Source organism: Prunus dulcis, chromosome 7, assembly GCF_902201215.1.
Source record: "Prunus dulcis chromosome 7, ALMONDv2, whole genome shotgun sequence".
NCBI classification, from domain to species: Eukaryota; Viridiplantae; Streptophyta; class Magnoliopsida; order Rosales; family Rosaceae; genus Prunus; species Prunus dulcis.
Window position 1 is genome coordinate 11,942,844 of NC_047656.1, and position 63,743 is coordinate 12,006,586.

Here is a 63,743-nt window from a genome sequence, read left to right on the forward strand (position 1 = left end):
CCTCACTATACACTCGAATTCGAATTCTCTTCTCTGTAATTTATATTATATGAAAATTGAATATCTTTTGTATTAAAAAAAAAAATTTTAAAAGTTGTACATTATTGACATTTGACACTAAAATCACCAAGCAGCTCGAGAGAAATTACACAAATTTCAATTATTCCAAGCATGCAAAGCCCAGCAGAGAAAAGAGCAGGAGTGTACACCTACATAAGCCAGTGGCCAATCTACTCCTTAGCTTGGTCAGTCCGTCATGACAAGCCCTCACGCCTTGCCATAGGCAGCTTCATTGAAGACTACAGCAATAAGGTTGAGCTAGTCCAATTCAACCGGGACACCTCCGATTTTGCTACTGATAACCGCCTAATTTTCGACCACCCTTACGCACCCACCAACCTCATGTTCTTCCCCTCCAAGGACCCTTCAAACCCCGACCTGATGGCCACGTCCGGCGACTACTTGAGGCTATGGGAGATCCATGATGACAGAATTGAGCTCAAGTCCCTGCTCAATGGGAACAGTAGCAGTGAATTTAATTCGGCTATAACATCTTTTGATTGGGCTGAGTGTGACACTAAGCGTGTGGCCACGTCTAGTGTGGACACTACATGCACAATTTGGGACATTGAGAGGGAAGCTGTGGACACTCAGTTGGTGGCTCATGATAAAGAAGTGTATGACATTTCTTGGGGTGGCTTCAATGTATTTGCCTCAGCTTCTGGGGATGGCACTGTCAGGGTCTTTGATTTGAGGGACAAAGAGAGGTAAGGGTTAATTCAAAATTTTACTTTGCGTGCAATTTTTTCAGACTGAAAACTCAAGTCTTTTATTCCGTATTTGTTTTGAGAGGGAATCCAACGTGAGACATTTTTTAATTTGGGGTAATTGAATGAGAAATACTACTAGACCTAGTTTTAGTTGCCTAGTTGATAAGAAGTCTGTAGTTGAGTTCAACGTACTTCTGATTCAGGAGCTGACCTACATGAGGTCAAGTGTGGCTAAAAACCTTACTTGTAATAGGAAAATCACTGTTTTGTTATTCTCGATCAATAACACAATGGCATTTGAAAAAGTTATCATACGTGTCATTGCGTTATTGACCAGAAATAACAAAAAGTGATATTTCCGTTACATGAGAGTAAGCCCCTATACAGTTCCATTTAGCCTACTATTACAGTACAAAATTTTGAGCCTTCTGATTCATAAGTCTTGTGATGAAGTTCTACTATTATAAGGAAGAGAAAAGTCAATTTTGGTGGGGTATAATTTGTCTTTCTTAACCTATATTTGCATTTGATTTATTGTAGTAGAATGATGTTATTTGTATCACATTTACTGATCGCATTACTAATAAATACAATAATTTTCTACAAATTTTTTCAATAGATCAACCATAGTGTATGAAAACCCATCTCAAGATGGGTCCTTGCTGAGGCTGGAATGGAACAAGCAAGACCCGAGATTCATTGCCACAGTGGGCATGGACAGCAACAAAGTCGTGATATTGGACATCAGATTTCCTACAGCTCCTCTCATGGAGCTTAAAAAGCACGGATCCAGTGTGAACGCCATTTCCTGGTCCCCAGGTATGGGCCACCAGATATGTTCTGTGAGTGATGATTCAAGGGCTATGATTTGGGAGGTGGTCAAACCTGGGGTTCAATCGGACGGTGGTGGAAATGTGGAGCCAGAGATGTGGTATGGAGCGACGGCTCAGATTAACCAAGTGCGTTGGTCTGCTGTGGAGGTGGATTGGATTGCTATTGCCTTCTTGAATAAGTTGCAGGTCTTGAAGGTTTAGAAATTACAAGGTTCATGAAAAAAATATATATAATAGTATCATTGGCAATTTCATGGGCAATGGTATATTTAGAGTTGTATAATTAAGAGTTGAAAGGAGAAATGGGAACTAATTTAACTGGGAGATATTTGTAAAATACAATTTTCGTGTGACAATGGAAATGGTCAAAATGCTCATCGACCAATACCACAATGAAGTTTTGTATCGTGTAAATTTTTATTAAGTATGAACTTTTTATCTTGATGTGAATGTTGACTGACATGCACAATTAAGTAGTTGATCCATGTAAATTTTTTTTGAGTATGAACTTCTTATCTTGATGTGAATGTTGACTGACCGGCACAATTAGGTAGTTGATCAATGTAAATTTTTCTTAAGTACGACATTAACACGCGACAAATTTTGTTATATTTTTCTTCTTTTATTTTTTCAAAATCATTATGTTAAAGCCCTGTTTGGTTCATTGAACAAATTTGAGGGGAAATCACTTCCCATGTCATTCTACAAGAGATGAGAATGGAAGATTCATTTCCCACGTTTGGTAATGCTAAGAAAGTAACCGAAAAATATCACTTTATTTCATTTCCCATGTTTGTTTAGAATATGAATGGAAAACAAAGTTTGTATAAATTTTCATTTATACCAAATTAAATCAAATAAAAAAAGAATGCATTTTATGTGAAATGAAATAAAGTGGTATATCCTGATTACTTTCTCAGCATTACCAAACATTGGAAATGAATCTTTCATTTCTCATCCCTTGAGAAAAAATATAGAAAATTATTTTCCATCAAATCTTTTCCGCGAATCAAATGTAGCCTAAGTTCTCTATAATTATGGAAGATCTCATTTTGTTTTCGTTTAATTAATAAACAACCTCAAACATCATAGGAACAATTGTTATTCATATGGATCTCATCTTTATTGGTAACCTAGTTTACAATGTAAAAATAGTTTTATCGATTCATTCACCAACATGTATTTTACATTCTTACTTCCATTTTCCAATGTTAAAAAGTAAATAAATAAAAGTTTATCAAAACATAAAACCAAACAACCCCACACACCACCCCCCCTTCCCAAAAAAAAAGTAAAGTAGTTGGAGTTCTTACCTTTTACAGTTTACTGCCGCAAAGGGTTACCCGGCAATAAGAACCAGAGTCCACTTTGATTAAAATTTTAGTTTTATTTGAACCGAAGACCAATCGAGGACCACCTACACTTCTGCAATTTCGCAAGCTCATCGTTTTGCTTCTTCCGTCGCGATCAGCGAACACGAACCTTCCTCCGGCGTCACTACCAACAAAGAGAGCTCTCGTTTCTTCGATGGCGATGACCATTGAAGGTACAATTCTTAATGTTTCCCTTTTTCCCTTTTTTTCTTTTTTTTCTTTTTTTCTTCTCTTCATATATCTCAAATCTTCGATTCTTTTCAAATCAATTTTGGTTTTGGCTGGGTGACGAATTTTGTGTGTGCAGAATTTCGTTGAATAATATCAAAAAAACTGAGATAAGCCTTTTCTCTTGTTCCAATTCCCCACTGCAAAAATTGGAGAACTGGAATCGTGTGGGCTTGAGAGCTGAACATTCTGGAATTGTGCTCAATTAATTAGGGTTTCGTGTAGTTGATTCTTTTTAGTACAAATTACAATCATATTTTATGATTTCAAACACCCCTGTTTGAATGCTTATCTTAATCAGAACTTTTTTTATAAATCAAAACTTAAAATTCTATGTATGTTTCCGATATGATATCTTATAAGAAATGGTTTTTTTTTTGTTTTTTTTTTTGTGTGTGTGTGTGTCTAAAATAAGAAATGGTTAATCGTATCAATTTGATTTTAGTGGCAACTTACTATTTCGGTAACGTTAATTGGGGAGCTCGAATTTCATGCACGATTACTATGTGTAAATTGGGGGCATTAGTTCACAGATTGTGAAAGGGTTGCATTGTATGCGTCGAGCATCAATTCCTGTGACTATATATAAGATAAGTTATGTAATTGTGTTTATTATTGAACCTTCACTCATATTTTGATGGCATTGAGTACTAATCCTTTTTGTTTTTGGTGCATTGTTGCTCTGTGTGTTGTTGACCGGTCGTGTTCTTTGCAGTGTAAGTAGGAATTTAGTTCTGTGATCTTAGCCCTGTTATGCAGCTTATCTCAAACAGACTTCTAACGATGAATTTCTTCGTGTACAGTCTTGCAGGACTTGCTTTTATGTTTTCAGCAAGCATCTTGCTACAGATCCTGGTATGGTTTGAATGTTTGTAGTGGTTTGGAATATTTTGCAGTTTCCTTTTGCTTTAAATCATGTGTTGTTTTTTGTATAGTAAATGCTTTATAATTACGTTTTGAAAGTTTTGTGCCCTTTTACTCGAACAGATGCTCATATATATGCTTGTTCAATTGTAATTATATCCCAGTATTATGTTATGCCATACATAGTCTGTCTTGCAAATATGCCAGATGCATCAAGAATAAGGCACATGCGCATGCGTTTATCTTCATGAATCATCTTACTTTATGAAAATCAGGCGTTATGGTTGTTTTCTCGTCTAGTGCATTCACTTTGTTATTTTTGACGATGGCACTTCTTTTCATCCTTTTCTTCACGCGTTGTTTATTTATTCTGTTAATTGTGTGTGCTTATGTTGCATGGGTTGTTGTTCTTGGCGCATGTCAGTAAATTTTGTACTTATCAAAAAAAGAAAAGAAGGTGCTCTTCTCACTGTGATGAATCTTGCAAACATTTTGAACCAAACATTTCTGAGATATATTTTTCAAGTTCAATTGAGCTTTTAAACAGTGAAATTATTGAAGCAGTTGGCATATATGACTTCTTCTTCTTTTTTTTTCTTTTTTTTCTTTTTTTTTTGGAAAAACCCACTGCATAAGAAAAGTTAAAGCTACAAACTGGGCTATTTTCCTGCAAGAAAGTTAGGGTTCAGTTTTAATGAGTATTCTTCTGGTTACTTGTGGACATTGGAAATTGGAGGATTTTGTACATTCATTCCTAGGATGTGTTTAATGATGTCAAAGTGAGTAGGAGTCATTTATGCATTGCTTTTTAATTATAGTATTCAATTGTTCTTTTGCGGATTAGATGTTTTTTTCTTCTTTTTCTTTTGTTGATATTGTAGCTTACTACCAAGACAAAATCTAGAACCCTACTAAAAGGGTGTTATTCAGGTTGCCTTCTGCATTTGAAAGGGGCTTTTGTATCCTTTGTGATATTAATAATACTGCCTGGTGATACATCACCAGATTGGGGGTTTGGATTTCAAATATCTTTTATGCTTACTCACTTACTGTTTTTTTTTTTTTTTTTAATGTGTGGCAGGCTTGTGCATTATACAACAATTGGTGGCCAATGTTATCTGGTGAGAGTAGCTAATATAAGTTTCTTATTCTACTTGGTATTTAGGGTTGGTTTGAGCATCGAATTATTGAAATTTCGATTGTTGTTGTAGCTCTCATGTACGTGCTCGTACCCATGCCTTGCTTATTCTTTGGTGGTGGTTCTACTCAGTTTTTGCTTAGCAGAGAAAGTGATGGGTGAGTATTTTCTAAGCACTTTTACTTACCAAAAATTTCATCTATAATGTAACCCTCTTATATATACCTGGTATTTCTATAATTTTTCATTCATTATAGACATCCCGTATTTTTTTTTAATAATGTCAAGATACTTGTGTGCCATGCACCAATTTATTTGTCAGCCTTTTTGTCGGAACTCACAACTGGATATAACCAAGTTTTTTAAGATCACTGCCATGGTTTGGATGATATTCTGAATACCTCAGGATTGAGTCATTGGTTCAATTCGTTTCGATAGTTACTGTCCCTAAGAAAGACTTAATTTATTTTTTAAATTAACACCATAAATTTTAGCTTTCTATAAAATCAATTTTTTGGGGTACTGTTATGCTTCAAAATGAACAAATGGGGCTATTAATGTACACAAAGGAAGAACCTCAGTATTAAAGGGGGTTGTGATTTTCCAACACTGCCAAGGGACATATAGCCCATTCAAGAAATTCAACTCTAGCTGGAATAGAACAAGTGAAAAGGTACACATTGGAATATCGCTGAGAGAAGGGCCAAACTTAAAAAATATTGCTCCTTTTTAGGGTCACAAAACAGAGCAATAAGTAGTTATGTATGTAATTGTGATTTTACCGTTAAATAGTTGTGACAAGTTGACAACCAGCCTATGGAACTTTTGTAACTTGTAAACTGAGTTTGCGAAGAACCTCTATAATTCAAAATTACATTAACAGCTTCCTTGTTGGCTTTCTCTTTTTCTTTTCGGGTCATATTCTTAGATTAAATAAAATTATTATATTGCAGGTGGGTAAATGCTGCTAAATTCTTGACTGGAGCATCAACTGTGGGGAGCATAGCCATTCCTATTATCCTTAGGCATGCTCATATGATTGAGACATCTGCTATGTGGATTGAATTCTTTTCATTCCTCATATTTGTCTGCACTGTCTTGTGCTTCCACCGTGCCAGCCTCGAAGATGAGTGGTGATGAACATAAAAAACCTAGCTTCTTATCTACTACTGACAGGCAATCATTGGGGCCAACAATTATGTAATGTAAACACCTGCATGAAGTGTGATATGCATACAATGGAAAAGGATAGAGACTCTTCCCTTTTGTAAATGTGTTCTATATCTAATGTTCAAAGACAATTTTTTTTTTATCAGTTTGTAATATGTTCAAAGGCATCTTGATTAATTTGCCCTTTTAACCCATTTGGGCAGGACATTAGGTTTCTGGTTAATGTGGGATTGCTTTTTGTGATAGTAGTATTTGCTATGTAATATAATTTAACTAGAATTTTGATCGTTAAATACTATGCATCTCTTTTATGAAGTTGATGATACCAGTTCAGATCAGATGGAAGAGAGGGAAAAATAATATTCGACATGGCTACGAGGATGTGAAGAAATTCTCTCAGAGTTAGGAAATCTTGCCAGGGCTTATAAGAAGTTGTATCACCCTCCCAATTTCCAATTGGTTTTTGAGTTGGAATTTTGGGGCATGTTTGGTATTCTATTTGAATCTAAATTTTAATACAAAGTTTGAGTCTAAAATCCAGAAAATATGTTTGGTATGTCCGGTTTAGAAAATCCAAACTCAAAAATGCTCAAATGCTTGAAAGTAGAAGGAAAAAAAAAATCTCTGTTTTTTAAGAAACAATGTTCAAGTTACATACCAAATAAGTTTTTGAATATTAAAAAGCGTATTTCACAACTCCTAAGAAAAATCAACTTTTTTTAAGTTCAATACTTGATTTTGATACCAAACACCCCCTTAATTTCCTTCGCAGTATAACTTGCATAAAATAACCTATTTTCCCCCTTAACCTGTATTACTTTTCAGAAACTAAAACTCAAGTAAAACGAAGCCATATAAGAAAAATATTCTATTCACAAAGCACCCACCCACTTGGGTATTGACTTTTCATAAAAGCCCTATGGCTTGTTGTGATTTTCAGCTCCAAGAATTCTGTAGTGAGGGGCTTTGGTGAGGCCTTATGTCTTAATTGTTGGATTAAATTGGTTAGTCTAATTTGACTATTACAAGATTAGACATCATCTAAATGCCATATATACAGGACACTCCCATAAAATGGGACTTTTCAGCTCTGACATTTGGGCCAGGTTGTAGCCATGGGCTGATTTGTAGGTCTTTGCAACTTGCAAGGGACTTAGTTGGACGTCCACTGTCTTGTCTTATGCTACAAAAATGAACGGCACTGGATGCCGGACAAAAATCTGGCCAAAATCTGATCCATGCCCACAAAAAAACTAAAAACTAAAAACAAAAAACATAAACCTGACGTTTCTTCTTCTTCATCTTTGTTTTATTTTTGGATCTAGAACCTAAGATTGGTTACTAAAGCCAATGAGGACGAACTCAATTGGTTGAGTTCTCCACCTCCATCTCCATCGACAGAGGTTCAAAATCTCATACACCCAATAAATATTTGTGTAAATTATCATCTTCCAATCGTTTATACCCAAGAAAGCAAATGTTACAGAAAGTACATAGATTTGTCATTGTAGACTGTTCCTAAATCTAAAATTCTTCTTTTATCAATTAAAAGTGTTCATTACATCATTAATTTTTGTTTAATAAAGAGAATTAAATAATTATAATGCTACTATATGTCCTTGTGTCTGTAAAGACATTAACCCTCCTATCATGCAATAGAACTTGAACTGTTTCAAAAATTAAACAAATTATGTTGCAGCAACAAAATCATTTTTTACGTTCTACTTTCTGCTTTTTATTGTTTCTTATGAAGCGACAGGATCCTAGATATATCAAGGATGATGACCTAGTCATGGTTTAAACCAAGACTTTGGTCGGTAAGCGTTTGTGCTGTCATATTTTAAAGTCGTATATATCATTATTGCTTAATAAATAATACATATTGGTCAAGTATATGTACCCATCTAATGTAGAAGAATTTAATAAAACTACTTGAGAGAGGGGGGCGGGGGAGAAACAAAGTAGGATTTTAATAAATACTAGTCTCTTGACACACGCTCACGCATGTGTCAATTGGTTTTTTTTTTTTCTTTTTTTATTTTATTTTAGAGTTAAGAAAATATAACATGGGTAGTTATGTTCTATAAAAATATGACATGTTATATGATTTTGTTTTTAATTTTAATTTTTTTATATGAAAAAAATGTGAATTTACCATATTATCCTCATTTAATTAATAATTTCAATCCTTAATGTTTGAATTAACCAAGGACATTTTCTGGTATTTTGAATGTTTCACTATTCTCTGCCTTTTGCTTTATATATATAGATAACAATGAATCTGATCCATCCATACAATAGACCGAAAGTCATGCAGAAAAGTATAATCGTTATAGCGGCTTACCAAACACCAATTTAGTTTTAAGGAGGTTGTTCCGTGGATTATTTATGCAAAAAATCAGCTAAATCAGAAAATAGCTTAGCCATTTAATTATCCACATTTTCATTTCATTTTATCCAAAAAATTATGGTTTTTTGCATGTTTTTAGATGATCAAACACTTTCGATATGAATGTCACTACCAAAAAAAGTCTTTAATCACCCTAATAAATGTCACCAAATAATGGTAATTGTTGCCACTTTTTTTTGTAGTGTGTGTTTTTACAGAAAAATCATTGAAGGATGATGACCTAAAATCTAGGCGGTTTAGATGTGGGAAATGCATATTATGTATAATCCTAAAACAAATATGTATACATTTCTTTCGATAAGGAACGTCCTTTTCATAGAAAAACTGACATACGTGTATGGTTTTTTTTTTCTTGGTGAAGAAATAATGATCACTTAAATTTTGGAGAAAAAAGAATGAACAAAGTCATGTTGCGGTTCATGCGTGTTTCTGACTAAACGTGTATACTATTTCAGTTCGCAGACACACAAGAAACAGACGAAGCAACGTTTTTAGGACTTTGCTATGGCTGACCTCCTCCAGTTTGCACGTGGAAGACCACATTCTTCTCGGCACATAATGATGACGAGAAAGAAAATAATCAAGTATTTTCACACCTAGGAATTTCCAAGATGTTTTCTTTTGCAAAACTCAATTTAGTGTTTTCTTTTCCATGATGAGAAAGAAAATACAAAGGCCAAAGATTACTGCTGTCGACATCTCATCAACATCAACACCAACGTCTCATGCATACAAGTGTATATGAAGTAGGTAAAGTTCATACGAATTTCTCACTAGTCGTCACCCAAAAGGTGATTTGATTGATTGGTAACCAAAGAATTCGCCCCACCGCCTTTTTAATTAGAGATATTTAGTGATATACCCATTTCTAGCACTAATATTATAAATAAACCCTACACAATTGAATTCCTAAAAACAAACCCAAAAAAAACTCAAAAAATGATAGCTAGCCTTATAGAATTTAATATTGATTATTAAATTACTTTGATGCCCTATTGAGTGCTTTGGGTATTTTTATGAGATTTTGGGGTTGGGCTTGTTTTAAGAAATTGATGGCAGTTTTGTAATTTATAAGAAGTTAAAAGCTTTTTTGTTATGTTGTAAATGGATTTTGGGTGTGTTTCTAAAGTCCATTTTATATAGGGTATTTTTATAATTTGGGCCCCCATATTGGGTATAATAGTGAATCTCCCTTTTAATTATGGAGAAATTCTTCAACTCGGCAGGTGGATGACATCACTTGTACGGCCACATACACCAATCAGAGAATTTTATTGTGTTTCGAGTCCACACGGCCCTGTGTTGGTTCAATCTAAATACAAAAATCTTTCTTGTTTGTGTGTAATGGTCGAACATATGACGTAATTCCCTCACCAAATTAAAGAAATACAAAAATCTTTCTTGTGCATGAAATATGTATAGTATTTGACTACATTTGGAAATGATTTATGTGTGATAGTAACTTCACATGCATGATGATGACGATGATGTAAATATTTTCGAGTAGGAAATTTCTTTTGTCAATGCATCCCAATCATTCATATTAGTTGATCTATAAACATATCTCATATTCAGACACATTATTTAAAAACCTCAGGAGAAAACATGATTTTTAATGATCAATTAGTTTAGTGACGACGTTTAGTTTTTATTTTGCTGAAGGAGTTAGATTATGACTTAAGATCTCTTCTGAATCAGAACCATAACTTCTGTGTTTCCGAATAAAAAGAAAAATGTGCATCAAACTTTTCTTTTTTTTATTTATTAATTATTTACAATGAACTTTTAGATCATTTGTGCAGTACTTGATATAAAAAGTTCATATGAATTACTACTTCTCACCATTTTACCAACAAAAAACTATTCTCCACTTCTGCAAAATCTCAAGATTCATATAATCCAAGAAACATACATAATACATATGAAAGTACAGTGGGCAAAGAAACTTATAGTTATTTGTTACAAAGGAAATATCAAGAGATGTACTTCAAACTTTGGCCTTACATGTACCACTTGAAGCTACAAGTCTAACACAACAAGATTAGGCATTTTCTCCACAACTCTAGTACAAAAAGTAATACAACTATCTTATAACTTGGTTAAACTCTACAAATCATCAATTCCATTTTGAGTGAAACTAATCTTCTCCTTATTTTCTTCCTTAAAGCCAATTGTTATTGATCATCAATTGTTCCAAATCCCAAAGTGCTTCATTATCAATGAACATTGGCAAGGTTCCAATTTCACCTGCAGGTTGAGAGGGTGGTTGAGGGCCATGATGATCTCCTGAGGAAGAACTCTCTGGTGAGCTTGAGTTTGTTCTCTGATCACTACCCATGAGGGGGTTCCTGCTATGTGATGCTGAACCCTGACCCTGATGACCTGCACCTTCATGAGCAGCAGCCGTTTGATTCAAATTCAAACTAGGGTTGCTCATGATCTCCGCCCCTAGAGGTCGTCTGTCGAATGCCCTCAGGCATTTTGATTTCTTGTACACTCGGCACAAACTGAATTCTTGCCTCAACTGCATGCATGCCAACATAAATTAATAAATCTAGAGCAACAACATAATTAAGTTTATGAAGTTTTAATTTGGTAGATATTTCATTAGAAACACATCAAAATTCCATTTACAACATAATAAAGAGAGGTTATGTACATGTAATTTGATTGATGTCGTATACCATCAAGTACCACGCTTAAAAACCTTGTGGTCCAAGCGGTACCACAAACATACATATATCAAGTCTTTTCGAGTTGTTATGATGCACAACTTAAATGTAAGGTTTGATCTTGTGTGCTCAAAATTATTAAGAATTATTTGACAAGTTATATGATATCTAGGTTTCGAAAACAAATTAAGTAATTTTGGAGATATATGATTAATTAGTACCGTAGGAGCAGAAGGGGTGTTCGATGATGAAGAGGCAATCAATGGTTGATTTTGATCTGCATGATGAGCTTCAATGGCTTTATATTCATTCATCTTCCACTCGGTTTTCCTTCCATGAGGAGCTCTACCATTGTAGAAAACCATGGTTCTTTTGAGGCCGATGGCTCGATTGGAATTGGAAGAGTAAACAAAACTCGGTGACCCAGTTGCTTTCCAATACCCAGTTGTTGTGAGTCGCCTCGGTCTCCCTCCTCGAGCTTCACTCTCTTGTCTTGGGATGAAGAAGAACCACTGCTCCGGATCTCCATGGCAGGCCTCTCCCGAAAACTCTATTAATTTATTACATAACCCAAGTAATTAATTCAAGTATAAACAAAACAGAAATACAAGTTAAATAAAATCATGACATTGCAATGAGGAGTAACTCCATAAGCGACCTCCATTATTTTTTTTCATGTTATTAAAATGATGCAGCCTATCCTATATCTGCACCTCAAAAAGAAAATGATGCACCAGAGAGAGAAGTTTAATTACGTGGGAGGTCCGATGGATTATACTCGTATATGTAAAGAACAGGTATGACTCGGTCCATGACTCGGTTCAAGTCCTCCCTCCTCCCTTCCAGTTTCTTCTGCAAATAAAACGAAACCAGTTCCTCCTCTGTTGGGTAGAATCTAAACCCAGGTGGCAAATCCTCCATCTGATCTCTCTCTCTCTCTCTCTCTCTCTCTCTCAAAATGTTATGTCCTGTGCTTAATTTGATTTTCACTTACGTGAAGAGGTTCATTATATATAGGATTAATTGAAGTTAGGCAAATGAGCAAACGGTTTAGCAAAAGAAGCCGAGTGAAAGGAGAAAGGAGAAAGGAGGGACAGTTTTGAGTTGCTTGGAAATTTCTACGCGCTTGTGTGAGAAAATATTCTCTCTCCTTTAGCTTGACTTCATGAATCGGTCAAAATTTATATCCCTGTGGGACAGTCTAGGGTTCTTTCTCTACACGCGCTGTTGTATAATTTGGTTTACTATATTTTTCTTCAACCAATAATATGTTAACACTAGCAGATTAATTCATGTGCAGTTATTTTTTTTTATAAATAATTTAGCAGCATAAAATATCCAAGGATCTTTCCAAGACTATGAATTATATGAACTTTACCCGACTAATATATCCAACTACAAGGATATTATATATAATTTTTTATTTATGTTTAAAACTATTAGATCAATATCCTTGTGATTGTAATTGTAAAGATAAAACTTAATGCATCACATTAATTGTAAATAAAACAACCCTTCAGCAATCCTAGTTGAGCTAAGGAGATCTCAATTGAAATATACACAAATTTATGTGGGGGTTTATCTATATATTTAATATATATAAAGCAAATATAAGTATTATTAGCACCCAAAAAAATCCATCATGATTCATGCACTCCTTCCTCCTTTATCATTCTCATTAGAAAGAAGTGCATGATGACTATTTTGAAGTGCCAAACAGCTCTCAATATAATTTATTTCAACTGAGCTGCGAAAAATCAAACGACTTTAGATGGAGAGATAAAACGAGTGAAAATTTAATGAAGTGTGAAAGCTTTTACCTTTATATTATTGTGTTTCTTGAGAAGACTTTCATATTTTCAATTTTACCGTAAAATTGAGGAAAATAGGTCTTGTTGGTTTCTAAACTAATGTACAAAATTCAATTCATTGTGTAAGAGTGTGAAGGGGATATTCTAGATGGGGAGCCGAAATGTGATGAAGACTCGAAGTGGAACGTTGACGAAGTGAGAAACCTTTGCTGTGTTTCTATTACAAGTCTTTCCCGTATTTTTCAATTTTAACGTAACAATGAAACCTAGAAAATAACTTTTGGGTTCTTTCTAAACTAAAGTACAAATTTGAATTGTTTTTCTAAGTGTATTCTCCATTACAAGAAAAATGGCTATTTGCGACAAGTATTCTCCATCAATAGTGTAAATAGAGTTGGAGTTGGGAACTTGATCCCATCAATATATATAGAGCGAGGCTAATTTTGGTTTGGTGGTTGTGGTCAATTTATTGTTGCCTTTGAATTTGACCACAATCGTTCTGTTTTCTATGAAAAATAAAATCTAGTAGTTCTCTGAAAAATTAAAAATTAAAACTGATTTCATTTAGAACTAAAGTACTTTGGGTTTGTTAAGGTTGTTTATATTGTTACAATTAATATTCATGAATATAATTTTTTTTTTTTAGACAAGACAATTATAATCTTTCTAATCTGTCTTTCTTATTGTAGATTCGGATATTTCAATATAGAATTGTTCGTGTGAACAATAGCTGTGGTTTTCATTGATATAAAAAACTTTCCATTATTTTCTAGTATTGATCGGTAGGTATTATTTCTTCTTTCTTCTTGGATAACAAATAGAAAAGTATGGACAAGAGTTGGATAGATATACAAGACCGAACATCTACGCAATATCTCACTGGAGTTGAGAATTTTTTAGATTTTTCATTTTCTAAAAATATAGATGATGCAAGAATTTATTTTCTATGCAAGAAATGTCACAATCGTTATTTGTTCACAGGGGATGTAGTAAGAAGGCATGGATTTATGTCCAAGTACAAAAATTGGACTCAACATGGGGAATAGGAAACATATTGCATATTTCCCTTGATCCTGAGTGGAAGCCAGTTAAAGCGAATGCATCATTGTTTAGTTCACAGCTTGAAATCATGGCACGAAATGGAAAAAAAAGTTCCTATAACATATCTTACAAAACCTTCTAATTATATTTGTGATAATGTATGTGTATTGATGAGTTTGATTGATAATTAAAATGTTATAATTGTAGGATAATAGAGATGCCCCTGAGGCATATAGAACAAAGAAGAAGAAAAATGATGAAGATGAAGTTTTTTATGAGGATAGTGATGACTTTAATCCAAGTTAAGTGAAGTCAATTCACAACTCAATCAAATGATGACTCATGTTGGTTTCCAAACCACCTCAGAAGAAAGCGGAAGCGGACATGTACATTATATTTAATGTATTTCTTTTATTAAAGAATAAATACTATTAAAAGTTAAGTGATCTTAGTTTTTATGTAACTTTGAAATATTTTATATTTGATGTCATCAATAAATTATGAATGCCTCAAGTATGCACTGAAGAAGACTTAGTGTTAATAGCGAGCTGCAGCCTAATTAAGACTTGGAGACATAGAAGCAATTGTTTTCATTAAAAGGTTAGATAGACATCTTTGAAATAAAATGAAAATATATTTGTTTTCCATTCATTTATTTATGTTTTTATCACTATTTTTAGGTTGGGGGTGAAGGTGAAATACAAGATAATGATGACTTCTTCAAGTTTTTAATTTTAATACTTTTGAATCTGTAATATTTTGTTTTATATATAGAGATGGTATTGTTTACATATGACTTGAGATTTGAGATTATGTTATTATTAGTTTTTTTTAAAATGTAAAAGATGGTACTTTCAAGTACATATAAATGAAGTTATTTTTACTTTGATAAAGATATAACACCATTTTATAAGTTTTTATAGTCAATTCTAATTTATAATCATAGTGTATATGTCAATTAAAACTGTCATTGGCTATGCAAAATATTAAATTAAAAAATAACTCAAAAAATAGAATTGATTAATATTAACAAACGCTTTACCAGGAATATATTCTCAAACTAGCAGCTTCAAAATAAAGGGGATGCGCTCTCGGATGAAGAACTTTGTCGCATATTTATTGCGATGCTACATACAGTCGTTAAATCAATTTTAACGACGTGTGCCTCTGTCATATACATTGTCGCTTTCTTTGTCATATAAACATGAGCGACAGAACAGCGCCATCGCAATTACTTTAGTTGCTACACGAGATCGCATCGTAACTTGTGTCGTAAAAATCACGTTTTAAATCTAACGCTAATTTATTGCTAGCAAGTTCGACACGTTATTATGACGGCCCAGAAGCAGCATAAAAAGGGCTCAAAACCTTTGCGATGTGACACGATAAAACACGTTGTAATGTCGTCACTAATGGGTTTTTACAACACTTTTTTCTCTTTTTATGATTGACTTTGCATGTCGCTAATGTTTCCATATTTCATAACCAAATACCATTTAAGGTCGTCTTTTGTTTTTTGAGTACAAGCGATTTGGGGATGGGGGTTTACACAAATATTCACTGGATATCTGAGGGCTTCAAAACTCTGACCACATAAGTAGAGATAGAAGAACTCAACCAATTAAGTTATACTCCATTGACAGGTCGTCTTTTGTTTTGCAACGCAAAAACATATTCGCATAACAGTAACAAACGGGCTCTAATTGTAGTTTCTCTATGAATTAACAAAGTGTTGAATCTCTAGCTAGCCCCCTATGCATCTCTTACTCGAAAATAAAAATAAATTTGGAACCACAAAAAAGAAGTTTGTGGATTAAGTGGCCATGTGCAGCTTGTTCTTTGAAATTTCACCATGAACTTCCTTGGTTTCTTTTGCAGAAAAAAAAAAAAAAAAAAAAACACACACGCATAGAATTAATCAATTTTTTGTCATCTAGCAAACTGACAAAGAATTCAAGATCGTTCACTTGACAACGTCTGGTCCTTCTCCTTCCTCGCTCGACTTGGCCTACAAGTTAATGGCAATTTGGCATGGCATGCAAATATACGAAGAGAAATGGAACAAATCCATAGCTATATGAGGCAGCAGCTAGCTACTATCCATAGCTATATACGCCTATAATTAGGGTTATCTTACGGGCTATAATAATTGAGGCCAACTATGCACGTCATTTTCCTTTTTTAGCTGAATATATGCATGTCATTTTCTGCATCGCATATCACATATATGTACAAATATGATCTCAAATTATCTAATTATAAGCACCACGCATGTACAGATCTATTTCACAACCCAGTTTTTTTCCACAATATGGTAGGGCTGTAATTGGAATACGTGGATGGGAACGTTGCTGGTTTTTATTTGTGGTTTTGGTTTCTTTGATAAAGAAGAGTAAGGCTAGTTTGAGATGAAACTTATTGCAAATGTTAGGTGTTTAATGGTAGGTACGGATTGGAATTGAAAGAAGAAAACTGAGCTTGACTTGCATAAATATCGTGGACTTCAAACATGTCCAAATCCAACTTTCTTTCTTTTTTCAAAGATGTTCAGGTACTTTCATCGAAATTCTTACTCCAAAAATAACATAAAGCAAGGAATTATTTAGAATAATGGAGTTTATGATGCCCCCTCCAGTTGAACAAAAGAAAACAAGAAAAGCAACATTAATTTCCAACAAACTGCTGTAATACTGATGATATCTATAACTAAAGTGATCGGCACTGTTTATGTCATCGATAATGTCTCCATATAGATCATTGCAGCAACAATTCCAACACCATCTATATAAGAATTCAGTTGCATTTTTTATGCATGCAAATTGCAATCCTTCTCATAAAGCAAAGGCCGCCATAATTTACATATGGACTGCTTCAACAAGCCAGCTAGATTGATGAATTAATGTGTGTGATAAATTGACAATGCATCTTTATGAATGTGCGTGTGACAATGCATTTTCCATTTTCAACTGCACAGAAGAAACACGGGCTTGAAGAAGATAATGCCGATTGACTCGTGGTGGCCAATAAAGATGCAGGCAAAGGCGGAATTAAGAATTTTTTTATTGGTAGACTTACTAAAATTTGTAGTTTAAAATTTAATGAATTTAAAAAAAAATACAAAAAGAAGGATGCAATGAATGTGCGTGACAAATTGACAATGCATTTTTCATTTTCAATTGCACAGAAGAAACACGGCCTGAAGAAGATAATGCCGATGGACTTGTGGTGGCCAATAAAGATGCACATGCAGGATTGAATTTCAATTCTCAATTGTGAAAAATAATAAATACATATGAGTCAATATTGGTCATAAAGAAATCAACACAAACACAGACTTGGATCTTGATATATATCTTCTTCTTTTTCCCCGTAGAGTTCAAGTTGAAGGCTGCAATGCAAATGTGCAGTGGAAAGAAATCATGCAATTTTTCACGCGCAATGAGATAAACAAGGAAGGAAGGAATCCGTATTTGCCTGGAGACCACGCTGAAATGTCTTCACAATTCAGATTCAGAACAAGTACAAAACCAACTGGTCCATATTATGACTTGATAATGAAAGTTAATGCAAATATTCTTTTGTCATTCAAATCACTTTTCTTTTTTTTTTGGTCCGGATCCACATTCAAATCACTTGACTACATCACAATAGGAAATGTTTTGAGTTCGAATCCTAGCATTCCTGTAGTGTATGTGAGTTTAATATGTTATTACTCATCTCAATAAGAAAGGTCCTTAAAAAAAATCACTTGACTACTCAAAATGTATATAAATTTATTAACCTCTTACTATTAATTAATTATGGAGTGAATGGTCTTTTTTTCTGTAAATTATTGCTTGATTGAGAATTGATCTCCTAAATTATTTTGTCTAGAAATTTGAGTACTTGAACTATACAAAAAATAATAATATAGGGCTTCACATTAGATTTTTCGAGCTCCATCCAATTTTCCATCAAAAAATGTCATGTGGTAAGTTCGTGAGGGCAAATGAATATAAAAAAACAAAATGAAACGCATAAAAAAGGTACGTGAGGGCAAATGTCTTGGTGAGAATGGTTTCTTATGAGTCAAATTTTCATGTTACTAAATTCCATGTGCCCATTAATAGGTTCCCACCATAGTGGTGATGGATTCTCCTATCCCCCATGACAATCAAGATCGAATCTCAGTGGGATTTCTTTTCTCTAATGTAAAAAATAATAATAATAATTCTATGTGCCCCTCTTTTTCCTCGTTAGTCCCTACATCTTCTTTGCTCTGCAGCACGCAAGAAAATTGGACTCATACACTACATGGTGGTTTGAATTTAAGACTACTAGTTTGCAAGTCAAAGCCTTGTTCCACTAAGATAGATTCCGTTGACAAATTACAATTATGATTATTATTATGATAAGTAAATAATTTGATTCCCTCTAGAAACTATATTATTAAAGTCTACACCGCTGACCGGGTATATATTCAAAATGAGTAATGCTATTCTTGCCACGTTTGTATAACACATTTTCATATCATCTTATGTGGTAAATGAAGTGGATAACCACGTCAATTAAAAAGTGTTAATAAATCATAAAAGAAAAGAAAATGTTACATTAGTTTTAATTAATGTGGTTGTCTACCTCATCTATCACATAAAATAATATGAAAATATGGTATACAAATATAATAAGAGTAGCATTATTCATTCAAAATTTTCGATCACAATATGTAAAACGTTGCTAATTCATTTTAAATTTAAGGTTCTGAACTCTCGTAAATTAATTGTATATATTGTTGAAAAGTATTTGGTCATGTGTTTCTCACGAGTAAAGGAAAACATGCATGCATTTCTGTTTTCCTTCATTTGTCTTTTCTTCTCTGTACTTTGAAGACTTTGTCTTCACTTTTTCCTCCTACCAATTGATTATAATGATCATCGTTTACTCTGCGGTTAATTAATGTGAGGCTATCATCATCAGGTCCAATCCCAGAATCAATTCACGAGTCTTGAGTTGCTGCATGCTTGACCTGTTATAATGGAGTCTTGGCCTTTACTTTATTTGTTTCATTAATTCATTGTGAACTTTCGAGGGCATTGCCACTGCCAGATATCATCCATTCTCATCTTCACCCAAGAAATCCTCCTTTTCGCGGAAGTGAACATCTCATACCAATTTCAATTTCTATTAAAGGCCACAATTTCGCCGACATGACGAATCGACAATGAAATTCACATTTCAAGGATGAAACAGTTTTATGTACTTGAATTCTATTAGGACTGGCATTTTGAATCGGAATACCACATTTTAACCGCATCTAAACCTACCGCAAATTACGATTTTAAAACTGACCGTAATTAGCGATTGTCGATGCGGATTTTTATTATATTTAAAATATATAATATACAGTTCAAGAATAAATTAAAAATTAAAAAAGCTAGCCATTTGTTGGGCATGCCTTGCTTTTGCGCCGAGATCAAAGTCTGCTTCTTTTTTCTTTTTCTTCTCCCCATCTCTCGGTCTTCTTGTCTCCCTTTCTCTTTCTTTTTTTTTTCTTCCTACTTCTCTCTCCGTCGCTTTCCATCTCTCATCTCTCACTTTTTCTCATATTTTTCCTTCTTCTTATCTACCTCTCTCTCTTTCTTGTTTCTTCCTGTTTCCTCTCTCTCTGTTTCCATGTCTTCTCTCCCTCTTTTTTTTCCCTTTTTTTTTTTTTTTTTTAAGGCCTAGTTTGGGTGGTGGATTTTCTGGGGTTGCTTGGATTGCTTAGCTTGGATTGTTTAGGCCCTAAACGACCCAATCGGTGTATACCGTGTTTTTTGCGGACACTCATCAATTTGCGGTCAACCGCAACTCATCGGTTGGTTTGCGGTTTACATGAAATTTTGCGGTGACTGTACCCACTCCTGAATTCTATGGTCCAAGAAATTGTGATTACTCCCCATTAGATTTAATCTAAGGATAGAGAAAAAAAAAAACTGATTTAAAAATTATGACGTCATTATCTTTTACTTGCATCATAACACTATTTTAGTTATTAAAAATAAATTAAAGAAAAACCCTAGAGATGAGAAACGAAAACACCACCAATATCTTCCGACGGAGATGAACTTGAAACATAAGAAAGAAAAAGAAAAATGAGGCAGAATCCACCACCACCAGGAACTGCCTTCGATAAACCCTCCACCTTCTATTAGCAGACCAAACTTCCATGGTCTTGTGTCTCCACCCTTCCAAGGCTTTCTTCACCGAAAACCACCACCAGCATCAAGTCCCCTGCTCAATTTGAAAGTCATCGCACTTCCCATACTTCTCATTTGCCCCCTTCCATCACCATTACTCTTACTCTGCCTCTCAAAGGCTGAGCCCAATTTCTCTCACCAATGTCACCATCAGAGAGGGAAGTGTCATTCTTTTATTTGTATCAATGTATTATGTATGAGTAGTTGTATAATAACAAATTATTTTTTTAATGGTATTATTCATGATTAAGTGAGTTTTTTTTTTAAAATTTTTTTTTATAACGAATGTATAAGGGATAAGTTTACTATTGATCTAAAAAATTTAGTTCACAATATATATGAGTCAATCCGAACACGATATGATCACAAATGGGTTAGGTTAGTGTTGAGAGACACTCACCTAGACTAGGTGAGCCGAACGTTCCTTCAAGAATAGATGGGGATTAGTATAAACTCTAAGTCCCCAACATACAAATAAATACATTATATCCTCTTTTTTAGTGGGAATGAACGAACGCACTCAGGGCGTCCCCCCGTAGCCCAAAAAGCGTAAGGGCGGAAATTTTTCCGACTCTAACTAGCTAGCTTAATACATAAGGAATTAAAGAGGATGTTGTAAAGGGAGCAATATGCACGAAAACATCATGAAATTTGAGAAATGACATTTATTTGGATGAAATTTTAAGTTATAATTTATGACCTCTAAAGTCTATGCCGAGCCTCGGGCAAAATCATAAAATTTTGAGTTGCTGTTTCAAAATTTATCCTCACTGGGCCTCTTGCCTCCCACAAATGATAACTCTTGGGTCTCTGGTCTCAAAACTAAGCTCGTCAAATACTCTCAAAAGTTTATCACACCTGGGCTAGCCTCCCTGGTCTAAACTATATGAACATCGAAACTCAACCTACAGGCCCTCAAATCATTCAGCCCAAAGTGAGCAAGGGTAAATTCGTTACTCCGCACACTACAGAGCCTATATAAGCCACCTTATGTCACTTCACCCGCCTCCTGTGTCTGTTAAGCCACTAGGGTTTTTCTCCGTTCAAAATCTGCAACATTTACAGTGATAGCTCTAAATAGTTTTTGTTTTTGTTTTTTTTTTGTGTGGCTCAGAATCCGAACATGGAGTTCTGGATGCTGAGCTCAGTATCGATTTTGCTTCGTTTGTTTTAAAGCGCGGCCCTTAAGATCGCCTTCCTTAGCAACCATGGAAGCGTTTTGAGTCATAGCTGCGCAATAGCAAAACACCATTTAGGAGGGTTTCTTTAGGGTTTTCCTTCTGAACCGTCCTCTTCTCCCACCTGGGTTTTTCTTCCTGAGGCATTGCTCTGTTTCCATTTGGGTCCTGGAGCTCATTTTCTCATTTTCTGAAACCAAATGGCAAATAGCTTCAATGCTAGTTGCTCATGGGTGTTTCAGTCAATGGGGAGCCTTCAGGCCCATTGGAAACTATTCCTTGTAAATGTCTCAGTCTTGGGTGGGTAACATTCTTATCCCATTTTTTGTGTATAGTTTTTTAAATAAATTGATTAAAGTCGGAAAGCTTGGCAAGAATGATGATTCAATTAGATGTGTGAAAAAGGGAAATCCTTTTTTATGAACTCAACTATTTGAGGCATTTGGATTTGTCTGACTTGCCTGCCATCATTTTCAATCATGTTAGCTTCTTTCTAAGTTGTATCAATGTGTAGATGCACACCTACATTTCAACTGAAAATTATCATAACCTCTCCTGTTTCATTGAGTTCTTTTACTCCAATGGATTTTGTATCCCAATTTCAAAACTTATGATTTAGTTCCTTTCTGCCTTTTGGATAATTCAGCTTTCCATGTCTTCAGAACACCCTTTTTGTGTGTTTAATGGTTGTTGCCTATGTTGAAATTGTCTTGTACAACTTGTTCTTGGAAATATTGGTTGTTTAGGCTCTCTGTGGTTGGTTAAAGAAATTCCATCTCAAATATTTTGTGAATCTCATATGATGTCCCTGTCTATTTTTGAATGTTACGTTAAACTTTCATTTAATATTGTGTTATTGGAGGAGCATTTTGGAGTCAAGAAGTGATCTTTACTGGAAATTGTCTCTTTGTATGCTCGAAGGGGTTAAGATCAAGGCATGTCTCTGTTGTTATTTGATGCATGTGTTATTAAAATGTTGTCTATTGTGATTTATGTTTCCTTCATTTTTTTAAAGCAAGATTCGTTTTCACTGTAATTTTGTTTTGATTTTTGTGATATGCGATGACTTGTATGATTGCTAAAAACAAGTTTAGTCCATAATTGTTTTTATTTTGGAGCTAAAGAGACGGATTTTTTTAACTTTTTTTTTAATAAGTGGGTGGAAATGGACATGGCAAGAGTGATGATTCAATTAGATGTGTGAAAAAGGGAAATCTTTTTTTATGAACTCAATTATTTGAGGCATTTGGATTTGTCTGACTTGCCTGCCATAGTTATCCATATTCATCCTTTCTGAATATAGCCCCTTGGGATGTATGTTTGCGTATGTACAATACTGGACCACGAATTGGCATAAATTTTCTTGCTTTATTGGTTCTTTTTAGGTCAAATTTTGAAGTGGGATTTGCTCGCAGAATTTCAAAATGGATTGGTTGATTTCCTTTCTGCTTTATGTATAATGGTGCACGATTTGAGAATGCCCTTTTTCGTGTTTCGTGATTCTTACCCATTTTGAAATTTCCTTGATTGATACCTTACTTGGAATGTATGTAACCCTCTCATCTGGTAACTGCTTGCTTTTCATCAACATGGTTGGTGAGGTGGTCATCTTTTTGTGCAGAAATGATGCGTTGCAGATCAGAGTCAAGTACAGTTGTTAAGTTTTGGTGGTGCCACAATTGCTCTAAAGAGGCAAAACAAATACTCCTTTGGCACATGAGGGAGCTTCTACTTGGATTTGAAGCTTCTCAATCAGCATGAGAGGAGACTCATTGTTGTAAAGCTTGTTGCTAATGTCAGTCACACCCAGCCAAACCTTCGTAACAATGCGAATTTTTTTGGTTTTCACAGAGCTATGCTCCAGCTACTCTAATGTACAGGAAGGACAATTGAATTCTAATGTACGGGGAGCGAAATCTAGGAAAATTGCAAAGGATGCCTTGACTAACCGGCATAACTCCTGTATACTTATAACTATGTCTTTGAGATGGAACAATGTAAACTTATGTTGATGAAACAATGTAAACTTATGTTGACTCTTGTCTGGTAGATGTAAACTCCCGTCGACTTGGGCATTTTGTTGTGTAGTTTTCTCATGTGGGTTTTAGATTCAGTCATTCAGTGAAAATGTAGAATGAGATTGAAACAAACAATTGTGTTGAATGAGATTGAAACTTTTCTTGAATTCATGTCAATTGGTGATTGTGAAACTACAAATTCCCACCAGTGATTAAAAGTGAAAGTTTTGATCTTCATTATCCAGACATTAATTCTTGCAAAGCAAACAGAGGAATTATTAGAAACATGAGCAAGAAGCAGACAGAAATAGAACTCTACTTAACTATCCAGAATCAGCAAATCAAAAACAACAATGGGGGCACTAAACAAAAACTACCCCCAATTTCTTGGCGCATTAATAATAAAAGCCACCAGAATTCTTGATCAACCAACAAAAACAAAAAACTTGAAATCTCAATCAAGAAACCCAGTCTTGCGCCAAATGGCATTCCTGACCTGACGCAAGTCCCTACCTTTAAGCGTCCTCCCCACGCCTTCCAGCACCGAGAACGTGGTCCTCGCCGACAGCCCCGAACCCCTCGCCACCAGCTCGTGCGGCGGCAGCATCTCGTCGTCTCCGTCGTCATCATCGTCTACGACATCAGCAAGGTCGTCGTTTCTCCGATGCTTCTCCACCGCCCTGGACAGCATGGGAACCTTCATCGGAGCAGAGCTCTGGAACTTTCTCGAAGTCGGCACGGACTGAGACTGCGACTGCGACTGCGACTGAGACTGAGAAAATCTCGGAATTGAAGGTATGGGCTTCGACGACGATGATGAAGAGAGCGCGGGCTTCCGGTACAGGACCGGAGCCGGGAGACCTGGCTCCGGGAGGACCGCGAGTATGCCGGAGTTGACCCGGCGCGTCAGACTGAGCCGGGGGTTCTGCGCGTCGCTGGGCTCGGTGAAGTCGGTGGTCCAGAAGACCTCGGCCTCGTTGAGCTCCTCGCCCGCGGTGGCGGAGGAAGCCGGCGAGAATGAGAAGAAGCCGAGGAAGCGATCTGACGACGGCGATCGTTGGTGGCAGAAGCTGGTTGAATCCATTGTTTGTGGATTTTCCTTTCTTTCTTTTTTTGGACAGAGAGGAAAGAAAAAGGAGGAGACTTTTGGTTTTGATGTGGCGGACAGACGCAGAGTGTGGTGGGTGAGGCAAAATAAGAAGAGCAGAGAAAGAGAAGGAAAGTGGGAGGCACCTGAAATTGTTGAAGTGGAGTGGGACCCACGTGTGGGGGAGTTGCTTTCGGAAAGGATATGGGCGTTAGTTTTGGGGGTTTGGATTTTAGGTTTTTTTTTTTTTTTTGGGCGGGTCCCGCAGGCCTTAACGAAGTCGCATCCGAGTCCAATTTTTTCTCGTCCCTAATGGAAAAAATGGATGTTAATGTGCCGTGTAATCTAAGGATATTAGCGTAGAGTTGGAATTACTACTATAGATATAGACTAGTGGTGGTGCGCACGATCGGTTTGGTTTAAATCTGGATTAACTCCCAATCTTTTGGTGAAATCATAATCCTACTACATTTGAGCCTAATAAAATTAAACATGATCCAATCTAGATAGTTTTAGGCCACTAAACAATTAAGTAGGGTTATAAATCTTATCCATCTATATAATTCGGCCCATTAATATAGGGATTTTACATATATTGAATGTGTAAAATGAAATATAATACGAAATGACTATAATAAATATCAATATTTCAATGGTTAGACAATGAAATTAATATAAACAATTTCATCTATTTTAGGTATTTTTTTTTAAGAGAAAGGATATTTATTGCATTCATAATCTAGGTGTCACAAAGATCAATATTATTACAAACAACCACATAATTTTAATACAAATACGGATGCACAATAACCACAAGGAGGTGAATCTAAATACAAATTAGTCCAACCATGTGCACCTCCACTCATAGCCACACATGACCTAAGAAATTATGGCAAAAAGGTGGCTAGTCTAGAAAAGAACTAGATACATAAAATACAAGTAGAGACTACAAACACGGGGCAAACTCATAAAGAATTTATATACTTCATTCATATAAGTTAAACCTGAAACCTATTCCAATTAATAAGAGACAAATACCACTAAATCAACTGTTAATTTTTGCAGTTGGGTTTGATTTGGTAGAAAATGTTTGTTGCTTCTAGCTTAATTATAAGTCAAAGTGACGAAACTTGAGAAACTTAATAGTTTCTTACCAATATTCTTCAACACGCAGCCAAAAGAAAAAGTAAAATAAAAAACACTAAAATATACAACAATACTTCATTCTAAATCACCAAGGAAGAAAAAATACAATACTTTAGTCATACTCACTTACGTACCAAGATATTCCAAGTCATTTCCTTCCTGGTGTCGACCGATGGAACACCGGAACAGAGTACTGCGCACACCCGGCGCATTTTAGAAACATACACCTGTCTTCAATCGCAACTCCAGTTACAGAGTTCCACCCTTACGCTCTGTTTGATTCTCCGATTGAAATCTCGCAGAGGCTCGTCTCGTTCCATCTTCTTCATTGACTCCACCTTCCCCAAACCCGCGATGCTGACCACGGTAATTACAAATTTGCCCCTGCTCGCTTTCCTCTTCTTCTATCCCCAAATTATACAACTGGGTCTTAATTTTGTTGATTTGTGTCCTAATTTGGATTTTCCACTTGGCTTCTTCTTGATTGTGTGGTATGGAGCAGCAGAGAAGTGTATCGGGGTCGTCGCAGAGCCCTAGATCTCCATCCTCGCAGCCGTACCTGTCAGTCTCAGTGACTGAACCTGTGAAATTGGGCAATGGCGTCCAGGCCTATATCTCCTATCGTGTAATCACCAAGGTATTCTTTGATTTTCATCTTCTATTTGTGCTATTAGTCGTAGACTTAATTTGATCAGGGTTAGGGTTTATTGCAGGATGTGTTTCTGTGAGTGGGTTCATTGCGTAATTAACAATAGCTGCATGGTTGATTGATAGCTCACAGTTAGGGCTGACAAAAGTTCACACCTTGTGATAAAGGGAAATGGGTTGATGAGATTGTTGAAGAAAATTACGAATGATCAATTCAGTTAATGCTAGATTAGGTCTTTAAAAAGCAAGTAGGAAAATGGGATACCCGGGCATGTAAGAAAGAAATTAAGAATTTGTTTCTACATTATCATACAACATGCACTGAAAATTGAAAATTATTCAAGCTTTATGTGCCGTAGCATTTCCTTGCTAATTAAGATGGAACAAACTAACAAGAATCTGGATAATGGTTTTGTACGTATGTTTTGGCAGAAGACTTGGGTCTAGTGTTGGTTTATTAATGATGGAAGATTGATTATTGATTGGATTGGGGACAATGTTGCATTAATCATTATTCTTGTTATCAAATGCGTGCAAATGAACTATGTTTTTATTATGGATCTTTTGAGGTTGAGCATGCTGTGAATAACATGCTTGGTGACTTGGGCAGAGCTTGCAATCTCTAAGCGGGCTCTTTAAATCTTATTTTTGTGACTATTGTTGATGCAATCTTATAGGCTTGATTATATTCTTGAGTTTTGACATCTCTGTTATGTTTGTATTACTTTTTGAATGAATACTTTTGCTTTGGCAGACAAATTTTCCCGAGTACCAAGGGCCGGAGAAGATTGTTATTAGACGGTACAGTGATTTTGTTTGGCTACGTGACCGTCTTTTTGAAAAATACAAAGGAGTTTTTATTCCTCCTCTCCCTGAAAAGAGTGCTGTAGGTAACAACATCGCTCTACCCACTTTCTTAGGATTCCTTGGTGTACTAAGTAGAAAATACCACGTTTACATTTCCGTGAGCATAATTGTTTTCTGCCCCTAAATTATTTTGCTTGCATCATCATGGTACAGCTTGACATACCCAGTGGGATAAAACTTGGTTAGTGTTTAAAATTGCCAGTCAAGGCATTGTGGTAGTGCGTAGGTGGTTAGCCCACCCTGTGGGAATTTTTGTTTGTAGGTTTGTAACCAGTGAAATGCTTGGAATGCTTAGGCACCTAAAAAGGCTACCCTTTTTCACTCTTGTACACAAATCTGTTTATTGTGTATTCTAAAGAAGGGCTTAGAGGCAAGAAGTTGAATTCCAGCAGGACACTTCTGCCCAATCCTATTGCATGCAAGGTGTTTTGTGCATTTTTCTTGTTGGCTACATGAACTTATTATTTTGGGTTTATGTAAGGATCATGCATTGATGGTTTTCCTAGTCTTTGTAAAATGTGATTAATGAAGTTTTAATAAGATCATGTTGGAATCATTTTAAATATAACAGGACTAACTTCAGTCTTTCTAATGCAGAAAAGTTCCGTTTCAGTGCTGAATTCATTGAGATGAGGCGTCAAGCATTGGATGTATTTGTTAATCGAATAGCTTCACATCATGAGCTTCAGCAAAGTGAGGATCTGAGAACATTCTTGCAGGCAGATGAAGAGGTGATGTTTCTAAACTGATGCCTTGAGTTACACAGTTCACTACTATGAAAGTCAATAGGTCACCTGTGTTGGACATCTGAAAAATAGCTGAACTGATTCTTTGTTGTGCACACAAAAACACATACCTCTAATAAGAATTTATATTGTATAATGTGCAAAGGCTTCAGAGTATTTGACATGTTTCTGTAACTTGTTCAGACAATGGAGAGATTAAGGTTTCATGAGACCGGTATCTTTAAGAAGAAGCCAGCAGATTTGATGCAAATCTTCAAGGTAACATAGACTCTGCACAATGTTCCAAAGATGAACAGTTTGCATGAGCTATTCATTAAAAAAAGAAAAGCATTTCATGAGTTATTAAGGAACATTCTGTCACTTCTTCTTATTTTGCATATGCTCTAGCTGGTACTTCTCATTTTCAATAAATTTAGACAAGTAACCTGTAATGGGCACATTGTAAGGTTAATTTTCTGATTCAAGTACTGAAAATCTGTAGAAAATTGTCACTGTCATATTTATGACCTATGTTGTAGACATTGTGTAGCCAAATAGAAAAACAGAACATTTATCTGTTGTGGAATATTTGAAGAAGAGAGCTCCTCGCAACCTCTGTCTTGAATGCAACATAACACTTTAGCCATCTGAGAGCATTATTTGGATTCTGTAAAGTCAGTTCTGCTTGATGATAAATCCAATTCTTTCAAATTCTTTCAATATTTAAAATTTTAAAAATTTGCTAAGTCTGTTGTCAAGTGAATCAAAAGGAGCAGTCCTTTATCCACTGCACAATTCATTCCTTGTGCATTTATGATCTCTATTGGACTGAATAGGCCACTTAAACTAGTACACTTTCCTTTTGGAGTGATTATCTGATTGAGCAATAACAGCACCTGCATGTTTGACAGGATGTACAATCTAAAGTGAGCGATGTTGTTCTTGGAAAGGAAAAGCCAGTGGAAGAGTCAAATCCAGAATATGAGAAGTTGAAACACTACATCTTTGAGCTTGAAAACCACTTGGCTGAAGCCCAGAAGCATGCATACCGTCTTGTAAAGAGGCACAGAGGTAATAACAATGAAGGCTTAACTTTATAGTAGTTATTATTTCTGTATCAGGTGCTCACTTCTTTATTCTTAATTAGTACGTGTGTATAGGATAAAATTTGATTGTTTTTAACTATATTTATGCAGAGCTTGGACAGTCTCTCTCAGATTTCGGGAAAGCAGCCAAGCTCCTTGGAGCTTGTGAAGGTGATGCTCTTGGAAAGGCTTTCACCGAGCTTGGGGCAAAGTCAGAGGCATTATCAATCAGACTGCAAAAGGAGGTATGCTTCAATTGAGAACGCAGCATAAATTAGTGTTCCAGTGTGTACATTTTGTTGAGGTTGCCTCTCTGTGTATATGCCTGGTGTTGACTTTTGTTGTGCATTTTGTTTTATTTAAGAGCTTATCATGTTATATTGTAGTATTACTGTTCTTGTATTTCTTTGTAGGCTCACCAACTCTTAATGAATTTTGAAGAACCCTTGAAAGATTATGTTCGCGCTGTGCAATCTATTAAGGTGAGTGCAGTTTGACTTTATTAATGTTTTCAGAATATATCATCTCTCATTGCAATTTTCTCTTTCCCCATTAGATAATACTGTAGGTGTATGGCTTAAGCTTAAATTTTGATCCTCAATATTTGTTCCTGTGGGAAAATCTAATTCATGGTTACAAATTATTGGTAGAATTTTATTCCTGCCCATTTGGCACTATACTTGTAGAATTTGTCCCCTCCCATTCCGGATAATCTTTATATCTCATAAAAGCTGATCCTGGAAAAGTTAAGAAGTGGCTATGAATTATTTGTAGAAATTTTTATTTCCCAACCTATTTTGGCCTTCTGGATAATCTTCATTCGTCATAGAAGCTGCTGATCCTTCTGCTTTTGTGTGTTGAAACAGGCCACGATAGCTGAGAGAGCAAATGCCTTCAGACAACAGTGTGAACTTGCTGAAACAATTAAGTTGAAGGAGATAAATCTGTATGCATCTAGCCAACTATTGTGTTTCTCTGCTTGTCTGAATTTACTGTTAGGCTGGCCACTTGTAAATCGAAAGCATAGACAAGTAGCCATTATTAAAATGGCTGGACTCTTCTAGTTTTTCAGTAAACAAAGAAATGATTAAGAATTAAAAATTGCAAAAAAAATTGTAGATGACAACCAATTGATTCAACTAGAGTTGGATTTCACTCACCATGTTGATTTAGACATCATGATGCTCTTTCTTTTCTGTAACTGTTTGTTGGTCTGATGATTGGTTTAATCCCTTTTTGTCAATTGGTTTGCAGTGAAAAACTCATGCTAACGCGATCAGACAGGGTTGGAGAAGCTGAGCACGAGTACAAAGGGGCAAGTCAGCTGATGCAATAGAATATGGTGTACACATTAGGGATCTTCATTATTTGACTAGAATTGGTTTTGTGATGCAGTTGAAGGCTGAGGGTGAGGAAGCGAGTAGAAGATTTGAAACAATGGTGCGTCTGATGAACGAAGAGATTGTCCGTTTTCAGGAACAAAAGACAACAGACATGGGGATCGCTTTCCACGAATTTGCCAAAGGACAGGCACGCCTGGCAAATAGTATTGCAGATGCTTGGCGAAGTCTCCTCCCCAAGCTCGAAACTTGTTCCTCTGCATAGCTATTGAATTTAAAACCAGAGCAGTATAATTCACTTGGTTCGTAGAGATGGCAGGGCAGCTCTTGCTTTGTAAAAACTGTCGACCTTCAGGAGTTTGTTCTGCTATTCTGGTGTTGTGCGAGTTGTGGTTTACAAATTTGTTTAAATCCATTTTAACTTATTACCTGTACAAATTCAGAGCTAATTGAAAAGCTTTACTATCTGCTTTGTCATTTGCAGAGCAAACCACGAATAGATTTTCATGTGTACCTCACACATTGGACTTATTTTCACATTTTGCTGTACTTTGAAATGTTGAATTCTCCTTGAGTTGACCATTGAAATTGAAATCTAGTTATTTAGGGCGTGTTTGAGGATGTTTTTAAAGAAAAATCTATTATGTGGGAAGTATGTGATTTTTTAATTAAATATAATGTGTATTTTTGACGATAATCTAAACAACTCTAAATTAATCTAATCTACACACCTATCTGAAATGTAGAAATGCAAGGTGTCATGTATCAAATCATTGTTAACGTCAATGGGCTATTTTTTACCGTTAATGGAGTGCGGGCTATACATAAATCAATGGTCAGAAATTGCTCCCACGCAAATATAAAATGGTATTGGAGTATGAAGATTGGTTAGGGCAGGTAATTGAAATTAAGATATGTTAAAGATTCGATTAATTCTTGTGTAATACAAAAAAAATAGAATGAAAAAAAAAAAAAAAAACTAGAATTGGAAAAATAATGTGATGTGGAGGGTGGGGTACGTGGTACTTTGCTGACGTGGCATGAACTGATTGGAAAAATGTATGAAGCGCTTCTCGCCAACCATTCCCTTCCCGCCTCGTAAAAGAAGATGAAAAGAAGCAAAGCAGCCTATCCTTTAAAATTCCTTCTCCTTCCTCGTTTCTTCCTCCTATCCTATCCCACCTCTGAATTCTAACAAAAAAAACCTCTTCGTTTACTTAGCTTCAGTTCAGCTAACCATGGCCAATGCTGTGACTATGGGAGCGAGGTCACTCCCTTTCCACTCCGCACGTGTCAATTCCCACGTGCCATTCTCTCCCCCTCTCTCACTGGCAGCTTCCACCACCACCAGCAGCCACGTCTTCTTCCCCAAGCTTAATTTACACTCCGGCCACTGCCACCGCCCAAATCAAACGACACCGGCCAGGGCGTCGTATAAGGAAAGAAACAGCCTCGTCCCTTCCGACGACGCTGAAGATGGCGTCTTGCTTGGGACCATGAAATTGCCCTCGGATACCGACGTTCCCAGATTCCAGATGTTGCTCTTCCAGGTACTATTTGTGTTATTCACTTATTATTTAAAGCGTATACCCTAACACCAAAGCTGGAATAGCTCAGCTGGTTAGAGCGTGTGGCTGTTAACCACAAGGTCGGAGGTTCGAACCCTCCTTCTAGCGCTTTTTTTTCCTTCATTTTTTCATTTTTTTGTTGATCTTAGAAGATAAGATGCTGTGTTTTGTTTAACAGTGGGCTAATAGTCTCGCCCAAGGAGCTAACTTGCCTCTCCCTTCGCCTTTAAAGGTACACATAACTCAACAATTCAGTTCTTTTCTTTCATTTTCATTTTAAATTTATGGTCTCTTAGCTATGTTGTAGCACCCTTGACTGTGATAGCTTGTTGAGTCTCAACATCGGTGAACTACTGGGTCAATCTGAGTCTAATTATTGACTAATCCTTTTGGGGCATGTCGCGGAGGTGGCATGCGCTTCTTTGGGTTGTGACATATGTTGGGTGTTTGCATTAATATTTTTGTTGCTAATTGCATGGACACATTGGACAACACAAACATGTGCTACATGTATTATGACAATAGCATCGAGGCCTGTAGTGACATCTATCTATCTCAGCCTCCTTGCAAAGTGTAATGGATTGAATAATCTTGTGCGCCTTGCAATGGAACAGGTGGACAAAATTGCAGGTGGGACTAGATTGGGTTTTATTACAATTGGGGACGGGGAGACTGAGGTCCTTGTGTACATAGATTGCTTGGTTTTTCCAGCGGATGCTGATTCTGGGCCCATTTTCCGAGCTGTGAGAAATGGACGCTTGAAGGATAAGACGCCTCCTGGTGAGCCAAGAATCATGAGAAGTCTTATGCAGGCTCTTCAGAAGTCGGTTGAAATCGCTAGAGTGTAAACAAGTTTGCCATATATTTGTGATTATATGCGCTTTCTTATGTAATGCAAATATTTGTACTTTTCTTAAGTTCAAATAAATTTGGTCTCAGTGAAAGTTTGGTTTCAGCAAACAGATCATAGTTCTTGTTGTTTGTACATTTTTATGCTGTCGTGACCGAAGTCGGTTGAAATCGCTAGAGTGTAAACAAGTTTGCCATATATTTGTGATTATATGCGCTTTCTTTTGTGATGCAAATATTCGTACTTTTCTTAAGTCCAAATAAATTTGGTCTCAGTGAAAGTTTGGTTTCGGCAAACAGATCATAGTTCTTGTTGTTTGTACATTTTTATGCTGTCGTGACCGAATGTGCGAACATGTTTGTGAACTCCAAGCAACCCTCTTAAGTTTTAACAACTGTGTCTGCTTCTGCAACATTCAATGCAAAAAAGGACTGGGATTGTCCAGAAACACCATTAAGGTGCTTTTTAACATGCAGACACAACACTAAACTACATTATATTGTTGAGCTCTGATTTTATATTGTTCTGATTTATGTCCTTTGTGCTGCTAGACTACATTATATTTGCTGTTTCTTGGATGTTATATGTTTGACAGGCCAAGGCATTGGGATGATATTGTCTAGGAGCTTATTACTAGGTAATCATTCTCTCAACTTTGTCTTAACTAAACTCATTGGTTTCTTCAAAGCTAAAAAAAAAGGGGAAGTTGTAATCTTCAAAGCTTAAAAAAAGGAAGTTGAAGTTACTATTACACCTATTAAAAAAGGGCACTAAGAAACAAAATTTTATATCCAGTACTTTCCATGTTGGCAGTATACTCAGCTATAAGGTATCTTGAATCTGAGACTGAATCTCTCAAACTGTCGTTTGGTACTCCATTACTTCCCTTTCACCCCTTGTAAGACTTTGACAGTAAATAAGAAATTTCCCTGACTTCTTGATTTGAGACTTAAAAGAAAATGGAGAAACAAGCAACAACAGAAGGATTTTTTGATGATGGACACGAAGATGGTTACGACGCAGTTGTTGTGGGGTCTGGCTATGGTGGTTCTATTGCTGCTTGTCGGTTGTCTATGGCAGGCGTAAAGGTATGTCTAATTGAGAAAGGCCGGAGATGGGAATCTAAGGACTTTCCAACTGACAGCTCCAAAATCTTGTCTGCTATGAGGATGGAGAACCAGAACCTAGGCATTAGCTTTGGACGAAAAGATGCTTTGTTCCAGGTTATTCTCTCTTCCTCTGTTTCTTTTTTCATGCTGTTATCTCATTGTGTTAGAAAGTGCAGCTCGGACAATATCTCCACGCTATATTGTCCTTCCTTTTTTCAATTTAAATCCCACAAGGCATGGGGTCTTTATTTCCTTTAATTTCTGATGTTACTTGCTTACTATTGTGTATATACGGATGTTTTTACTACAACATAGAAACATATACAGTTTTCCCAAAACCTTGCACCTTGCAACTCATATATTAAACGTAAATGCAACGTGACTATAGTGTTTTGTTTTGGGATTTGGGAGCTGTCAAACACCATGAACAAACTCATATTCAGTGATTACTGGATCTTATAAGGGAATAATATCGCCAGACATTCTGAGTGGATTTTTTAAAATCAATTTATATGACCTTAGGCAGGTCATCTGGAAAAGATTCTAACTCTGTCGCATGGAAGTTAAAACCTATGTGATTACTTAAAGTGCATCTATTATGATGGAAGTGTAGGTATATGAGCAAAATGATTCTCTAGCAGCAGTTGCCTGTGGGCTTGGTGGAGGTTCACTAGTGAATGCAGGAGTTATGGTTCCAACACCAGTTCGTGCGAGACGGCATCCAAAGTGGCCAAAGGAATGGGAAAGAAATTGGGATAACTGTGAAGCTTCTGCTGCAGCCATGCTGAAAGCACAGAGTATTCCTGTCAAATTTCCTATTGCGAAAGTTATGGAAGAAGTTTCTAATGGAGAGATTGGAGAAACTTTTGATACTTCAGTGAAGCTGAGTGTGAATTTTGACCCTGAAGAACCACTAGCCGATGCAATGGGTACCTGCTTAGCCTGTGGAAACTGTCTTTCTGGATGTCCTTATAATGCCAAAAGTTCTACCGATAAAAATTATCTACGTTCTGCAATCCAGGCATGCCTTATGTTATACTATATTGTGGAGAAAATAATAATATCCATTAGGATGTAAGAGACGTTTTTGTTTAAGTTTTAAGGTCACCCTCTCCACTAAAACCAGTGTTTCTTGTGAAGCAGGCAGGATGCGTTGTTAAAACAGAATGTCAAGTGCAGTATGTGGTTAGAAACCTGCATGAAAGCTTACAATATGAAGGAAAAGTTGGAAGAAAAAATAGAAGATGGCTTGTTTACTTCAATGAGATTGACTATATCACCTCTGATTTCGTAATCCTATCAGGTAAGAAACAGTCAAAGTAGGTATCTTCTGGAAATTTTGATCACAGAGATTCTAACAATTTCTAGACTTGGTTTTATCAGCTGGAGTTTTTGGCACAACTAAGATACTCTTCCAGTCACAAATGAGAGGACTAAAACTTTCAGAAGCACTCGGATCTGGATTCAGCTGTAATGGGAATACCGTGGCTTATCTTGCTGGGAGCCCAGCACCACTGAATGGCTACGGATTAGACAGAAAGAAAGTGTTTAAGATGCCATTTCGAGAAAGGCCAGGGCCATCCATCTCTTCATCTTACACTTCTTCACTGGGTTTTACAATCCAGGTTCAGAGACTTCTTTACACTTAATTGACTTTAGTTTTTTTCATTCATTGCAATTTATGGCTTGGTTCCAATTACTTTTAATTTGCAACGGAAATCAACGTTGTATCATATAATTATCTGGTGGGAAATCTAGATTGAGTTTACATGGCTTTCCAGATACGGCCAAAATTTCTGTGGTGTTGGAGTTAGTCATAGTTAACCTCACAACTTAGTACAGTTGGTGTGATTGTGATGTACCATAATACATACCCGGCCGACGGCCTTAAAGTCGAGGTGCCTGATATGGTCAAGAATGAAGATAATTATTAAGTAGTTGCTGATCTGGTTTTTGCACAAAAACGAGTGAATTATTATATATATGAACTATGAATTATGCATGCATATATAAATATTAATCTGAACTTCTGCAAATGAAAATGCTCTTTTGTAAGATGGATACAACCACCTCTTATGTAGTTTCCTCTGTCAGAGTGCTGTGCTTCCTACAGCTTATCCGTACCTGCTGTTTAAAGGAATTACAACATATGGATGGCCTGCTGGATACTGGTTCTTTCATGGGATTATAGACAAGATAAAACATATCATGGGTTTCAAAGCAAGCCAAGCAATGGTTCTTATAGGATTAGGATATGATGAAAGTGACGGTAAGATCATGTTAGAAAGGGGCACAAACAAAATCTGCTTTATCCCAGCTCATGATCCCCTTCTCCCTCGAAAAATTAAAGCTTTTCAAAAGATCACTAAGAAATTAGGAGGAATTCTCTTTATGTCAAAATATCGAAGCACATCGGTTCATCTTCTAGGCGGGTGCAATGCATCATCAGAACCTTCACACGGTGTTTGCAACCCCAATGGGCAGGTTTTTGATGCAGAGGATTCGACCACAGTACATCCAGGCCTCTATGTGTGCGATGCTTCTTTGATCCCATGTTCTGTTGGAATAAATCCATCTCTTACTATTGCCACTGTAGCTGAGCACATAAGTAAGCAACTTGTGCAGGATGTTCTCAAGAACAAGAGGAGAAAGGGGCTTGAATGTGTTCTCAAAACTGCAAACCAAGGTCCAGATTCCTTCACTGATAAGACTACAATTACTGGTCAGAGATCAGAGGTCTTGATTAAAGAAACCATGAGAGGTTATGTTGGGGGTATGCCCTGCACAGCTTATATCAGAATGAAGATGAACACTGGGGACCACTCTGATGAACAGAAGTCTGGTACTGGAGAATCCCATCCTCTTCTAAGAGGGAAAGTGGGAGGGCATGTGGAATTTAGAGCCTTTGAGAAGGATGAATTACACGTCATAGACGGGGACGTAAATTTGTGTGAAGTAGATTGCAGAACTCCTTACACACACTATATGCATTATAATCTTCTTCTTGGGGCTTCTACTGGTTCAAGGTATATGAAACTTGAAAATTTGATAGCTTTTCATTTGTTTTCTTTTGTCACAATTAAAACATTACCAATTTTGGTGCAGGTATATTCTTGAGGGAAGAAAGATAATGAATCCTTATCTCTTTGGCTTATATGCTTGGAGGGAGATGACAACATTGCATGTGACATTTGTAAAAGTTGCAGAGAAAAACTCAAGGGATGAGAAGGTGATTTTGAAAGGGGAGCTTAGTATTTCCATGAAGGAGCTTCTTAAGAGCTTCATTAGCCTTGAAGGAAACAAGAAGGGAAGGTTCATATGCCTCCTCTCAGGGGCTATCTTAAGAACCTATATATTGCAGATACCTCGAGGGAATCCCAAGGATTTAAATCTGTCCTACTGTCTACATAAATCTTATCCAAGTGGTACTCTTCATGAAATAAAAACAGGTAGCAAAAAGTTGAGTTCATTGTTTACAGGCCTTTAAATTCAAACCTATTTATAACTTAATATGTTGCCATTCAAGAATCTATGCATCAATGATCATTTGCTTTAAAACACGAACCTAAAAAAATTCTTCATAATCTACAAAATAGCATCGAGTCAAAACTCTGGATTTTCAATGCAAACCTTCTTTGGTGAAGACTGGAATAAAAGATGCTGAACACTTCAGGTCATATACTTGGATTGATGATCTGGCTTAACCTTGGAATTCCATCCGATGCCGCAGAACGTGCTGCTTCTTGTCCCTTATATTCTTGCTGCTACTTGAGTTCCTAATTTCATGTCCCATATATGATGCAGAAGATGGATTCAATATCAGTTGCAGACAATGGAAGTGCCACCATGTTTTGTCACAACTTAAAGGAGATGAACAACAAACTCCAGTTCTCCTTCTTAATGGATATTCTACTGAGAGTTACTGGTTGCCAACGGAGCCAAATGACTTGATCAGAACCTTACTTGAAGAAGGGCATGAAACATGGCTGTTGCAATCAAGATTACAACCTCTGAATCCTTCAAACGGTTTTACGATTGAAGATGTTGGAAGATTTGATATCCCTGCTGGTAAAAAATTATAAACACCTACTCTAACTCTTACTGATCTGATCCTATTGTATTTCATTAAGCATTTTCTTGCTTTACTACTTCTGCAGCAATTAATAAGATCATGGAGTTGCATGGACCATGTGTAAAGGTGCATGTTGTTGCACACTGCGTTGGAGGCTTAGCCATACATATAGCTGTCATGGGAGGTCATGTCTCTGCAACCCGTATAGCTTCTCTTTCTTGCACCAACTCTTCAATGTTCTTCAAGCTTAGTGCTTTGTCCACAGTTAAAATGTGGCTTCCTCTGATGCCAGTGAGCTCTCTCTCTCCCTCTCTCTCTCTCTCTCTCTCTCTCTCTCTCTCAAAGAAAAAAAAAACACAGTAAAACAATAGCAATGAAGATGTGGGAAAATTAGCAGGATACTTTTTTAACAAGGGGAGGAAAAAAGAAAAAAGAAGTGCTCTCAAATAATGGCAAAATGCTTAAATAGATTATATGGTTTAAAGTTGTAGCAATTTAATAATCGTACATAGTTTTTGTAAATACTAAGGAGACATAGAGTTCATAATATATGAGAGCCGCAATTGAGTGACCTAAAGGTGCCTCTATTATTCTTTCATGCTTGAACCTTAATTTTTATTTTATTTTAATGCAGATATCAATGTTCATACTTGGAAATAACAAGATACTTCCTCTGTTGGAAACATCATCGGTCAGCTCACGCCACAGCCTCCTGAAACTTATAGCCTGCTTCATACCCCGGTATGAGAAATGCACCTGCAATGAATGCGAAGTGTTTTCTGGCATATTTGGAAACACATTCTGGCACAAAAACATAAGCCCCACCATGCACCAGTGGTTGAACAAGCAAAGCTCAACAAGGCTTCCTATGGCAGCATTTCCCCACCTCAGAAAGATATGCAACTCTGGTTTTATAGTAGACAGCAGTGGCAGCAACTCATATTTGATCCATCCAGAAAGAATGGCACTCCCAACACTTTACATATCTGGCGGGCAGTCTCTCCTTGTGACTCCTCACACATCTTTCCTTGCTCATAAATACATGAAGTTGCACCAGCCTGGCTTCAGACATGAAAGGGTAGTTGTGGAGGGTTTTGGACATTCAGATTTGTTGATTGGAGAAGAATCTTACAAGAAGGTGTTTCCTCACATACTATCTCATATAAGATCAGCTGAACAAGGAAGAATAGGGAAGGGAAAGAAGTGCAGAAAAGAGGCCTTGGATTGGGAAGCTGATGATCAATATGAAGGCTTGGGTGAATTTGGAACTTGGTTTTCTCCTTTTGTTATAGTTTTTTTGTTGTTTATGTTGCTTTCTCTGCTAGTGTCATTCTTTATATAATTTCAGACCAAGCCAAAAGGAGTCATTGTTTGTATAACTGAAAATAGGAAAATATTAATGACTGCCTTGTCAAAACCCCAGGCCCCATACTCCATTATGTCATGTAGTTTCATTTTGAGCATTTTGGGAAATTGTTCAAATAGTGTTAGTATGTTACTATGGTGACATAGTCTTAAACCATTACAAATCAATGAATAAATAATAAACAATGTTTCAGTGATTTTAAAGTGACTCATATTAGTTATGCCATTGTACCTCTTCTAAGATTAAAATTAAAATTATTTGACCTACTAGTAAGGAGAAGTTTTTGTCTATTACTATTGCACCTTCAGGTGATATTATTAATGCTGTGTTATGCACGGGTTTGAAAATTGTGTTCGTCCAACGGGATCTAGCCCAGAAAAAAAGGACATTAATTTACAGATCATGAAATTTTGGCAGTGTGTGAGAAAATCTCCCACCTCCAATATCGTTTATATAAAATAAAATAAAAATTATATTTGAATCTCACCTCCCACCTCCAATATCGCTTATATAAAAGACGTCACACCAAAAAATTACTCGAAACAAGAAGCGGCTAAATTTTGGGCTTGAGTTGCATTGTACTGAGAGAAGACTTCGGCCTGTCCGTTAATCTCAATTTGTTTGTTGAGCAAGTGGGCCCATTTCACCAGAAAAATAAAGAGATATTTAGTGATATACCCATTTCTAGCACTAATATTATAAATAAACCCTACACAATTGAATTCCTATAAACAAACCCAAAAAAAAACCCAAAAAATGATAGCTAGCCTTATTGAATTTAATATTGATTATTAAATTACTTTGATGCCCTATAGAGTGCTTTGGGTATTTTTATGAGATTTTGGGGTTGGGCTTGTTTTAAGAAATTGATGGCAGTTTTGTAATTTATAAGAAGTTAAAATCTTTTTTGTTATGTTGTAAATGGACTTTGGGTGTGTTTCTAAAGTCCATTTTATATAGGGTATTTTTATAATTTGGGCCCCCATATTGGGTATAATAGTGAATCTCCCAAAAATAAATAAATAAATATTAGTAAGAGCCAACAGTACGAGCGGGGCGTTAATTGCCGGGAACACAAATAACAATTTAAGACGGTCTTTTGAGAGCTAAAGAGTTGAATTTGGTTAATGTTGTGGTGGAATTTGATTCTCAAGTGGCTATTAATTCTGTTTTGGGGGATGTTTCTTCATCTAATTGGGAGTTGTATCCTATCCTTAAGGATATTAGGTTTCTTAAAGCCTCTTTCACAAATCTGAATTGGGCATGGGTACCCCGTGAAGCGAACCGGTCTGTGGATGTCGTTGCCTCGCTTGCTAGGAAGGCGATGTGCTTGGAGTCGTGGCTTGTGCGACCTCCATCCTCTCTAGTTCATATTTTATCTCGGGATGGTCTTCCTTGTCCTCCGCCTGATGCTTAATCTTTTGTTGTGTGGTTTTTTGTTTGTTTTGTTCTTTTGGCTTGTTTTTAGTTCTTTAGTTTGGTGTGTTTGTTCTGTTTGTTTGGTTGGATTTGGCTCCCCTTTGGGCCTTTGCCGGTTGGCTTTTGTGATATCTTCGTTGAAAAAAAAAAAAAAAAAAATTTAAGACGGTCAAGAGAGACGAAGTTGGCAGAGTGACACGTGGCATTAGCCCATCAGCCTCATCTTTCTGTCTACATCTTTACCAAAGATGCCCCTCAAACCCTCTCACAGATTCCTTTGTTCACTCACCAAACCCCCTCTCTCTCTCTCTCTCTCTCTCTCTCTCTCTCGTCTCTCTACTGCGTTTGGATGATGAGGATGAGCAGAGCGTAGAAGTTTTAGAAAGATGGCTTCTTTCTCTCTCCACTATCATCCTCTCCCTTCCTCCAAAACCCAAATTCCCTGCACCTCCTCTTATGGCAGCCCTAGACGCCTCTCCCTGTCCAAATTCACCTCCTCACGTCCCCAACTTTCCTGTTCTGTTTCCAAGGAGGGTTCCTCCGGAGATAACCTCCCCAGGTAATTAATTGAATTTTCTTCCTGATGTTTGGTTGATGAGAAAATGCTGAATTTTAATTTGCTTTTTTTTCTTCTTTTTTTTTTTCTCAGCACTTTTTGTATCATAGAAGGGCCAGAGACGGTACAGGACTTTGTTCAGATGCAGCTGCAGGAAATTCAGGACAACATCAGGAGCAGGCGCAACAAGATTTTTCTTCTCATGGAAGAGGTCAAAACTCAAAAGGGTGTCTTGAATGTTCATTTTCTTATGGCATATTCCTTGTTTGATACTTTTGGTTTGTGCAGCTAAGGAGATTGCGGGTGCAGCACCGCATAAAGATGGCGAAAGATATCGATGAGGCTTGCGAGGAAGAGTCAAATGAGATGCCGGACATTCCATCAACTATCCCTTTTCTCAATCATGTGGTGAGTTTCATTAATAATGTAGCAAACTGCCTTGAGCTTGCCGTTTAGTTTCGTCCAACATTTTTTGATTTTTGTTGTCATGTAGACACCAAAGACATTGAAGCAGCTCTACCTCACAAGTTTATCAATGATATCTACTGTAATTGTATTTGGGGGCCTTATTGCACCCACGGTAAGTCTGTAAATGTAGATTGTCAATTTAAGTTTCTTTATCGTGACTGTATGGTGCTCATTCTGTACTATTATTCTAAGTAGATTTTCATTTTCCATACCTCTTTATGTCTAGTGACCCTTATATCAGGGTGGTACATGTTCCTTTTGATATTAATTTTAAAGTTCATGCGTTGTGCTGGTAAATATGTTCATGCACTTTACTGTTATATGTATAAATGTCTCAACCTGTTCTCTGTGGCAGTTGGAACTAAAATTAGGTATAGGAGGTACCTCTTATGAAGACTTCATTCGCAGCATGCATTTGCCTTTGCAATTAAGGTATTTATTGAACATGCTTTTTCCTGATTACGAATTTAAAGTTCAAGCAATTTTTATTTGTGTCTCTATGAAATACGGATTTGCTTACTTGGTGTCCCAAATTACTTCTGTTGGATCTTGAATTCAGTCAGGTTGATCCCATTGTGGCATCTTTCTCGGGTGGGGCAGTGGGTGTTATTTCAGCATTGATGTTGATTGAAGCTAACAATGTTGAGCAACAAGAGAAGAAAAGGTGCAAATACTGCCACGGAACTGGTATGTTTCAATTTGTCTCAAATACAAGTGCGCCAACAGATTTTCATGCTGAACAGTTGCATTTGAATTTAGGATCTCTTTGACGATTTTATTTATTAAAAAAAAGGGGATGATGTTGTGGATATTATGTTTCTTCAAATTTATTGAAGTTTTTTCATCACAAAAGTTATTTTCAACTTATTCTGTTACTTTTTTTTGGGGTGTGGTTTCTTTTTTATTTTTTCAGCATAATTGTTATTCTTTTGTATGAGTTTGAAAATTTTGTCTGATCATACTTGGACAGGGTACTTGGCCTGTGCTAGATGTTCAGCAAGTGGTGTGTGCTTGAACATCAATCCTATATTAGAATCTAGTGCATCGGACCGCCCTTTGCGAGTTCCCACAACTGAGAGGTGTCAAAATTGCTCTGGTGCTGGAAAGGTATGGAATTTGTTATACAAGGTGGCTTGTTCATGAGATATGATTTGGCATGTTGAAGTTTATGGAACTGCCATTTATCATACTAATCAACTAGTGTTGATCATTTGTCTTGGCATGTGCTACACATGTTTCAAATCTCTCCATAAATCCATCTTGTCATGTTTTCCTATGGTTTTAGTCATACTAAGCTTAAAAGAGAAGAAACAATTATCACACTTACGATGATTTGTCATACTTCCCAAAGAAAAGATTTAGTGTTAAAGCTTCAATTGCAATTTGTTTCTTTTGATAAGAGAGCTTTGCAATTTGTTTCTTGATATATTGTAATGCCAATCTCTCCCTTGTAGTACTAATCATCTTCCATGTTCATTTAGGTCATGTGCCCAACATGCCTCTGCACTGGGATGATGATGGCAAGCGAGCACGACCCACGGATAGATCCATTTGACTAAAGCAAACCACACAAATAACTTTACCAGTGTTATCTTCTTGTCGATGTAGCTTGGGAATAATTTTCCCATTCCTGGCCTTCTCCTCCACTGTCCAAAGACACAGAAAGTATATAAAGTAAAAATTGTGTAAAAATAAAATAAGGCAATAGAATGTTGTCACAATTTCCCTTCATATTGGCATTGTTGTCTTAATTACAGAGTACCTCATGTAAACTAGGAACACCAATTTAAGTTTACATTGTAAGTTTTCTGTTTGATGAGATGTAGGGATTGGGTACTTGGTTGAGCAGAATGCCAATTTAGATGAAAAGTTTACTTTTTGTTTACATATTCTATAAGAGATTATTAGAAGCAAAGCTATAATGACTATCACATCCTGAGCAACTGCAAAATAGTCTAATTACTTAAATAAAAAAAAATTGATATGCAAGGGAGCTTACAATGTGAGATCAGACATAACCAATATGAATTTATTTGTATGACGAATTCAGCCGGCAACCAGAATCCAAGATTTCCTGCAATCAGAATTATAACTTTAACATATATTCTTTGTGCAGGAAGGATACGTCGAGAAACCTCACTTCTACTCAATTTTCTTTAACATTAAAATAGGGTCATTTAAAGCTCCGGTTTTAGGTTTTGAGTATCAACACAAGAGCTAAGAGCTATTTGACATGAGTGAGAGGGATCATATTTGATTATCAACACTGTTGGCTGTCCTATGAGCCAAATCCACTCAAAAGAACAAAAAGATAATAGGATTCACGATTGTTTGTATGAGAAAAAATAGTATCTCCTATATGATCCAATAACCCGTTGAAGTTGATGAAGCATTCATAACGTGTTCAGTTTCCAAAGAACTATCATCTCTTTCCTTTAAGCACCACCTAACCAAATCATTTTAGCAAATGGATATATAAGACAGAGATAAATCAAGATTAGGGTATATATAATTTAAGTTGTCTACGTTAATATCAACCGACAGTTTGGCCGAGTGGTCTAAGGCGCCAGATTTAGGCTCTGGTCCGAAAGGGCGTGGGTTCAAATCCCACAGCTGTCAATTTAAACTTGTTTTAATCTTTTTGTTAATATTAACACTTTCCGTTAAGTACTCGCGTCGCGCGAGAGGAGCAACGACGTAGTATAGCTATTATGTGTAGTTTGCTCAAGCCTGAAAGAAACGGGACAGTTTTCTCTTTCATCACCATGGCCCGGACCCTCGGAAACAAACCGGGTTTTCACCACCTCCTGACCCGATTCACAATCTCACGGCGGCCACTGCAAACCCTAGCCTACGAAGAGCTCCGGCACTCCGCCGACCCAGAACCCTGCCGCGCCACCGCTTTTGTCCTCCATGGCCTTCTGGGCTCCGCCAGAAACTGGAGATCTTTCTCTCGCGCCCTCCTCTCCAATATTTCCGACCCATCTGGTCACTCTTCCTCTCTCTGCTCAAGTTCTACTGGTTCCTCTGTTTTGTTCAATGCACAAATTTTGATAATTTGTTTCTTTGATTGTGTGTGTTTTTGTAGGTTGGAGATTGGTGCTTGTGGATTTGAGGAACCATGGGAGGTCAGCTGAGATCGAAGGTCTGAACCCACCTCATGATTTGGTCAATGCGGCCCAAGATTTGGCTCATTTGGTTAAGTCTCAAGGTTGGGCATGGCCGGATGTTGTTCTTGGCCACTCCATGGGTGGTAAGGTTGCTCTGCAATTTGCAGAAAGCTGTGCTCGTGGTCACTATGGTGGTTCCGCTAAGTTGCCCAAGCAGGTTTTCACTTTTGCCCTCGTAGTTTCAACACTTGTGCTTTCTCTTTGCTGAAGGTTGCTTTATTTTGGCGTAATTTTTAAGTTATTCAAATTCTAGGCTTTCATCATCTGCAATAACCAGAACCATAATAAAACCTAATCATTCAGACAAAAATAAAATAAAAATCTAATCTAATCATTCTAGCAAAATGAACTAAATTGGCAAGTTTTTTGCTTGTAGGCTGTTGTGCCCTTCCCTGATACAATATGGGTATATTGTGTGAATCAAAATCATATTTTTTCTTGGTGGGTTGGGGAGTAGGTACGACACTTTTGGTTCTCCACGTTTTTTTTTGAACCGTGGATGTTGAAAACTTTCCAACCAATGCTTGTAAACTTATAAATTCTTATCATGCGTAGCTCTGTTGAATGTTGCATGGATCATGCCTTAGTTTCCTGTGTTTGGTTTATGAGCGAGTACTGCTTCATAATCTATGTGTTGTCTAATGAACTCTAATTGAAACCAAAGCAAGGATTATCTATCACATTGGTTTTTCATTTTGATACGACTCCTGCTGTCAAATAGGGCCAGCTTAGTCAGTTGCCTAGTGAATTCTAACTCTTGAATTTATAGCTAAAAGGAAACAAAGAAATCATTTAAAAGCTTATGATCCTGTGTGATTGAAAGCTCAGTTCACTTGCACTTAAAAATATTTTTGTGCTCTTTGTACTTTCTCTGTGATCCAGAACAGCTGTGGGTATTGGATTCCGTTCCAGGAGAAGTGATCCGTGAAAACAGTGATGGTGAAGTTGAGAAAGTTTTGCAGACATTGCAGAGTTTACCTTCATCAATTCCATCACGAAAGTAAAACCTCTTTCTCCTTATGATAAATTATTTGTTTCTTATTTGTGTACTTGGGTGCTGGAGTGTTTAACTGCCACTATTATTATGGGTTAAAAGGTTCAGAAGTAGGTGTCATTTTTTTTTTTTTGGGTCTGAAAATAAGTGTCAGTTAGGAGTTCTTTCTTTGTATGCTACCCCCTTTGGAGATTGACACCATTTCGTACATTGCTAAATTTATTCTGATGCTTTAATTCTCGTGCTCAAAAGTCTCTATAATATAGTGGAGGCTGTTAATCAAAGAAGTTAGTCTGCTTAATAATATTGGTCCATACCGTCAGATTGCTTCACTCAAGCAAGAGTCTTGGGTTCCGTCTTAGATTTACTTTGGTTAAGCTTGACCAGGAGTCTTTTTGAACTCATTATGAAACTGTTGTTTTTGCGTCAAAGCTTGTTTGCATGATGGAGTTACAAAGATTGTCATATGTCATATGTCATATAACGTTTATGTTTCCAAGTTTTTATGTGATAGATCTGGTTCTTGGCTTCAGGTGGCTTGTGGATCATATGATTGAACTTGGGTTCTCAAAGTCATTGTCAGAATGGATAGGCACCAACCTCAAAAAACAGGGAGATCATGAGACATGGGCGTTCAATCTTGATGGTGTTGTCCAGATGTTCAAGTCTTACCAGTAAATTTCTTATTATTTTCATATCAGTTCTTAGAAGTATAAACAATAATTTTTGTTCCCTCCCTCCCCCTTACATTTCCATGTTTCTATGAATCCAAAATATTAGGGAGAAGTCCTATTGGCATCTGTTAGAGCAACCCCCAAAAGATATGGAGATAGCTGTTGTGCGTGCTGAGAACAGTGATCGTTGGGACCCGGATGTGATTCAACGGCTTGGAAGCCTTGCCAATTGGGAAGGAGATGGATTGGAGGGAAAGTTTTCAGTTCATGTTCTCCCCAAGTCAGGCCATTGGGTTCACGTGGACAATCCAAAAGGTCTTCTTGAGATTGTGGCACCTAGGATTTCATCCCTTCGACCTTAAACCATAGTTGGATTTTAAAAGTCATCTACCACAGAAGAGATATAGTGGATTAGTGATTTTTTTCTTATGATTTTACCATTTTGCTGGCACCCAGCACCTTCATGGGATGAATGCGGCTGTGTTAATAATATTGATACTAACTCTCTAGCCTTAAATGTACAAACCTGAGAATTACAAAATTTATGCTTGCATTTAGAGATATATCCTTTTGTATTTCAATTATTCACTTATAATAAGCATTTTTATCATTTGGCTGATCTTTTCTGGTTTTTGGATTTCATCTGGCTCTACATTATAAAACTTTCTACCAGTTGCTAACATGGGAATTTGATTAATTGAGAGGCATCTTCTTCATTCTAAAAACTTCTTTTTTTTAATTAATTGGAGCGCGAGATTCAAACTTAAAACATCTTTCAACATTGGAACGAAAAGTGCATTTAGACTAAAGCTTGTCGATTTATTTATTAACTCCACACAATTTGCTAAACCTAATATGGACATGGAGTGTCATATTGAAGTAAAGGCTCTTAACTGCTTCAGTACCTAAGATGAACTATTTGAAGGTTCTTCATCATATTATAGAGGGGAAAGGACAGCGAAAAGAAAAAATTTATACATTATGGAGATAAAATATAATTTGATTTAAAAAAATACTTCAATGAGAAAAAAAAAAATAAACAGAAAACAATGGAGGGGTTTTAGAAACATGGAGATAAAATTTATTATACTGCGATGATGCCTTATGCTTGCAAGCTCTTGATCCAGGAACTCCAATCGATGAACATTGTTCCTCGCACAACACCGGCGGAGGCGGACAAGGAATGAAGTTGTCAACTATTGACTTTTCTTGACACGGCAAAGTACAAATTGAAAGGTGCCTGCCTTCAACGTATTCTAGTTTTCCATTGTGAGGCAGTTGCGGCATGACATAGATGTTGGTTTAAGAAATTGGAGGTGATTTTGAAATAGTAAATAACAGTGTTGTACATATCAACTGGTGTACATAAATATGCCCCTTTGAATCATCTCTCTTCTGAAAGAATTTAATAATTGAGAATCAAGGAAGAAAAAAAATCAAACCCTATGAAGCAAAATATCCAACCAAGTCGAGCAAAAAACTCAACCTAATGCAGAAAAAAATCAAACTCCATGAAGAAAAAACCGAAAACGAAGAAACCAAATGAAGCAAAAACCTAATCCATATGAGGCAAAATATTTAACCAGTGATACAAAAACAGACCCTTATGAAGCAAAAAATCAAACCCTACAAAAGAACGAAGAGGTTTGTGCTAAAATAGCCATTTTTCACAACTTTTATTCTATAATAGCCACTGCTCCAAACCTAATGAAACAAAAAACTGAATCCTATAAAGCAAACCATATTGTTAAAAATTAAAAACAAAATTAGTGTTTCTTAATTTTTTTTTTTTCAAAAGGTTTTTGTAGTATTTTATTTTATCACTAAAAAAAAAAAGAAAAGAAAAAGAAAACAAAGTGGTGTAGTCTGGTAAAGAAACTATACAATTAGGAATTAAAAGGGTAATCAGGTCATTTCAGAACCCATAGAGAAACCCTAACTATAAATTATAACAAGGGATATAGCCATCTCATCTCGGCAGGCAGAGGGTTTTGAAAACGCTGAGCTTGAGCTCCACAGTTGTGAATAACCTCTAAGTAATCGCCTGCTTGTAGCCATGGTAAGCAACTTCCTTTTCATCTCTGCTTTCTGTTGCATCTGCTTCATCCCATTTTCCTCTCTTCCTGATCCATCAGTATTTTATGGTATTTACATTCTATGGGGCTGCCCAGAAATTTGAAGCAAAATATGAAAAGAACATACACTTATTTTTTCTCTCGAGTTTTCTCGCCAACCAAACACAACATGTTTAAACTTTCGTAGTGTATTTTTTCAGAGGAGTAGATTTATCAGTAACTTTGTATTTTGATCTTGTATATAATATCATTTTCCGATATCATTTCTACTATTGATTAAGCTTAGAACCATTCAATTACTTGTATAAAGTTTTGATTTTTTTTTTTCTTCTTTCAATTGGTTTTGTAGTCGAGAAGGAAGACCAGGGAGCCCAAGGAGGAAAATGTCACTCTCGGACCTGCTCTCCGAGATGGAGAGCATGCTTTTGGTGTTGCTCATATTTTTGCCTCATTTAATGATACATTCATTGTAAGCACAATCTTATTCTTCTTGAATCTTGTAACCATTATTACTTGTAGTTTAAGTCATATATAAGTTCCTTGTTTTCTAATTGCAGCATGTAACTGACCTGTCTGGAAGGGAGACACTTGTTCGCATTACTGGTATAATATTCAACTTCTCTTTTGTTAATTGAAATATGTTTTGGTATTTTTGCTTTGGAATTGCTTGGTTGGAATTCTCCCCAGTAATTTAGTCAACCCATAATTCATTGTAGAGCTATGTCGTCAAAACTAGTGATGTGTATGAATTATGGGTGCTCAAATATTAATGTATTTGTTTTTTTTCTTCATTGTTAATGTTCTTCATAAACCGGGCAATTTAGTCCTGGCATTTCGAAGATAATTTTCTTTTGATTGTGCCTGTGCTGTTGCTATAATACCCTATCACCTTTTTCCCAAATGCAGGTGGTATGAAGGTGAAAGCTGATAGAGATGAATCATCGCCATATGCAGCCATGCTTGCGGCTCAGGATGTTTCTCAACGGTGCAAGGTCTGCATGTTTTCCGTCTATTGGGTTTCAGTTGTATACTTTGAATTATATGCCTTGGTGGATGATTATGTCAATTGGCTACTGCATTACCCCGCTTGTTGATGGTAATTTGATATTATGCAGAAAACTGCTTCTTGACTCTTAGTATTGATTTTGTAGGAGCTTGGCATTACTGCTTTACATATAAAGCTCCGGGCTACTGGAGGGAACAAGACTAAGACTCCTGGTCCTGGTGCCCAATCAGCACTCAGAGCCCTGGCTCGTTCTGGCATGAGAATTGGTCGAATTGGTAATTTCCTTTGCTGTTTTATTTCTGTCTGGCTTGCTAAATTTATTATGTATCCATATCTTTTTTTACCCTTTTCTCCCACTATTGGTTTTAAATGTGTTCTGTGCCTCTCCTGATGCTTTGAACTCCTAAGTGATGTTTGGTAATTCTGCAAATTTGGTCTTATGGCTTTGCTGCTTTTATAGAGCCTATGTAAAGCACTTAGAGCTCATGCCTGATATTCGATAATTACTTTGGGTTTGTAGTGTAGACACATAAACAATGTCATCTAAGTTAAACATTTGAGATGCTGGTTTTGTAATTTTCAATCCTGAGTGCAGTTCTTGATGTTTTTTTATTTATTCCTGTTTTGGCAGAGGATGTGACTCCAATTCCCACTGACAGTACCCGTAGAAAGGGTGGCAGAAGGGGAAGAAGGTTGTGATTGCTTACAATTGTGTGGTTTTAGCTGGCGATGTGGTTTCTGGGATATTTTTGTTTTGGATAAAAAAAATTATTATCAGCCTTGCCATCGGCTCGGATGTAGTTTTAAACCTAGTTAGATTATTGTGCCGGAAAAGAGAACTAGAATTTGATTTGGTTGACATTGACAATTATCATTTGAGCTTTACACATCAAATGCTGTTATTCACTTGTTTTCTTCAAGGTTTTTAATCGGATGCTGGATTCTATGTTTTGTTCCTTATTGGGCTGAATCGGATGCTATTAATTAGAAAATAGATAGCCACTGAAATAATCATGAAATCTAAACACCCACGAAACCTTACCGTCTGAGAGGATTAAAGAACAAAAGGCAAAAGGGACGCTTACGCAAAAATTCTACTCGAGCAGTGTTAATTTCACTACCTCGTGGTTGAGCAGGACATGCAATTACTAACAACTAGCTTCTCAGTCCAATAGTAATGTTTAGAGAGAAATTAAATACTCCCATTTCTCTCTACACGTTGGTGTGTCGAACTTGATTGGATTGTTTCAATTAAATTGAAAAAGTGACTGAGTTATTATTCGGTATGCTAGGACTGAACTTATTGTACGCGTTGGCTCATTAAAGTCCGGGGGATACCATGATAGGAATAACTGTTAACCTTATTTACTCATAGCAAACGAAAAACTGCTACATGAATTGTTGTCCAAAAGTTTAGTGTAATAAAATGGTGTCACTAGCAATATTGAACACTTGAAGAAAAAGAAAAATGTTGAAATCTAGTGCAAGTGTAGAATTCTCAAAATAGGGCTCAATCCAGATTAGTTACGCTTCTAAGCAACCGGCCCAACTACATCGGGTCCGTTCGGGTCAAGCCCTGTCTCGTAGCGAAATGAAACCCTAGAAACAAAGATTATAAAACCCTGCGAAGCCATTTCCGCCTCTCACTGAGTCTTAGACGAAGGCAGCGCAAGATGCAGATTTTCGTGAAAACCCTAACCGGGAAGACCATCACTCTCGAGGTCGAGAGCAGCGACACCATCGACAATGTCAAGGCCAAGATCCAAGACAAGGAGGGAATTCCACCAGACCAGCAGCGTTTGATTTTTGCTGGCAAGCAGCTTGAAGATGGCCGCACCTTGGCTGACTATAACATCCAGAAAGGTCAGTTTTCCTTTTTCTTATCTGGGTTTTTGAATTGATTGGTTTGATTTTTTTATTATGGAGTCTAATTTGGTTGCTCTGTTTGATTCAGAATCGACTCTTCATCTTGTTCTGAGGCTCCGTGGAGGTATTATTGAGCCTTCTTTGATGGCTTTGGCTCGCAAGTACAACCAGGACAAAATGATTTGCAGAAAGTAATGTTATTTTTCACCTCAATCTGTTTGTTTATGTGCAAATGATGTGATTACTGAGAACTTTTTGGATTTTCTTGTTGTAGGCTGTTATAGATTTAGTTCTAAATTTTGATTTAGAAAACTTATGGGACAATTACTTAGCCTCCTTTTCTGATAATGTGCAATTGAGGTTATACTTGTCCCAATACAAATTTCCATTCTCTTAACTTTGTCAGCTGGGCTCAATCACTTGCAGCTGATTTTCATGAGTGGGACATTATTTTGTTATTATTATATTTACTTTGTAAACCCTGTATATCATGGCTATGTGAAACACTTGATGCATTTTGGTCCTATAGTTAATTGAGATTTGATATGGGAATGGGGCAGAGGAGGTTGGCTTAACCAATTTAAGCTAACCGTTCGTGATATTAATTAATTTCTTTTTAGGATAGGAATATATTCGTAAATTTGGTTCCAATTTCTTCCTCCACTCGTCAGATTTGTTGGCTGGATCCATTTTGTGTGAGTTAATCTTGTGGGTGAGGTGGGTTATCATCCTAAGGTTGCGTCTGCTCATGAGCTTAACTTTTGGGACAATTACTTAGCCTCCTTTTTCTGCTGAAATGAATTAAGGTTATGCATGTTACAACGTTTATTCCACTCTTTAACTTTAACAGCTGACATAAATTATTTTAAGTTGATATCATGGGTGGGTAAAAATGTCGGTCTTGTTAAATTTTCTTACTAGATTTTGGCTAACCAAATTGTGTGAAAAACTTTCCGCATGAAGAGAGTAGAGGTTCATGTTGAATCAAATGCTTTATAGTGTTGCACTTATGTTCAATGTATGGTATTGTGGCTTCCAATTTTATTTCCATATTTCCCTGATTGGTCTTTAAACACTTGATGTTGTATGATTGTCCCGCGCATCTAATTTTATATATTTTCTGGTTTTTTAGATGTTATGCTCGGCTGCATCCAAGGGCAGTGAACTGCAGGAAGAAGAAGTGTGGCCACAGCAACCAGGTACTTTTATCTTTCCTTGGACATGTTTAGTTTTTATTTATTTAGCATTTGAAGTTTGATCAGAGAACTGCATAAATTTATGATTGATATGCTTAGGATCTCTTTTTGTTATAAACTGAAGCTGTCTTTTTTTGTTTTCTTGCAGTTGAGGCCAAAGAAGAAGGTCAAATAGACTATTGTTCTAGTACTTTTCCCCTTGTCTAGACTGGAGTTTGAATTTTGCAATTCGGTTAAGTCATTTGCTTTGTATTTGGAGTTAAACAAGTGCAGTTTATATTAAGATATATGAATTTTGGGATAATTTTGGTCTCTTGGTTTATATTTGCCTTGTTATCTGGTTTCCAGATGCTGCTTGAATTTTCCTTTCGGTCGTGCTTTGTGTGATGTGAATGCAGCTAGGTTTTTTCTTTTCCTTTGCTTTGTCAAGCCTCTGGCCAGTTTCATTTTTTTAGCTATGACATTGTTAAATTTCCGAAGTCAATAACCTACCTAATTGAAAAGGAAATGTCAAGTCTTTATTCAGTTGTGTTTAAGACTTGGGATGGTCGATGGTTTAGATGTAGTGAAAATTACGTTTACCTTTCGGTTTATGTTGATGGGAGAGAGAAAACCGAAGGAAATGTTCTCTTTGGTAGTCGTCATTAAGTGGTATTATAATCCATTTGCTCAATTTGTATGACCGATGAAGAGCTGGTTTCTTACTTGTTCCAACTGCTCCCAACATCTGAGACCGACCCATCTTTTCCCTCGCTATTCCGCCCTTTTCTTTTTACCCTTGTAAGTTGTGTTTGAGGTCTCCTGGTGCCTCAATCCTTACCTATTCCATTTTGTTATGTTTTATCGTCAAATTCGAGTGCACAATTTTTTTCTTTGTTACATAATCTGCATGATCTATTAGAATCTTAAACCCTTGCAAATGGATGGGCCTCAAAATACCAAGAAGAAAAAGCACAGGCCCTTCCAAGATATTTAAAAAACTCAACGCTATATTGTTAATAGAATAATAAAGGATACGTATATTAATATTGGTAGAATGCATGTTACACGGAAATGGAATCATGGTGGGATAACATGGTTATACACGTGATTGTATTACGGTACCACACTATAATTATACATGGTTATACACGTGATTGTATTACGGTACCACACTACAATTACACATAGCACACGAAACTAATGAATAGTTTAATATCATGATGGAAACAGATGGATGGATATCAGTTTCGTATTGTGATTTTTCTGAATCAGAGACTTGGTATCTATTCCTTTACCATAGAAATTTTCAAGGAATTCTTGGGGCGTGAAGTATCGATAAATTGGCGGGTTGTGAGGTGACAGAAGCTCTGGAAGAGGGCCACAGTAACCATCTTCCCTCCATTTGGCTAGGTTGAAAAATATCAGAATTGAAATCCGAGATTCCTTCCTGGAGTTGGCCAGCACTCTGTGCTGCACACTTTTATACTCCCCATTTGAGATTATCTGCAGCCTCACCACAAACACAGACTCTCATTTTACTTATTATTTTAACAAGGTAAGATTTGGTCTCAAGATATTCCCTTCCCTTCAGCTTCACCTACCTTTATGCTTTATTGAAATAACAAAACAAAACAAAAGTTTAAACATTTATTATTATTACTTTTAATAAGAAAGAGACCGCTTGTTATCATTCTGTAATGGCGGCTATCGATCCTCCACCTAACTTGCATATCAAATTATTTTCAAAAAAGGAAAACACAGGAAGAAAAAAAAGTTATGGTGTGTATCCTATACCGTAAGTACGAAATGACGATGCAAATCTATCGAATCCAACCAGATTATAAACCCACACTAGATCGGCATGCCGCCACCATCGGTGTATTAGAGTTTTACATGTTATATTGTTAGATTATCAATCAAAATATTAGATTCGGAGTTGAATTTACCTGAAGAAAATCTCCAACGTTAATGATCAAACCACCAGGCACAGGCTTCACATCCAACCACTCATTCTCATGCCTAACCTGCAACCCCGGCACATGGTTTTGCAACAGAACCGTCACGATCCCGGGATCCGTATGCGCCTTAATCCCTACCGTCAGATCAGGCTGAGGACAGTAAGGATAGCAGTGCCCCACAAGCACCCTTGAATCCGAAAACGTCAGCTCCTTAAACCTCCCACGCTCCAACCCTAACCCTTCCGAGAGCAGCTCCATAACGTCATCAGCCACCTTTGTTGCATGCAAATCCCATGCAGCCAACTCTTCCCTGCACACCTCCGGGATCTCCTCCACGTTGGGCGGCTCCGGCCCCATCCACATCTGCAGCGAGTCGTGCCAGCTGGCGGCGGTTGTACGGTACAAGTCGTTGTTGCTGGCATACATAACTCCCTTTCCTTCATCTCGCTTGTAGTACTCGGCTTTCACCTCATGGGGCTGCTCGTGGAAAGCTTTGACCGCGTTGACTGTCTTGTCTAGGACCGAGACGGGCACCCCGTGGTTGGTGACCTGGAAGAAGCCAAAGGTTTTCGCGGCGGCTTTGACCTGGTCAACGATATTGGGGCGGTGGGCAGGGGAGGTGATGTGGGAGAGGTCGATGGTGGGTATGACAGCAGCAGTTGGCTTGGAGGAGGGTTTGAGGTCGGATAGGGTTTGAGGGTCGTGGACAAAAATTTGAGGAATGGAAGTGATGCCGGAATCGGAGAGGCCTTTGACTCCCATCTTTGACTCGTCAAATTCCTTCACTTCCTTCATGCGATCATATGAGCTTGAACTTGCATCAACACTGGCTGCCATTTTCTCACTAGGACTAGTTTTCGACAGAATTGCAAATATATTTCTTCTATGTTATATATATAGGAAAGGAAAAGTGTTAATTTTTCTTTTATTTATTTATTTTTATATCGTTGAAGTTTCAAGTTTACCCACCGCGTTCATTTCCTTTTTCATGGAGTTGGAAAAAAGAGGGTAAAGAATGCACATCCATGCATGTGTCATCATCCCCATCATGCACGTTATACTTGTTTCAGTAAAAACGTCATATTTTCTCCACGAAAATTCTAACTCGTTTGTATTTTATTTCGATTTTGTCAAATTATTCTTGGTGTCAATAAATGATGATCATGTAGACGTTTTTTTGTTGTTGAAAACGTGCGCCCATTCACAATCACAAAAAGTATTTCAATATTGGGAGTAATTTAAAATTAATATATTTGTTCACACATTTCAATCTCTACCAGTTATATGGATAATGAAGACTTAATAATTACAAAAAAACACTAAGAATGTGCTCATTCTTAGCGCTATACGGAGTAGAATAGGGTACTTTGTAAGTTAAACAATCGAACCTTTATGTGTAAAGAGACTCATCTATTTCTCTAAATCTTAATTTCTTTTTTTTCGGTTACTTCCTATTCAATAATATATTGACGCCTTTTGCACCCCCCAAAAAAAAAAAACAATACTTGAATGCCAAAATAATTCCCCATAACTATTGTACTTGAAGAGCTCAAAGCAAAAGAGCTGCCAATATAATTTTCATACATTAGCCTTATAATTATGTTTGATTAACTGTTCACCGAAAAATAAATATGTTGGATAACCATGAGTTCAACCATGACTTTCCACTCATCTAGTCTTGTGTGTTTTTCATTCATCTTTGGTGCCTATTTATAGGCATAGAAAATACGTAGTTTACTACATAAGTGGTAGGTTTCAATCGCATCACAAAGGTATAGTGGAAGAGATAGGTATTACATTGTGTATGTAGGTATGATGGGTATACCGTATATGGTGGGCATCCATCTTATCATGGATTTACAACAGGATATTGTTGTCCTATGAGACTATGACAAACGACACCGTCTGTGGGCACACTCTTTCTCACGACGAAAATGAGCCAAGTTATGCGACAGGGGAATATTGTGGGTTCCAGGGTACGTGTGTTGTTGCTGTTGCTGTTGGGCCTCTGTTTTGAGCAAGGAGGCAAACATGAATTCACAATAAGGAGTTTAAAGACACATATTTTGTGCCTTAATATGCATTAATTCCTTCTCCTTTTTCTTTCTTTGATTTGAAAATCAACTTCACTAATGAATAAATGTTTACAATAAGTACATGATTAATTTAACCAAGCATGAATTTGTTGTATCCTAAACGTTCTATTATATATGCTCAGAATTCTAAGTTTTGGTTCATCTGTTGAGGAGCATTCATACTCCATGCGGTGAGGGTCTGGACTGTAACAGGCTCAGTTCCATTGTTGAAGATGAACAAGTGAGCAGCATCGTTAACGGCTAGTGTGGGATAAACCCTTGAGGTGATGCATGTTTTTCCTCCAGCTCCGAAACTTTCAACAACCGAATGATCAATCTGCAGTTTTTTTTTTTTTTTTTAAAAACGAAAATAGTTATTAGTTATTAATTAAGGAATTAATAATATAAATGAGTTACCAATTGAGAAAGGAAGTGAAGGGATTAAGTCTTCGTACCAAACTCCTGAGTGAAATCTTCTTATCAGCAGATAAATCTACATCCACAAAGCCAGCAAATGATGGTCTATACAACTTTTCATTAAACGGCCTCAATGAAGAACTGTTACATCCAATAAAATTAAGGGTTAACGAATGTAAAGGAATAGTTCCCCGCGGTGAGTACAAAAAAATGGAAGTAGATCGATGTTATCAAATATCAACAATGTATCAGATACTGTAAACTACTATCATTTTTCGATAATAAATTAAGAAGAGTAAGACAAAGACAAACCTTTTTGCGTCAGAGCACATGAGAACCTTATGCTTATTCTCTTTAGTTTTAAAAACTCTAAAGAAGACAGGAGTAAACTCCTCCAGGTTTTGAGAAGCCAGTGTCAAGAGCCCGAATGGACCGATGCCACCTGGAACGTCCGAACGCCTTAGGCTGCAGACGGTTTGGGCATCAAGGTTGGCCCAGTTAGGATCAAACTCCTCGGCTTTTTCCAAACTCCCAAAGGAGAAGGTAACTTCAACGTCGGCCTGAGCAGCAGTTATTCCTTTTACTTCAACATGCTGTCCCTGTTCCACATTTTGATTGTTGATGTCCACCTTTTGCCCCCTCAAAGTTTCTAATTCTTTGATAGGCCATTGCACCACTTGTTTAGCATCGGGGCTTAGCCACACCACCCTTGGAATTGTCTACAAAATTATAACAATCCAAAAAATGAAGCTATCTTAGTATATATGGCAGTGCACATATATAATTGCTATACAAAGTAAGGAGAAATAAAACTATGGGATCAGTTGGTGAGTTGGATTATATGATTGGAAACAATTCACAATCCTAGTAAGATGTTTAGTGGTCTTGATTATGTCTAATACTACTGAGCCCAAATCTAATTGGATTATGAATCCCGCCAAAGAGTTTGTTTTCACTTGGATGAGATTATGTCAAATCCTGTTAGGCCATGTAAATAACACACTTCAATCCAACGTATCATTGGATTAGTGTTATCCGCTCCAATCCAATTTTACCTCATAATCCAACTCAATCTCAATCCCGAAACATGTCCTTAATCGAATGAAAAAAAATACAAAATAAAAAGTTAGCAATCATGTACCTGAACTCCAGCCCATCCCTTAGCTTTATCATCGTCAGCAGCATCTGACTCGTTAGCCCAGCCCCACAAAATCCTCATATTCTTTGAAGGATCAAAGAAAGTCTTGGAAGCATAAAAGTTTCCATAATCCAATCGCAACCCAGCTCGACCATCCACCGAAGTATTATCAGGCACGTACCTATCTTTCTCAGGAAAATATTTTCCAAGTGTATAGTACTCATACCTAGTCTCATCAAGGCTCACCTTCAAAATATGTTTCACATCCTCACCAACTTTTGATGTGTCCACTCCACTCCTCCCATTCAATGCCAAAGGAAAAAAGTCGGGGCACTCCCACATGCCAGTTTCGGGAGCAGAGTGAAGAGGGTGCTTGGCCTTCACCCAGTACTTGAAATCAATACTTCTATACAACCAAGCCATCCCTCTATGCTTTCTCTTGCCACCCACCAAAATCCTCCAATGACCATTATGCCACCATGCAGTTGTTGGGTCACGAAATTGGCTCGAGTTCATCTCCTGGCTAGGGACAACTAGGGGGTTGTCATCGGGTTTGATCCATTCCCGAAGGAATGGGTCGGAGTAATTGGCAGGAACGGCGTAGTTTTGGATCTGACGCTTGTCCGCGTCGAGTCCTGTGTAGAGGATGATGGGCTTGTTGCCTGGGAGAATGGTGGCGGAGCCGGACCAAGTGCCGTTTATGTCAAAGGGTTTGGAAGGGTATATGGCTGGGGGGAGGGCTTCCCAGTTGATGAGATCTTTAGATACTGAGTGAGCCCACACAATGTTGCCCCACACTGCCCCTTTGGGGTTGTACTGGTAGAACAAGTGGTAGATACCATTGAAATACATGGGTGCTGTAAATTTGCAAAAGAGAAATTAATTTGAGGGTTATATTTCTAGATTTTGGAAAGAAAAAAAAAAAAAAAAAAGAGAGGCAAAAAGTCTTCAATTTGTTATAATAATTAAGCACTAATTTTCCAAATTTACATGAATTCAATGTCGGGAAAAGAGTACTCACCATTTGGGTCTGTTGGTAATTATCAGAATATTGGCCGGCATGGAAAAAAACACAAGATTAAAGTCAGTGAGTGTAACATTAATAATCAATAGTTAAAGGGATGATAGAATTTATATAAAACACAGTGCGTATTCGTATCGTACTTACCGTTAATCCAGTGCTTGGGAGGTTGAAAGTGATACCCAGTTCTATGGAGTTGCTTCACCTCAACGGCAGCAGCATTCTGAAGCCTGGAGTATATGTTGTGTGAGGCCTCAACTCCATTGTTGTTTATGACCAGAAAAACAGAAGCAGCAAAGACGAAAACCAGACCCAACTTTTTATTGAACATAGTATCCATTAGAGCCTGCAGAGAATGTATCAAGGGGAAGGAACTAGATTGAAAAAAGATCGGGAAATACTTTGGGATAAATAGGCCTTGGGTTATCTATATATAGCAATCCGGACGGTTGCATGAAGATAACCCAAGGCCTATTTGGAGCTGTTTTCCTTATTGGATTAGAGTTGGATGTTTGTTTTTTCGTTAAGGTTTACGACAGGAGATGCTTGAAACAGAAACAACCTTATTATCTATAGACCGAAGTGCTATCTGGCAAATCATTCGTATGAATGGTTTTCCCGGAATTCCTCAACAAGAGCTTCCATAGGCATGGCTCTAAATGACTCGATCGTGCCCTTGCTTGGAGCTTCTGGCTCAGTCTTTTCGGGTGTAGATCCACTTTGTTCATAATCCTACATATTAATCACCAAAGTCATGAACTGAATTGCAAATGCACACATATACTAAACCAGTTGGATAAATTGCCAATCTCAGTTACTTTTCTTACATATCAGGCACAAAGTATATCCACTTCATGAAGATAATCATGAGTGATAAGTACATTAATCCTCATCATCATAATGACAAATTGTGAGAAAAAACAGCCTACTGCATACGGGTTCTGGAAGGTATCCGGTGCCCTCTCTTCAATTGATGCAGCTTGGCCAGAGTGATCCTCCCGGAAAGTCTCAAGGGTATTTGAATGAGCCTTGATATTCTCCGAGATTTCTTAAATAGATTCGCGCTCCTGCTCATGCACACATGTAGGAGGTTTCATAAATTCTATGCTTAGAAAACTTATATGAATCTTTATCTACATTTCATGACATTCCAATTTCATCATTGTTCAAATCGAAATGCATAAATCCCAAAGGAAAACAACCAAATTCTACAGTTGTTATAACTGCGTTATTTCTAAAAAAGAAAAAATATATAGCAAAGCAGCATAGTAGATTGTATAGGAGATACAATCCCAGAGTATGAAACAAACAAATTATTTGTATGTCATCTACTCTCTCAGCCACTTTTCAAACCGCAAAATTTTTGGAATGTGTACAACTAACAGGCACTTGATTACCAATTGGATCACGCTAACATTTCATTCACACAATTAAAACATTTATCAAAAGAACACTGATCATAAACGTTCTCATACATTTACATAAAAACTCATGCTGCTTTTGATTTGTTACATTGTGATATCTAGGGTCCATAAAGTTCCCACACATTCAGAGGCACGTTTCTTTCTTACCATTGTAAATGATTTTACTAGATGCACATGACTGTTTCTGATGCAACACAAGTGTGAGACACAAAATATTCTCAAATCCTTTGTCATATTTGCTCGTACTCAATTTCAGGCCACCATTATAGCATCCGAGTAGACAATGGTTCTGAAATTTATGTTAATGAGATATTTTTTACAAACTACAGGCATTGAATATCAACGCACTTGTGTTTACACTCCACAACAAAATGGAGTTGTTGAACGCAAGCATCGCGATATTCTCATTGTAGCGCGCGCCTTGCATTTCCAATCCTAATTACCTCTTACTTTCTGGGGTGAATGTGTCTTGACCGTTATCTATCTCATTAACTGCCTACCCTCCCCACTATTATCCACCAAATCCCCTTTTGAACTACTATACAATCACCCATCATCATTTAATCACTTGAGAGTTTTTGGTTGCCTCTGTTATGCAACGGTTGTGCAGCCTACTCATAAATTTGACCCTCGTGCTCAACGTTGTGTCTTTGTTGGCTACCCCATTGGTCAAAAAGGTTACAAACTTTTCAATTTAGAGACCAAGAAATTTTTCATATTGTTATAAATAATATGGTGGAGCCCACATGTTGGAAGAATTTTCCTACAAAAGGGTTCACCTCCCCCATTGTAATATACACAGAACAGAAACCTTCAATAATGAGATCTGCTCTCTACCTCAATTCCCTCTCCAATTTCTCTTTAGTTTACAACACCTTATCAGCACGAATTCGCTTTAACAATACCCGCTGAATTCTCTGATGAAATCCAGCCAAACAAACACAAAGAAAAACATAGCCATGGCTGCTGAGAAGAAGAAGACGGGATTGTTTGTGCTATATGTCAGAGCATAGATAGAGATGCATCAGATCCAATCGTGTTCTGTGATGGCTGTTGTTGAAGGAAAATGGTGATCTTCCTAATATAATTTCACCACCACTAATTAAATAATGGGGTTTTATTATTTTAGGTTCGACCCATTCGAGACGCAAGTCTCTTAATTACAATCCCTTGCTTCAAGGGAAAACCCTTTGATTCCATCATAAAAAAAAAACAGAACGTGTGTGTTTGATTTTGCAGCTGCTCCCAAGTCCAAACTCAGGATGCCTACGTATCCTTTGCGGGAATCAAGCCACTCGTAGTTCAAAGATTCATAATGAATAAATGACTCATCACAAAACGAAGAATTTGAATGGGTTTGATTGAGGAGTTTGAGTGAATTTAGCTGAATAAAACAGGGATTCGATATGGAAATATGTTTGGGATGGTTGCATCTAGATTGAATCTCTAGATTGCCTACGTACCCTTTTAAAGGGATCAAACCAACGTAGTTCGAAAATTCATGATGAATAAATGATTCATCACAAAACGAAGAATTTGAATGGGTTTGATTGAGGAGTTTGAGTGAATTTAACTGAATAAACCAGGGATTCGATATGGAAATATATTTGGGATGGTTGCATCTAGATTGAATCTCTAGATTGCCTACGTACCCTTTTAAAGGGATCAAACCAACGTAGTTCGAAGTATTTAGAAATTAATGGGTAAGTGTGGCCCAATAATTTAGAATTTGTATCTTTGAGATAATTTGGAGATTTTCATAGGTAGATGACCTATGGGGAAATTTTGAAATTAATGGGTAAGTGTGGCCCATTAATTGAGAATTTGTGTTTGAGATATTTGAATTTAATCTCGTTGGAATTTTCATGGGTAGATGACCCATGGGAAAATTTGGAATGGTTTTGTACCATTTTTATTATTAATGTCCAAAGAAAATTAAAAGGCATTTTTAATGAGCCCATTAAGGATTAATCCATCAACCACATAATTTATTTGGACCAACCCATGAAGTATTTTGGGCTTTTGAAAGTTAATGGGTAATTTGTTTTATCGACCCATCAATTTGTTTTTCGGGCCTTTTAGTTGGCCCATAAACAAAAGGTCCATGTCAGAAAAACTTTGAGAGCTAGTTGCATTTGAAATTGATATCTATTTGGAGTAGTAGAGATCGATCCAAACTGAGCCACTCCCATCCTTATCTGGATCAATTCAAACTGGACCCAATTATATATCTCTTCAGCCACTCATCTGCCACAATCAATACGGAGCCTAGAGTCTTAGACGCCAAAACCAAAGCAAGACCTTTGCTTTGCTCATATCTGTCAGATTTAGACTACATAAACCATTAAAATATTAATTTGAGGTCTTGGGAACTTGAAGGCAGACTTGGACTACATAAACCATTGGAAATATGGGAGCTTAAAGGCAACACGTCAGTTTGTCAAAGTACAAAGGTACTTTTCCTTTGCTTTGTCCCCTTTTGGCTATTTCTTCCTTGTTTTGTTTTGGTTTCTTTCAGTAATACGAAACTCTTTTTTTTGGTTGCTTTTCTTCTTCAATCTTGGGCATGGCAGGAGGGCTCTCTTTGAGCAACAAGTTTCTTCATTTTGTTTTTGGTCTAAAGACCGAATTTTGGTTTGAAGAAAGCTGCTGGCAGCCAGCTGTGCATCCATTTAGCTTTGGCAAGTCTTTCTTCTTCTCTTTTGAATTTTGTTTCC

At 36.9% G+C, this 63,743-nt stretch overlaps 13 protein-coding genes and 5 non-coding genes across 20 annotated transcripts in view; 14 read left to right on the forward strand and 4 right to left on the reverse strand.

Moving 5' to 3' along the window:
* LOC117633814 (WD repeat-containing protein LWD1-like) overlaps positions 1-2,003 on the forward strand; it is a 2,803-nt gene extending 800 nt beyond the window's left edge. Inside the window, exons 2-3 of the mRNA XM_034367610.1 lie at positions 135-767; positions 1,390-2,003. Of these exons, the coding sequence (XP_034223501.1) occupies positions 172-767; positions 1,390-1,804 (1,011 nt within the window). The 5' untranslated portion in view covers positions 135-171 and the 3' untranslated portion in view covers positions 1,805-2,003. The remainder of the gene's footprint in view (positions 1-134; positions 768-1,389) is intronic.
* Positions 2,004-2,980: 977 nt separating this feature from the next.
* LOC117633818 (vacuolar protein sorting-associated protein 55 homolog) lies at positions 2,981-6,696 on the forward strand. 2 transcript variants are annotated; one of them, XM_034367615.1, is made up of 5 exons: positions 2,981-3,149; positions 4,008-4,059; positions 5,150-5,189; positions 5,280-5,364; positions 6,160-6,696. In XM_034367615.1, the coding sequence occupies exons 2-5, from the start codon at positions 4,027-4,029 to the stop codon at positions 6,341-6,343; spliced, it is 342 nt and encodes a 113-aa protein (XP_034223506.1). In that variant the 5' UTR covers positions 2,981-3,149; positions 4,008-4,026; the 3' UTR covers positions 6,344-6,696. The 2 variants fall into 2 exon arrangements, with proteins under 2 accessions (XP_034223506.1, XP_034223507.1); XM_034367616.1 differs by lacking the exon at positions 2,981-3,149 and adding an exon at positions 3,190-3,920.
* Positions 6,697-10,660: 3,964 nt separating this feature from the next.
* On the reverse strand, positions 10,661-12,417 carry LOC117634995 (NAC domain-containing protein 90-like). Its single transcript, XM_034369308.1, has 3 exons — positions 12,214-12,417; positions 11,680-12,008; positions 10,661-11,310 (listed from the first exon to the last, which is right to left on the reverse strand). The coding sequence occupies exons 1-3, from the start codon at positions 12,377-12,379 to the stop codon at positions 10,948-10,950; spliced, it is 858 nt and encodes a 285-aa protein (XP_034225199.1). The 5' UTR covers positions 12,380-12,417; the 3' UTR covers positions 10,661-10,947.
* Positions 12,418-22,071: 9,654 nt separating this feature from the next.
* LOC117636234 lies at positions 22,072-22,172 on the forward strand. The gene has a single exon (XR_004587034.1). It is a non-coding gene; the product is annotated as a small nucleolar RNA Z266 (small nucleolar RNA).
* A 702-nt stretch (positions 22,173-22,874) lies between these two features.
* Positions 22,875-22,976, forward strand: LOC117636235. Its single transcript, XR_004587035.1, has one exon. It is a non-coding gene; the product is annotated as a small nucleolar RNA Z266 (small nucleolar RNA).
* An 893-nt stretch (positions 22,977-23,869) lies between these two features.
* LOC117635126 lies at positions 23,870-24,988 on the reverse strand. Its single transcript, XM_034369465.1, has one exon. The coding sequence runs from the start codon at positions 24,806-24,808 to the stop codon at positions 24,179-24,181; it is 630 nt and encodes a 209-aa protein (XP_034225356.1). The 5' UTR covers positions 24,809-24,988; the 3' UTR covers positions 23,870-24,178.
* A 1,011-nt stretch (positions 24,989-25,999) lies between these two features.
* On the forward strand, positions 26,000-31,228 carry LOC117634629 (sorting nexin 1). Of its 2 annotated transcripts, none has more exons than XM_034368812.1 (11): positions 26,000-26,323; positions 26,460-26,594; positions 27,360-27,495; positions 28,070-28,203; positions 28,402-28,476; positions 29,109-29,268; positions 29,394-29,527; positions 29,696-29,764; positions 30,149-30,228; positions 30,537-30,597; positions 30,678-31,228. In XM_034368812.1, exons 1-11 carry the CDS (start codon positions 26,312-26,314, stop codon positions 30,885-30,887), a joined length of 1,206 nt encoding a protein of 401 aa, XP_034224703.1. In that variant the 5' UTR covers positions 26,000-26,311; the 3' UTR covers positions 30,888-31,228. The 2 variants fall into 2 exon arrangements, with proteins under 2 accessions (XP_034224703.1, XP_034224704.1); XM_034368813.1 differs by having other exon boundaries at positions 26,051-26,323; positions 26,463-26,594.
* A 469-nt stretch (positions 31,229-31,697) lies between these two features.
* Positions 31,698-33,340, forward strand: LOC117633427. Its single transcript, XM_034367031.1, has 3 exons — positions 31,698-32,172; positions 32,369-32,422; positions 32,805-33,340. The coding sequence occupies exons 1-3, from the start codon at positions 31,861-31,863 to the stop codon at positions 33,036-33,038; spliced, it is 600 nt and encodes a 199-aa protein (XP_034222922.1). The 5' UTR covers positions 31,698-31,860; the 3' UTR covers positions 33,039-33,340.
* On the forward strand, positions 32,225-32,298 carry TRNAN-GUU. The gene has a single exon. It is a non-coding gene; the product is annotated as a tRNA-Asn (tRNA).
* Positions 33,341-33,422: 82 nt separating the features above from the next.
* On the forward strand, positions 33,423-37,478 carry LOC117633428 (long-chain-alcohol oxidase FAO1-like). Its single transcript, XM_034367033.1, is given in 7 exon segments — positions 33,423-34,263; positions 34,763-35,170; positions 35,293-35,452; positions 35,533-35,774; positions 36,244-37,175; positions 37,255-37,303; positions 37,306-37,478. Coding segments are annotated over 7 exon segments (2,124 nt in total). The 5' UTR covers positions 33,423-33,999; the 3' UTR covers positions 37,375-37,478.
* Positions 37,479-41,205: 3,727 nt separating this feature from the next.
* On the forward strand, positions 41,206-43,915 carry LOC117635864 (protein ORANGE-LIKE, chloroplastic). Its single transcript, XM_034370242.1, has 8 exons — positions 41,206-41,565; positions 41,656-41,773; positions 41,851-41,970; positions 42,056-42,142; positions 42,386-42,462; positions 42,590-42,717; positions 43,001-43,137; positions 43,512-43,915. Exons 1-8 carry the CDS (start codon positions 41,393-41,395, stop codon positions 43,587-43,589), a joined length of 918 nt encoding a protein of 305 aa, XP_034226133.1. The 5' UTR covers positions 41,206-41,392; the 3' UTR covers positions 43,590-43,915.
* Positions 43,916-44,569: 654 nt separating this feature from the next.
* TRNAL-UAG lies at positions 44,570-44,649 on the forward strand. Its single transcript has one exon. It is a non-coding gene; the product is annotated as a tRNA-Leu (tRNA).
* Positions 44,650-44,735: 86 nt separating this feature from the next.
* Positions 44,736-47,478, forward strand: LOC117634359 (protein ABHD11-like). Its single transcript, XM_034368435.1, has 5 exons — positions 44,736-45,018; positions 45,119-45,357; positions 46,088-46,200; positions 46,728-46,868; positions 46,975-47,478. Exons 1-5 carry the CDS (start codon positions 44,742-44,744, stop codon positions 47,228-47,230), a joined length of 1,026 nt encoding a protein of 341 aa, XP_034224326.1. The 5' UTR covers positions 44,736-44,741; the 3' UTR covers positions 47,231-47,478.
* A 1,341-nt stretch (positions 47,479-48,819) lies between these two features.
* Positions 48,820-50,905, forward strand: LOC117634106 (40S ribosomal protein S14-3). The gene is made up of 6 exons (XM_034368028.1): positions 48,820-48,927; positions 49,293-49,412; positions 49,501-49,546; positions 49,850-49,935; positions 50,095-50,224; positions 50,581-50,905. Exons 1-6 carry the CDS (start codon positions 48,925-48,927, stop codon positions 50,646-50,648), a joined length of 453 nt encoding a protein of 150 aa, XP_034223919.1. The 5' UTR covers positions 48,820-48,924; the 3' UTR covers positions 50,649-50,905.
* Positions 50,906-51,571: 666 nt separating this feature from the next.
* Positions 51,572-53,426, forward strand: LOC117634107 (ubiquitin-60S ribosomal protein L40). Its single transcript, XM_034368029.1, has 4 exons — positions 51,572-51,812; positions 51,904-52,006; positions 52,948-53,014; positions 53,160-53,426. Exons 1-4 carry the CDS (start codon positions 51,623-51,625, stop codon positions 53,184-53,186), a joined length of 387 nt encoding a protein of 128 aa, XP_034223920.1. The 5' UTR covers positions 51,572-51,622; the 3' UTR covers positions 53,187-53,426.
* On the forward strand, positions 52,165-52,265 carry LOC117636244. Its single transcript, XR_004587044.1, has one exon. It is a non-coding gene; the product is annotated as a small nucleolar RNA snoR99 (small nucleolar RNA).
* Positions 53,427-54,063: 637 nt separating the features above from the next.
* On the reverse strand, positions 54,064-55,808 carry LOC117635629 (1-aminocyclopropane-1-carboxylate oxidase homolog 4-like). Its single transcript, XM_034369965.1, has 2 exons — positions 54,940-55,808; positions 54,064-54,496 (listed from the first exon to the last, which is right to left on the reverse strand). Exons 1-2 carry the CDS (start codon positions 55,786-55,788, stop codon positions 54,209-54,211), a joined length of 1,137 nt encoding a protein of 378 aa, XP_034225856.1. The 5' UTR covers positions 55,789-55,808; the 3' UTR covers positions 54,064-54,208.
* Positions 55,809-57,147: 1,339 nt separating this feature from the next.
* Positions 57,148-59,961, reverse strand: LOC117635028 (beta-fructofuranosidase, insoluble isoenzyme 3-like). The gene is made up of 6 exons (XM_034369352.1): positions 59,750-59,961; positions 59,603-59,611; positions 58,585-59,438; positions 57,756-58,162; positions 57,482-57,584; positions 57,148-57,363 (listed from the first exon to the last, which is right to left on the reverse strand). Exons 1-6 carry the CDS (start codon positions 59,940-59,942, stop codon positions 57,166-57,168), a joined length of 1,764 nt encoding a protein of 587 aa, XP_034225243.1. The 5' UTR covers positions 59,943-59,961; the 3' UTR covers positions 57,148-57,165.
* Between the last annotated feature and the right edge of the window lie 3,782 nt (positions 59,962-63,743).

Bases quoted from the DNA above. Each gene is read 5' to 3' on its own strand.
- LOC117634107 (XM_034368029.1), top strand. From the start codon at position 51,623: ATGCAGATTTTCGTGAAAACCCTAACCGGGAAGACCATCACTCTCGAG. The intron at 51,813-51,903 runs GTCAGTTTTCCT...TGTTTGATTCAG, and splicing joins TGACTATAACATCCAGAAAG to AATCGACTCTTCATCTTGTT. The intron at 52,007-52,947 runs GTAATGTTATTT...CTGGTTTTTTAG, and splicing joins GACAAAATGATTTGCAGAAA to ATGTTATGCTCGGCTGCATC.
- LOC117633818 (XM_034367615.1), top strand. From the start codon at position 4,027: ATGTTTTCAGCAAGCATCTTGCTACAGATCCTG. The intron at 4,060-5,149 runs GTATGGTTTGAA...AATGTGTGGCAG, and splicing joins GCATCTTGCTACAGATCCTG to GCTTGTGCATTATACAACAA. The intron at 5,190-5,279 runs GTGAGAGTAGCT...TTGTTGTTGTAG, and splicing joins TTGGTGGCCAATGTTATCTG to CTCTCATGTACGTGCTCGTA.
- LOC117634106 (XM_034368028.1), top strand. The intron at 49,413-49,500 runs GTAAGCACAATC...TTCTAATTGCAG, and splicing joins CATTTAATGATACATTCATT to CATGTAACTGACCTGTCTGG. The intron at 50,225-50,580 runs GTAATTTCCTTT...CTGTTTTGGCAG, and splicing joins CATGAGAATTGGTCGAATTG to AGGATGTGACTCCAATTCCC.
- LOC117634359 (XM_034368435.1), top strand. From the start codon at position 44,742: ATGTGTAGTTTGCTCAAGCCTGAAAGAAACGGGACAGTTTTCTCTTTC. The intron at 45,019-45,118 runs GTCACTCTTCCT...GTGTTTTTGTAG, and splicing joins CAATATTTCCGACCCATCTG to GTTGGAGATTGGTGCTTGTG. The intron at 46,201-46,727 runs GTAAAACCTCTT...TCTTGGCTTCAG, and splicing joins TCATCAATTCCATCACGAAA to GTGGCTTGTGGATCATATGA.
- LOC117633427 (XM_034367031.1), top strand. From the start codon at position 31,861: ATGGCCAATGCTGTGACTATGGGAGCGAGGTCACTCCCTTTCCACTCC. The intron at 32,173-32,368 runs GTACTATTTGTG...TTTGTTTAACAG, and splicing joins TCCAGATGTTGCTCTTCCAG to TGGGCTAATAGTCTCGCCCA. The intron at 32,423-32,804 runs GTACACATAACT...GCAATGGAACAG, and splicing joins CTCTCCCTTCGCCTTTAAAG to GTGGACAAAATTGCAGGTGG.
- LOC117635126 (XM_034369465.1), bottom strand. From the start codon at position 24,808: ATGGATTCAACCAGCTTCTGCCACCAACGATCGCCGTCGTCAGATCGC.
- LOC117635864 (XM_034370242.1), top strand. From the start codon at position 41,393: ATGGCTTCTTTCTCTCTCCACTATCATCCTCTCCCTTCCTCCAAAACC. The intron at 41,566-41,655 runs GTAATTAATTGA...TTTTTTTCTCAG, and splicing joins TCCGGAGATAACCTCCCCAG to CACTTTTTGTATCATAGAAG. The intron at 42,718-43,000 runs GTATGTTTCAAT...ATACTTGGACAG, and splicing joins CAAATACTGCCACGGAACTG to GGTACTTGGCCTGTGCTAGA.
- LOC117634629 (XM_034368812.1), top strand. The intron at 30,229-30,536 runs GTATGCATCTAG...ATTGGTTTGCAG, and splicing joins AAGTTGAAGGAGATAAATCT to TGAAAAACTCATGCTAACGC. The intron at 30,598-30,677 runs GCAAGTCAGCTG...TTTGTGATGCAG, and splicing joins CTGAGCACGAGTACAAAGGG to TTGAAGGCTGAGGGTGAGGA.
- LOC117634995 (XM_034369308.1), bottom strand. From the start codon at position 12,379: ATGGAGGATTTGCCACCTGGGTTTAGATTCTACCCAACAGAGGAGGAA. The intron at 12,009-12,213 runs GTAATTAAACTT...ATAAATTAATAG, and splicing joins TAATCCATCGGACCTCCCAC to AGTTTTCGGGAGAGGCCTGC. The intron at 11,311-11,679 runs GTACTAATTAAT...GCATGCATGCAG, and splicing joins ACACCCCTTCTGCTCCTACG to TTGAGGCAAGAATTCAGTTT.
- LOC117635629 (XM_034369965.1), bottom strand. From the start codon at position 55,788: ATGGCAGCCAGTGTTGATGCAAGTTCAAGCTCATATGATCGCATGAAG. The intron at 54,497-54,939 runs GTAAATTCAACT...GTGAGGCTGCAG, and splicing joins ACGTTGGAGATTTTCTTCAG to ATAATCTCAAATGGGGAGTA.
- LOC117635028 (XM_034369352.1), bottom strand. From the start codon at position 59,942: ATGGATACTATGTTCAATAAAAAGTTGGGTCTGGTTTTCGTCTTTGCT. The intron at 58,163-58,584 runs GTACATGATTGC...ATAATTTTGTAG, and splicing joins AGGGATGGGCTGGAGTTCAG to ACAATTCCAAGGGTGGTGTG. The intron at 57,585-57,755 runs GTTTGTCTTTGT...TGGATGTAACAG, and splicing joins ATGTGCTCTGACGCAAAAAG to TTCTTCATTGAGGCCGTTTA.